At 32.0% G+C, this 60948-nt stretch overlaps 3 protein-coding genes across 16 annotated transcripts in view; 1 reads left to right on the top strand and 2 right to left on the bottom strand.

Annotated features, from left to right (window-relative positions):
• Positions 1-1198: 1198 nt before the first annotated feature.
• LOC148610563 (TBC1 domain family member 9-like) lies at positions 1199-38611 on the bottom strand. Of its 2 annotated transcripts, XM_088595685.1 has the most exons (32): positions 38431-38611; positions 37350-37461; positions 36463-36514; positions 35792-35869; positions 35059-35148; positions 34345-34428; positions 31984-32117; positions 31218-31283; positions 30718-30794; positions 30212-30265; positions 29765-29836; positions 28362-28494; positions 27044-27163; positions 26205-26225; positions 24944-25032; positions 24284-24339; positions 21852-21978; positions 20829-20937; positions 19694-19788; positions 17899-17993; positions 17089-17235; positions 16263-16374; positions 15396-15456; positions 14947-15126; positions 13105-13215; positions 12355-12453; positions 11572-11763; positions 10894-11077; positions 10370-10438; positions 9250-9444; positions 7064-7167; positions 1199-6544 (listed from the first exon to the last, which is right to left on the bottom strand). In XM_088595685.1, exons 1-32 carry the CDS (start codon positions 38472-38474, stop codon positions 5933-5935), a joined length of 3774 nt encoding a protein of 1257 aa, XP_088451811.1. In that variant the 5' UTR covers positions 38475-38611; the 3' UTR covers positions 1199-5932. The 2 variants fall into 2 exon arrangements, with proteins under 2 accessions (XP_088451811.1, XP_088451812.1); XM_088595686.1 differs by lacking the exon at positions 26205-26225.
• Positions 38612-38736: 125 nt separating this feature from the next.
• LOC148610562 (glutaredoxin-2, mitochondrial-like) lies at positions 38737-42711 on the top strand. Of its 3 annotated transcripts, none has more exons than XM_088595707.1 (3): positions 38737-38870; positions 40946-41219; positions 41982-42711. In XM_088595707.1, exons 2-3 carry the CDS (start codon positions 40953-40955, stop codon positions 42087-42089), a joined length of 375 nt encoding a protein of 124 aa, XP_088451833.1. In that variant the 5' UTR covers positions 38737-38870; positions 40946-40952; the 3' UTR covers positions 42090-42711. The 3 variants fall into 3 exon arrangements, with proteins under 3 accessions (XP_088451833.1, XP_088451834.1, XP_088451835.1); XM_088595708.1 differs by having other exon boundaries at positions 38808-38870; positions 40934-41219; XM_088595709.1 differs by lacking the exon at positions 38737-38870 and adding an exon at positions 40081-40198.
• A 1295-nt stretch (positions 42712-44006) lies between these two features.
• The window catches only part of LOC148610561 (EF-hand calcium-binding domain-containing protein 4B-like), a 42530-nt gene continuing 25588 nt past the window's right edge, over positions 44007-60948 (bottom strand). For 8 of the 11 annotated variants that reach the window (XM_088595687.1, XM_088595688.1, XM_088595690.1 and 5 more), the window contains 13 exons: positions 60544-60595; positions 59265-59303; positions 57685-57788; positions 56911-57165; positions 56346-56384; positions 52652-53656; positions 51221-51293; positions 50484-50619; positions 49866-49947; positions 49344-49458; positions 49072-49182; positions 48317-48393; positions 44007-47288 (listed from right to left, as the gene is read on the bottom strand). In XM_088595687.1, coding sequence (XP_088451813.1) covers positions 47201-47288; positions 48317-48393; positions 49072-49182; positions 49344-49458; positions 49866-49947; positions 50484-50619; positions 51221-51293; positions 52652-53656; positions 56346-56384; positions 56911-57165; positions 57685-57788; positions 59265-59303; positions 60544-60595 — 2176 coding nt within the window. In that variant the 3' untranslated portion in view covers positions 44007-47200. Of the gene's footprint in view, positions 47289-48316; positions 48394-49071; positions 49183-49343; positions 49459-49865; positions 49948-50483; positions 50620-51219; positions 51294-52401; positions 53657-56345; positions 56385-56910; positions 57166-57684; positions 57789-59264; positions 59304-60543; positions 60596-60948 lie in introns of those variants that run through there. The other 3 variants (XM_088595697.1, XM_088595691.1, XR_015924697.1) reach the window with 3 other exon arrangements.

Below are 60948 nucleotides of genomic sequence, written 5' to 3'. Positions count from 1 at the left end.
CATATATAAATTTAGGAAAAGGATAATTAAATTCAAAACACAACACATCACTTACAACAAAATTAAATGCAGTAAAACATGGTAAAAGTGTTGTTAATATATCACTTTACCACAAGGTCATCTACCAACATGACTTCAAATGAAATATTTTCCAGATCAAGTATGACTTTTCGGGGGAAAATCCAAACATATCGCGGTTCGTGGACTACAAAGAAAAACATCCGTCTTCATCTTTCTATTTGTACGTATATAATTTCTCTGAAAACTGTCAAAAGTAATCACTGCATTATTAGAAAACCCGTCCTAACCAGAAATTTTAAATTCTCTTCATATCTGTTTATATGTACTTTGATAAACCGAACACCTGTATAAACCGAAACAATTTTAAAACTAAAAATGTTTCGGTTGAGAAAGATATCACAGGTCTTTCCCTAAATTAAATTAATGTTGTAGATCTCACCAAAAAATCTGAACCCATAAATTATGCAGACGACCATGCAACAGGGCAAAGGACTGTAAATCCGGGTATTATACATGTATCAAATTTTAAACATCCAAGTTGAATAATATTTTAAAACTAGCCAAAGTACTCCACATGAAAACGAATGTTTTAGCAAAACACTATGAGAGTGGATTTAAATGTGCAGTGCCAAATAATTCAAATTAATGAATGCAAGCCACCGAACTCCATCACTGACAAGTTGGATAAATTACATGCTACTGCCAGTCTGTAAGTATTTTGATATGGTTAGGTATTGGCAATCTTAAGTATAGTCAATCAATTGACCAAAAAGGAAAGGACCAGATAATGAGATCTTGTTAGCTTTTCAAAATGAATCAATGGTCTGGTTCAAGGTGTTAGACCCAAACTTTTGTTGGAAAAGTTTTTTGTGCGGTTTAGGCAAAATGATGGAGATGATAGTCTTGAACATGATGGAGATGATAGTCTTGAACACACTTTCAATAAATTATTGGATTAAGATTCCTTTTTCTTTTTAATTTCTGACCGTTTCGTCCCTGGTATGGTTGCACTATTCTGAATTTATATGATATAACAACAGCAAGACTTTTTTTTAAGTTTTTATTATAATTTGTTTGATTATATATGTATAATGACCTGGTACCTGGCTGTCACCTTAAGGGAGAAACCATTTCATTTTGGGAAAGGGGGAGGGTACGGTAAAACAATATTGACTCATTTAATAACTCAACTACAACTCATTTATTTGTTATCCACAAACAAAATTCCACCACTTGCTTATGAACCAGCCTTTTATCTTAGCCCCTCTAAAAATAAAATGGCTGCTCTTAAGAAGGTAGACCTAGGGGAAGGGAAATAACTCTTGAAATCAGTGATATGTTTGTATAGTATTCAATTTCACCGTTTCATTTGAAACAGAATGAAATCAGCCCAAGTTACTTTGATGCTTACATGAGATTGATGTAAAATGATAAATACATTCCAATGATTTGTACGACTTTTTCCCCATACCCTATGTCTACCTCCTTAAAGTGCATCATAGAATAGTTTAGGGTAATTTTATTACCTTTACTTTATAGACATAAACAAGGAGGCCGTAATACAGCCAGATAGTTTGAGTGCAATAATGGATAATGCCCTTGTTATTGCAGAGACTAACATATATATTTATTGCACAGAACAAAAGGACAAATAATTGCTACCATACGAAGTTAAAGATATAAAATACTACTTTACTTAAAGAATACAGTGGGGTATTGGGCAAAAATCAAAAATTTTCATCCATTTTAAAAACTATTAACCTTCAGGCCCAACATGGAAGAGCAAACACTTAAGTACCATTCTGTGTAAGAATCAGGCAATAGGTGGCACATCATAATTTTCTGTTTGGTCTTTTTTGCCTTAAATATATTCAATACATCTAGAAAACAACTGAACAGCTATTTAAATTTATCCTGAAGCATCTGTGACATAGAACATAGATATTTTTTGACTGCTAATATAAAGAAAAAGTGCGGGAAAATTTTCCCACAATTTTTCCATAGTGCATTTCAACTAAATTTGACCTATCAATATTTAAAAAAGGCAAACTTTACAAACACTTTGACAGTATTTTCTTGCGGTTATGAGGTATAAATACTTGAATAATGCAATAAAATCTCTGTGTATTTTTTCTTCATGTGCCACACCTAATACACATTATGCCTGATTCTTAGACGGAGGAGTACTTAAATCTTACATTGCTGAAGCGTCTAAGGTGTAAAATACAAATAAAACTAACAATACTTTGAACATATCAAATAATTCTATCTAATACTTTTACCTTTCCTAAATAAACAGTTTTTGAAACATAACATAAGTATAAAAATAGTTTAATTAAGCGACCTCAATCATGATGAACATAAATGATCCTATATAATATCACAGATTAATTCTTTCCAAACCTTCAAAACACAAGGGCAGAAAACGACAATAGGCAGACCTCCTCCTCTCTTCCAAACGTAGCATATCATGCATCAACATCCCTCTTTTACTGAAATTTGACCTTTAAAAGTCATCCAGCATGGGTTTATATTTAATTTCAAAGCATGTTTCAAGACAGAACACTAAGACAGTTGTACATTTTCAAATGTTCTGAAAATTCCTGTAAAGGGAAATATAAGCCCTACATAAACATGATAAAATGAAGTCTTGTAAATTCCAAAACCATAAAAACTGGCTATAATTTGTAATTTGGTACATTTACAACATATTTTATATGGCACATTGGAAAAAATCAACCTTTTCTCTTGACACATATCTGAAATATCAATAATAATTTGATTTGTAATAAGCTTTCTGATTGGTTGGTTCTCATTAGGCTACATAGACTATTTTGTATAAACTTATAACTTGGTACTGTGAAGTCAATTAGTCTGGAGTCTGCAGTTCTAATAATCCAAATCTAAATAATAAATAACATTATGATAAATAAAGGATCACATCTTAAGTAGGACTAGATCTAACTAGAAATTAAATTATAAGGATTGTTCTTAGTTGTTGACCAAGTTATGCTTGCATAACCATTGTATAACCAACTTTGGGACAATTTACATTCATTAATATACCACTTCCAAGTTCATGATGTGTAACCTAATAAAAATCATGAACCTTACATGTTACTCTATTTTGTCTAACAAAACATGTTGGAATCTGTACTACTAAAGGGTTTTTTTAATGTCCTTGACTACTCTTATGAGTCTAGCATGGAAGACAGAATTTGTATCCTGTCACTGCCTTAAGGAGGTAGACCTAGGGTAAGGGACATCATTGAAATCAGTGATATGTTTGCATCATTTTCAATTCCACCAAAGCATTCAAGCTTTCAATTGAAACAGAATGAAATCCATCCAAGTTACTTAGATGCTTACATGAGATTGAAGTAAAATGCTAAATACAAACATTCCAATGATTTGTAAAAGTTGTGTCCCTTACCCTAGGTCTACCTCCTTAAATGTTTAAATGATAACACAAAGGGGGATACATAGTGCTGGTTCTTAAAAAAAATGTTTGCCAAATGTTTTATACCGGTGCTGTAACCAAGAACACTATAATATCAATACAAACGTAACATGGATTTCTACAATAAATATCCACAAGTACAAAAAAGCACCAAAAGGTAACAAAAATATGTGTCAAGTCGATGTATTTTGAACACAAGCCATTTTTGTTTACACCTAAGATTTAGTCAACATAAATAATCTCTCTGAAGTTAAAATCTTTCCCAAAAGGTTCAGGTAAGTGCTACAAAGCTAAGAATCACACATCTAAATATCATATGTAGAGCAATATATGATTTACATATGGGTTGAGCATGATATGATTAACATATGTTCAGTTTGGTTTACATAAGATTATCATGTTTCAGTTTACATATGTTTATCATGTTTGGTTTACATATGATGATCATGTTTCAGTTTACATATGTTCATCATATGTTTGGTTTACATAAGATAATCATGTTTGATTTACAAATGATTCTCACATGATTTACATAATTCTTGCATGATTTACATTATTCTCACATGATTAACATATGATTCTCACATGATTAATATATGACCAATAAATGTTATTCACTAACATATGATTATTCTATGACGGCAAGATCTTCCTTTGTATTTGATTCTAATGCTGATGAGAGGTTACTCTTTGAAATGTGTGTACAGCATATCGAAACTTCTAATATACTAATATGATTAGAACTTTTGTATTGCAAGCCAATATCTACATATGAGAATCATATGGTTATCATATGATTATTATGTGCAATTTATAAAGAAACAGATTATCATATGAGATACTTTGTCTGTGTATAAAGGGCATAATTTACAAAAATTTTATACAGCAATACAGAACAGCCCTTAAAAATGATTGACATCAGTGGAACAAGAACATTTTAGAAAACAAGAGGCTCCCAGAATCCTGAATTGCTCACCTGGTTAAATTTTTGCTTTTCAAGGGCAATAACTCTAACAAGTTGTCCGACAATTTTGACTCAATGAAGACTTTGGTAGGACTTATCATGAGGATCATTTCATCAATTGAAAGTTTCATTTTATCTATTATAGTTTTCAAGATATTGACTGAAAACTTCAAAAAATATAATTGTTTGCCTTTCAAAGGCAATTACTCTTATATGGAGTCGTCTGACAACTTTGATCCTTTATTTGCACTTCATTATTCATTTAGGATCAGAACTATATGAATTTCAGATGTCAAATCTAAATTTTGACAGCTGTAGATTTATTCTAAAATATGTTGTTTACATTTTTGTTACTAATATTATACAGAAGTTATAAAACAGGTGATCCTAAGTGTGACTTGTGCTTGCATGTCATATACATATAAAGATGCATTTAGCAATGTTTCAGTGTTTAATTTAATGTATTATTAAAACTATGAATGAAAACATTTCATTAAGAATGTCCTAGATATTGACTTTAGCTGAACCTTAAGAGAACCACCATAGGCTGTTTGAGCAATAAAAATGGAAATAAAAATGCTTCCCACCCTTCATTTGTTGTCATGAAAAAATGGCCAAATGAGGTGTATTTTTCCATAAAGATGTCTTCTTAAACAAAAACAAAAATAAAACCGTATTGATTGATTATAGGTGATTCAAACAAGTATTTTCCCCTAATATGAATTATAACAATCTAATCCTATAATTATACCCAACTACCTACACTACAGGTCATATGTATTTACCAAAATTCACTTGTCCATGGTGAACAATGTTTTTACATGTGCCTTTAAAGGAACATGTCATGGTATACTGCTACTTAAGTTCTTTTCAAAACTGCATTAGAGATTTTCATAAATTTGAAGTTAAAAATATGTTTTGAATTAATAAGCCCCTACTTTTGTCATTATTACTGGCAAGGACTTCACAAAAAATGGAGACAAATGTATCATCTGGTTTAGTGCAGCTGTTTATTTAATATTTCAAGCTTTTCAATGTTTCCTTACGTTAATACATTAGGGAGGATTATGATATGCCTTCTTCATTACTGGACAGTGAAAAAAAGATGTTTACATGACCTGTCGTGTACTTAACTAAAATTTCTTAATTCATAACAGAGTATTGATAAAGCAAGCAGATAACATCAACAGCTAAGTTCCAATAAATAACAATATTATTATACAAATTATCACATTTTCAAGACCATTTAATAATTGATTAGGCCATTAAAATGTTAATTGGTTCTCAAGCTGTCTATGGTCAAATATCAACAAAATTAAAACAAAAAAGATCTACTCCCTGTTTTTATCCTTTGCTATGACAAAAATGTAAAAAAAATCATCTCTCTAGGGAACGTTAAAATCTAAGTTAAAAAATCCCTATTGGAAGTTCTGTTACATGAAAAATGGCTAAAGAACCAAATAATTTACTTTGAATGGCCAAAAAAATTATTTTTTACTACTTTGTATGTCAAATGAACTCTGTTGCCGGTTCAACAGTCGTCTGTTCCTCATTTTGGCAATGTCATCAGTAATATCAACGGTCTTTTCAAAATATTCAAGCAATGGAGGTTCAGTCAACATAGAAGCAATGAACTGTTCAAATGAAATTGACCAATCTGAATCAGGCTTAGAATGTGGCTTTGATGAAGGCTCTGAACTATTAGTTTGTAAGCTCTCCACTGATTGGTCAGAAATTCCACTGTCTTGTTGAGTAACAATGTCATTTCCGGATTTTTCATTCCAAGAATTCTCTGTTGATGACTGTTCTTCTTTAGCAGAAGACTTTTCTGCCTCCTCAGTTTCTGAGTTTGAGTTTTTACTCGGACTAGAGTTGACAGAAACATTTTTCATATACTCAGCCATTGAATCCACCTCATTAATGGACACATTACCATCTTGTGAACTTTCAGAGGTTGATTTCAGATAAAACCTTTTTCCCACCTCCCCTAACTCCAAAAGGAGAGTTCCGACTGTTGCTATGGAGTGGTAAAGTTGTTGTTCATTAGAATGGCCATGAAACATGTCATACAGGGTTTTCCATAAAGCAATGAACTGAACCTACAACAGGAAAGGAAATAGGGAGGAGCTAAAAACAATTAATTCGAAAACTGTTATGTCCTCAAATTTGACCTTTATTTCATGTTCAGAAAAAATAAAAAAATCGAAAGTCTACACAAACAAAATATTGAATTATTATTGAACAATAGAAAAAATATACAGTGAATCCTGTATAGATGCAAGTTTGCTACAAAGGTGCAGATTTGCTACATACGGGAAAGTTTGCTATGTAGGCACAAGTTAACTATATACCACAATAAGTACTATTTTGCTAACCCACATCTTTTACATAAGATTATCATATGTTTCAGTTAACATATGATCCTAACATATTAACATATCATCCCCACATGATTAACATAAGATCCTCACATGATTGATAAAATTCTCACATGATTAAGGTATGATTCTCAAGATTTACATGTGATCAATAAATGAAAAAGTTTGCAACATAAGGGCAAAGGTAAATTGATAATTTTCCATTTTTTTTCTCCCTGAAATAAATGATTACTCCCCTACCTGTGTAAGCCTTGGCATATCTTTGAAGTCAGCCTTGCTGTCCAGCCTCCCAAGCTCTCGTTTCTTCTCTGCCATACGTTTGTAACTGTACTGGATGTCAGTAGCTGTAAAATTATTTTCAAGCAGCTATTAGTTGTGGAATGGAGCCATGGTGTTAAATACATTTGAATAGTAGATATAACCCACTGATAATTTTCTATTCACTTCAATTTAATTTTTTTTTTAATGGTCAAAGCTATCACTTTATTTTTATGTGTTTTTTTTTGTATTTAGTCCCCTATTACCTTTTAAAGAGGTAGACCTAGGTTAAGGGACATACCTCTTGAAATCAGTGATATGTTTGTATCATATTCAATTTCACTAAAGCCTAATAAGCCTTCATTTGAAACAGAACAAAATCAATCCAAGTTGCTTACACGAGATTGACGTAACATGCTGAATACAAACATTCAAATGATTTTTAAGAGTTGTGTCCCTTACCCTATGTCTACCTCCTTAAATGTGGCTATTGCCCATTTGTTCATTATTCTTATCTATGTAATGACTTAGTAAACATGGTAACAGGGGGAAAGAATAATGTTTTGAAACACAGGATTTAAGTTCATATTGAGATTAAAGGTGGCATTAATCAATGAATATGACAACAATGTTTTGTGTAGTAAACAACCCAAAAAAAAAAAAACCCTACCTACTGATTGTTTTAATCTATGAGGTGACTGGAACCAAACATATTTTATATTTGGCCTTATCACAATTTTTCATTGACGTTATTGTGTTATTGGTATAATGAGCTATAATTGGATAATTCACAAATGACCTACGAATATCAAAATTATCAGTGGTGTCAAATATCGCATTCGTCCCAATACCAAATTGTTGGAACCATTTTGGTGGGACAAAGTTTGAAATTAAATACTGAAAAGTCATTTCATGTAAATATAAACTATTTCATTTGAAATATCAAAATAGTTAAATATTGGAATAGATTTTACAATGAGTGAACACTGAATATCACAAAATATCAACTCAAGTTATTTAATTTCAACATCATAACAAACCGGCCTGGTTGAGTTTATGATGCTGTAATCAAATAATGAGAGTTGATATTTCGCAATATTAAAATTTCACCAGTTGTATAATCTTTTTCTCTATGATTCCTCAGGAATATTTGGCTGCTTGACATGACCAAATCATAGAGAAAGTTGGATAAATCATTGCAATCTATATAAAGAACCTGTCTGAACCAAACCAAGCTTTAAAACTGGTTTGGTTTAGATTGGTATTTGGTGAACAAGGGACTTTTAAAAGTGTCTGCTTTATGCAAGATTTTGGAGTATTCAGAGTTTTATTTAGACAAATTTTTGGTATATTCAGGGTTTGGTTTAGACAGGATTTTGGAATATTCAGGTTTTAATTAAGACATGTTTTTGGAATATTCAGGTTTGGATTAGACAGGTCTTTTGAAATACTCAGGTCTTGATTTAGACAGGTTATTGGAATATTCAGGGTTTGGTTTAAACAGCTTTTGGGAATATTCAGGTTTGGATTATACAGGTTATTGGAATATTCAGTGTTTGGTTTAAACAGGTCTTGTAATATTCAGGTTTTGATTAGACAGGTTTCGGAATATTCTGGTTTTGATGTAGACAGATTTTAGGAATATTCATGTTTGAATTAGACATGTTTTTGGGATATTCAGGTTTGGATTAGACAGGTTTTTGGAATACTCAGGTTTTGATTTCGACAGGTTATTGGAATACTCAGGTCTTGATTTTGACAGGTTTTTTAAGAATATTCAGGTTTTTGTTTAGATAGGATATTGCAATATTCAGGTTTTGATTTCGACAGGTTTTTTGGAATATTCAGGGTTTGGTTTAGACAGGTTTTGGAATATTCAGGGGTTCGTTAAAACAGATTTTTTGAATATTAAGGATTTAGGTTTAGAAAGGTTTTTGGAATATTCATGTTTGGTTTAGACAGGTTTTGATTTAACAGGTTTTTGGAATATTCAGGGTTTGGTTTAGGCAGGTTTTTGGAATACACATGTTTTGATTTAGACAGGTTTTTGGAATATTCAGGTTTGGTTTAGGCAGGTTTTGAAATACTTTGAATATTCCGGGTCTGGTTTACACAGGTTTCATTGTACTATGAGCTAATTATATGTATAATAATATGTATAATATTACCTTGATAATATCCTCCAGGTTCTGGTGTCCCAACAAGTGACCCTTCTGTTGACTCAGTTTTTTTGTCATCTTGAGATGCAGCCTCCTCTCCTTTTTCGTCAGATTTATCTTTCTCTTCATCATCTATTGTTTCTGATTCTTCTAAGTCTTGGCTGGTAACATCTTCATCAATAAAATCTCCAGGAAGCATGATCTCTATAAATAGATTATTTTAATCGAAAAAAAGTTATCTTCAGTATGTCATTCATGGAGAAAAAGTTGGGATTAAAAATGGTCAGATGGAAATGGCTGGCTTGCCATCTAAAAATTCAACAAGTCAGTAAACAGGAATTAGAAAAGAAGTAGAAGTGCAACAGACCTGAAATCCGATCCAAAAATATGGGACCCCATACTAAAGTTGCGTACCAAATTTCTAGAGGCTGTAATTTTGAGTTGCTGAGAAAAAGGTAAGAATATATTTTCCCTACCTGCCCGACCGACATTCACCATTCAATAAGCTGTTTTGCACAAGTGCAACCTGGCCATAAATAAATCTTGAAATTTTTTTAGTTTCTAATTTTACCAGTAGGCCTTGCTGGTATAAAATATAACTGGTCAGACTTTCACTTATTCAAGTTCTGCCTTACATTATAGCAATGTATCAAACTTTATTACCACTGAACAACTGCATGATCTTCTGAACACTGTTGTTTAAGGAGGTAGACCTAGGGTAAGGGACACAACTCTTACAAATCATTGGAACGTTTGTATTCAGTATTTTACATCAATCTCATGCAAGCATTGAAGTAACCTGAACTGATTTCATTCTGTTTCAAATGAAAGCTTGATGTGCTTTGGTGAAATTCAATATGATACAAACATATTACTGATTTCAAGAGTTATGTCCCTTACCCTAGGTCTACCTCCTTAAGTTCTTATATTCATAAGTGATATGCTGTGTTCTGACTAGCTGAAAACTTTGAGAAACAGCCTTGCATTTTCCCAGTGGTTCTAAGATTCACCCCTATATCAATTTTATGTCAAGTCAATGTACTGTTATAATCTAAGTATTCAATTCTTTTCAAGAGTTTTGATATTGTTGTCATTTTTCCCTACATCTCTGTTCAACATTTTCTCTTACCATCTTTTTCAGGCGATTTGTCCTCCTCAAAGAACTCTGCTGCTTCTTCTGCCACATCTGTTGATGCAGCTGAAAGAATGAAAATAATGTACTCATAAGTAATTGTTCAATCAATACATATCATTTTCCAACTCCTTAATGCAAAATTTTGGAAAGAAAATGCAGTATTTTTACAAGATTCTATCGAATAAGTCATAAACAGGAAGTAGTTTGATAAAAACTGAATTTGGAATGGCTAGTAAAGGACCCCTTGCTGAGGTTGTATATCGAGTGGTTGTGACATACTAATCAAGGGAACCAAGGTTATAGCAGTAATAATACATACAAAGTAACAAAAGCAAATGAGCAACTCAGACTCCACTAAAAAATGGGAGCATGGACCAGGTGCACCTGTAGGGTAAGCGTCCTGCTGTGACATGTTGATGATAGAAAAGTAAATGTTTCATACAGGTGGACAGACAGACGGACATGGGTAAAACAGTCCATCCCAACTGCTTAAAAATGGGGTAAAATAAAAATATTACCTGATACAGGTGAGATAGGTGTTCCATTCTTCTCATCAATTCTATCTGTTGGTAGAAAAGCAGGTGGTTGATGACACTCGTAGAGTAACTTGAGTTTGTGTGTCATGTCTGCTTTACACACCACACCCATAATGTAAACGAACTCCTTGAAGTTGATCAAATTGTCTTTGTTATCATCCATTAACTGTAAATAAATCATAGGAGTGCATGATATTTAACCCTGATATTGCCATTCGTTACACAGATTTCCTTTTGACTATAGCCTAGATTTTATCAGTTTGGTAATTTTGTTATTACCCTGTATGAATTCAATACATGTCCGTGTAAGAAACAGATAGGTAGCCTTACACCTTTAGAACATGTCTGTGTATCAACAAGATGACCCCTTGAACTTTGATATAAAGAAAAAAGAAAAAGATAAAAAAGTTAAGTAATATTCCCTTAATGATGACAAACATTGTACAAAAAACTTCTTTTGTTTCCTTATAGGATTTGATTATGATAAGATTTGAACACAGACAGACAGACAGACAGACAAACAGACACACAGACAGACAGACAGACAGACAGACACACAGACAGACAGACAGACAGACAGACAAGTGAACAGAAGAATATCATTACACAGCCCACAAAAGACAGATGAAAAAAAACCAGTGTGCCTGGTATAAAACTTACCCTAAACATATACAGAGCTAGATTATCAGCCTCTTGTCCTGTTGCCCATGGAGACAGGGACAGAAACAAAGTTTTAAACTGATCAAAATCAATCTTGTAGAGGTCATAATAAGGTCGACTAGGATCATATTTATCAGCAGTATCAACTGGTTGTTGGTGAGTTCTCCAGTAGCAGGAGGTAAGATATTCTTCCTGAAAATAAGGACACAGTATCATTAAAACAAGAACAATGTGTCATAATTGAGATTTTCAGCCCCATAAATCTTTATGATTATAATATGACGTAGGTGTAACCTGTCAGATGATGAAGTTGAATATGTTGACATTTATAAAAATAATTAAGCTGTCTACAGTTTTACATTAACTAGGATTTTATTTTCTTCATAACTTTTTCAAATTTAAAGGTGTGAGCTATAAATGTTTTGTTTTTTTGTTTAAGATATGAAAATAATAAGATTTTTACTCTGTAATACTGGTTGCTGCGTAGAATTTTACTACACTTACTAATGTTATCCATTTAGGTTACAAGGTTACATTCTCAGTTAATTAACTTCCTGGAAATCAGGATCTCAATGCTTTTAAGGTCAAAGGTTAAATTTTTTCCTTTATTAATTTTTCAAAGGTCATAGTAAAGTGGATTGGGGCTTTTTTTATCAGAGATCAACTACTGATAGAAGGAGACAATGGCAGATTCAGAAAGAGGGAGAGAGGAGAGGTTGAGGAAGAATTGATATTTTTTATCAAATATATCTTTTGAATAAAAACTGGCTCTTAATAATCTACCTTAAAGAGGAGGTAAAGATCTTTGAGTTCCTGTCCTTGGAACTGAGTACTAGAGGTAACACTTCTTATAATATTCCTCATTGTGCTGTCCTCAATATTCTGAAATTGAAGAATAAACAATAACTCAATCTTCACTTCAGTAATTAGAGGATAATTTGTTAATATACTAGTAAGTTATCATTATTAAAAAAGTATAATTATGTGAGCTACTTGAAAAAAAAAAATTAAAAATCCAACTTCAAATAAAACAAGATTACAATAAAGTTGAAGTGCAAAGTCCAATAACTCCTGTAAAATTTGTTAAATAAAAAAATAATATGATGGCGGGGTTAAGATATCATTTGATATTTCATATGGGTCATAATATCATATGACAGTGGCATAATATGATAAACTATGTTGAGTAGCCAACATACAAAATTTGAATAAAATCCGTAGAGCAGTTTCCAAGGAGTTGCATCCACAAAGTATGATGAAAGGATGCATGGATGGATGTACAGACACAGATATTTCTACCTCCCCTTACACATTGCAGCAGAGAACAAAAAAGGAAATATGTAGCTCATGTCACAAGATTCTTTTTTAAATTTTGTTGATACCAGGAACAATACAGCAAGGGTCTAAGTAAGACCATAAAACTTATGTTTTTTTTTTGCATATCAATCTATTCCTGTAATCCTTTGAAAGTTACGACATAAAACCCCATAAAGACGACACTCCTACAACCCTATAAATAGTACCAAAACTTACTTGTACAACTTGAAGTCTGTATTTAAGTCGGAGTTTATCAATATCCTGGTTAGTCACGTTACCAAACTTAATGTAACTTTCATATATTAAATCGCTAACATCAATAGAAGGCTGAAATAAACAGTAAGGAGAATGCTAGTCACATGACCAAACCTTAATGTAACATTCATATATCAAATCGCTAACATCAATAGAAGGCTGAAATAAACAGGAAGATGTTAGTCACATGATCAAATCAGCAGTAACTGTCCTATATCAAACCACTTACATTTATTGGAGGCAAAGATAACAGGAAGTAGAATGTAATCATCCCTAATTGTCATATACACTTATATATCTATAGATAGTTGAAATGTAATCATCCCTAATTGTCATATACACTTATATATCTATAGATAGTTGAAATGTAATCATCCCTAATTGTCATATACACTTATATATCTATAGATAGTTGAAATGTAATCATCCCTAATTGTCATATACACTTATATATCTATAGATAATTGAAATGACTAACAGGAGTTATGACTAAATCAGTCATAACAGTCCTACATATATTGAAGGCTAAAACAAAGAAATCTGTGAGCCAATGCCCACTTGTGATTCCCCTGCACCCCAATATGCATATGTTGACCTCAAAATTGGTTTGGATCAAAATTTAAAACAAGAGGTGCACAGTGGGAATATGTAATAAAGATTCTGTGAAAGTTTCATTAAGTTCCATTCAATGGTGTAATAGGAGTAACTCATAAGAGACGGGTACCCCTCTTTGTAATGAAAAGAAGGCAGGAAGGAAGTATGGACAGACAGGAGGAAGAAAGATGGATGGACAGGAGAAAGGGCAGACAGACAGGAAGAAGGATGGACAGACATAAGCAAGGACGGACAGACAGGAGGAAGGACCGCCCGACAGGAATAAGGACGGACAGACAGGAGAAAGGATGGACACCCCTATCAATATATGCCTCCCCCCCCCACCAATTTGCAAGTGGTGGATATAAAAAAAATGTGACCGACAGATGGTCTGACAATGTTAGTCACAGATCATTTACTTGCATGTCATGACACAGCCACACTATAGGGCAAGAAGTCATTATTTGTAATCAAGGATTGAATGGTGATTACCAAACATGGAAAAACAGATAAAGAGACAAATATGCATAAGACACCAACCCCTCATCTTATATCATTAGTATTTATTATGCTTTTCTTTGTATTTCTAGCTATGCAATTGAAAACTTCAATGTTTTCTATCACCTAAAAAAAATCTCCCACTAAACTGAGATCTCCAACTTAATTATTTCAAATGTTTACCAGGTATGATACTGTATCAAATACTGTATGGCAGGTTAATTTGGCAGGTGTAAAATTTGGCAATTTTGAGGCAAAAGGGTACAGGAAATAATTTGATATTTCTTATTTTGGGGGTTGCTAAATGGTGCACTAAGAACTTAAGGAGGTAGACCTAGGGTAAGGAACAGAACTCTTGAAATCGGGGGAATCTTTCGATCAAATTCAATTTCTCCAAAGCCTGTCAAGCTTTCATTTGAAACAGAATGAAATCAGTCCAAGTTACTTTGATGCTTACATGAGATTGATGTAAAATACTGAATACAAACATTCCAATGATTTGTTTGAGTTGTGTCCCTTTACCTTAGGTCTACCTCCTTAAGCCAAGAGTAAATATTTTGCACAATTTATTTTTACTTTTCTAGACTGACTGCTAAAACACCCCATGAAAAATGTTCATCCTTCCCCTCCCCACACCCCAACTCCCCAAAAAACAAGTAATTTTCAAGTCCTATCTCCCATAGTGAATAATCTTCCCAACAGACAACCTACAGTATCTGATTTTGTAGAACACAACATGCTGGTATGTTGAACATTAGGCATCGTGGAATCACGATTTGATACGTTCTCTAAGTAAGAGCTGAGTATTGTCATAGCCTCTCCGTCGTCTTTGGCGTTCTCTAACTCTTCTCTTTTTAAGTCCAATATGGTCAAAGCAATTTGGAATATTACCTGAAAAATCATTTTACCACTTATGATTTAACTATTAAATACAAGCAGGAAAAGATAAACCTAAAAATATTGTAATACCATTTTTTTAAAAGCAATGAAAAACAAAGTGAGACCTCTTTGTATTTTTACTAAGAGTTCAGTTATATTTCTACCTGTGTGGGTATTGTAAGTCACACAATAAACAGACAGACCGACAGACAGACAAACAAACAATACATGGGTTTATAAATATCTACTAAATAATGTATGTAGGATTACATTGAACTTACCCTGGCCCCATCATAGAAGAAGCAATCCAGTATATTTACAGCACAGCTAAATGGCATTACACTGAATAAAGAATGAATAAAATAAAAGAAACAGAATTTGAAGTCACACTCAAAAACGTGACACCAAATACCCCTGTACCCAATATAAAAAATAGCAGTTGGGGATTCAGAGAATCACCGAAGGAGTTTGGCCTTTATACTGCTGTAATGTGTCACAGTCTCCTCAAATAGCCACCATTTAGCATAATCATGCATATTGTGTGTATTATATCCTGTATATGCTCATAGTGTACTGTGCATTATATATCAACTTATCTTAGATTTCCTCCGGTTTTTTTTTCTGTATATTTCCCATATTTATTAACAATTTATTCGAACTGTCTATTTTTCCCACTTCTCAATATAAGTTTTTTAGGATTACTTTTCATGCCTTGTAACAGAATTGGCAGTTGTGTATTATGATACTATTGCATGTCTGTTTGGTGCTGATGGTGTGCACAGGGAACCAGGAATGTTTAACATTTCAAGAGGTGTAATGAATATTTCTAATAACTGTTAACATAGCTCAGACAAGGAATATATTCAACATGCTAAATAAAATTATAAGAAAAAAATTATCCAATTTCTCCATAACAAGAGGTGGACATCTTCATTATGTATATAAACACTGTGCAAAATTTAATTCATATTTGGTTTTATATTTGTCGAGTTATAGATTACACAAAGTAGGTACCATTTATGTGTACCAAACAGATGGATGGAGTGGATCAGCTGCTAGAAGCGCTTTCGCCATTGGCAAACCAGGTAAAATCAGAACATACCTTAAAAATATTGTGAATTGGTGATGCAGACTAAATTAAAACATACCTTAAAAATATCGTAAGAAACCATGACAATGAGATCATACTAAGTAGACCAAGAACCTGAAGTTTTTGATGTAAGGATGGTAAATTGTCTTTTACCAATTCTTCAAATACACCTAAAAAAAAGACATGGTACCAATTTACAGTAGTGAAAGTAATTAAGTACCATTCTGTGTAAGAATCAGGCAATGGCACATCATAATTCACAATTTGTTTTTTTTTTTGCCTAAAATATTCAATATTTTGTTTGTTGGGGTTTAACGTCCGAGCAGCAATATTTCAGCTATATTCAGACGATAAATATCTGGACAACAACTGAAAAGCTACTTAAATTTATCCTGAAGCATCTGTGCCGCAGATATTTTTTTACTATAAGGAAAAAGTAGAGGAAAATTTTCCCACCATTTTACCATAGTACATTCCAACTTAATTTGACCTATCAATATCTTAAATGGCAAATTTTACAAACACTTTGATGGTTATTTCTTGAGGTTATCAAGTATAAAAACTTGGTTAAAGCAATAAACTCTCAAAGCTTTTCCTTCATGTGCTACACCTTAACACATTTTGCATGATTCTTAGACTGAGAAGTACTGAAATGATTTGCAGATGTTCAATAATTTTTTTTCCCTGTGTGGAATAAAAATGTAGTATATCAAATAAATTGTATCCAGTGAAAATTCTGAATAAGAAAAAAAGAAAGGGGAACAGGACTTACAAGCTATACCATTTTAAAGGCACATTGCAGTACCCTAAGGTAGAAATATCAGGCAGTAAAAACAAAACAAATTGAAAAAAAAACTGCTAACATATATAAAAACATGATATACTTTGGTCTATAAGAGCTCCAACAACCTTGGTATTATAATAATCTGGGAGTAGTCTCTCACAAACAGCTGTTAGCAGCCAGAAAGCTTCTTCCTCACTTGTATACAGTAATAATACACTGGTGACTATGTTCATGGCCTGGCAATAACCTGTCAATTAATTTACACTATTAAAATAGATCCAAACCCTTTTTTGATAAAATCAGTAAAAAAAATGGAGTTGTCTGTAACTTTGCACTTTTGTCAGTAATCACAATAAAAATTGAAATTTATATCTCAAATTTGTTATGGATGAAAATGCGTCTTGTTCATTATTCGGACACAATAAGATTTACATTAACACAGACCGATAACATTTGTGAAGTCCGAACTTACTGCATGATAAGAATCTACATTAAATTTATTTCAATAGTCTCAGTGAAGTGCTTAAACTATCAGAATACTTTTTTTTAATCAGGAATGGTTCAGACCGGAAACGATTGAAAATCCGTAAATAACTGTTGACTGTTAGACCATATATTCTACCCAAATTTCATAAAAACTACGGACAATCGTAAGGTTGGCATCTATGCATTAATAGAAGTAGCAGATGCTAACTGACATTATTGATATTAATGTTAACATAAACTGACACTATTAACATACAGCTGACACTGTTAACAAAACCTATCATTGGTATTAATGTAACTGACACTGTTAACAAAAACTGACAGTATTAACATTTATGCTGATACTGTTAACACGAGCCAACACTGTCAAAAAAAAAATCTTAAAATTTTTAAAACTTTACGGAAAAGCTCTACATGCATGTACCTATAGTAGGATTTCTCCAGGCATAACTAGTCAGTACTCTCCTCAGGGCGCCAATTCCTTTATCTGACTGAAAGGCAGGATGCTCAGGTAAAGACCTGCAATGAAACAAGTGCAGTGGATTCCGCTTAATTGCATAGCCTATTTGCCAGTAAAAATTATGCAAATAACCAGGCTATTCTTATAACCGAAATTATGATTTTACCGAAAGTGTGAGTTCAGGTAAGACGACGATACTGTGGATCAACCAGAGATATCACTGTTCAACATTTCTGATCTGGTATTTAATTGTTATAGACCTTCTCATTGTATTGTTCTTTTATCAATAAATAATAATATATATTGTGTTTGTCTTCTTTATTGACTTTCTTTACGTTGTGTGTATTTATAAGTAAAACCACTTGTTTCTCATCTATAAATAGTCAAGTAATTTCCTGACCTTTCTATGAAAGAAAATCCCATATTTCATATTTCAGCAAGGATTCAGTGTAATATTCATCAATGTTTGCAGTTTGTGGGCTTTTGAAATGGTCTGTGTGTTTTTATTCCTCTGTTCAATCACCATTGTACACTGATAGTCGTGTATTATACTTGTCATTGACCTCAATATATTCCTATGAAGTGTGGATAGTATGGGGCACCTTAGGGTAGTTGAATTTCATTAGATATTGTACTGAATGAATGACTTAATTTTCGTATATTTATGCCTAGTAACCCAAGCTCACTCAAAACTGTTCAGCTCATTTAAGAAAATTAAATTTACATTGATAATCATTTGTAGTCGGAAGAAATTAAATAGGGACAAAAAATACCCCAAGCCGCATCATAAGGTAATGTTTGGCATGTGGTCAGAAGTCATTGTTCACCTAGGTGCTTGTTTATTTTAATGTAATTAGAAATCATTTATATTGTCTTTTATGTCCATTATGTTTTATTCCATTATTAACACCTCCTGATTGATGATAATCTAGTTTTTACAACAATAAATATGATTGACATATTTATGACCCAAAGGCTTAAAATAGAATTTGGGAAAACCTTTACCTGGATGAGGCAAAATTCTCTATGCAATAAACCGAAATGCACCTCCAAGGCCTATGCAAATAAGCGATTTTTTCCCTAATAGAATAATAGGAAATGGTTTTGTGCAGGAGAAAATTATGCTAATAACCGAAATATGCAATAAAGCGATATGCGATTAAGTGGAGTCGACTGTACAATTAAAATGTAAGCCGGAACAAAAGAACATACAGCAAAAGCTATTATCAAAATGGAATATTAATACTAATAATTTTGTAAACATATGTCCCTATTGAAACAAAGGATACCCATACTTTTAGCAAGAATATTCCCATACCAGAACACAATGATAAATAGATGTACAACCAACAACTACATGCCCCCTCTTTTCAGCATATCTTTATGTAGGAAATATATTTAATACTTACACTTCAAGAACTCCAAGAAGGAGTTATCTCAATTTTGTAAAAAAAAAAGTTGTAGAATGTTTCATGCCATATCTGGGGAAAGATTTTAGATTTTCTGTAATCTCTCCTTATTCAGTGGAGAACTGATTTAAGACAGGGGATTTTATTTTATTTCATTTTGAAAGGGAATGCCCTAGTGAATGAATATGGCCACTATCCTGCTTATATTGGTTAAAAAAGTAGGTATCTAATTTAAGTTTCATTCATTCCTTCAAAAAGGTATGTCTCCCTGTCAAAGTTTAAAGAAATATAACTCCCACCAAATTCAGTGGATCAAAAATTTCTCAGAATATGTACAACTACAGATGTACCTGTGAAGGTCTCTTTCAATTTCATCAGTAGCCAGACTGTATTTCCCTGAGCTCTGTTCAACCATACTAGCATAATATCCTGGATGTGTGGCCATCTATATATATAGACAAGACAAAATGCATGACTGATATCACTTTAACTTCAATACCAGAAAAGTACTCCATTTATATCTGAGGTCACTTAAGGATGTAGACCTAGGGTAAGGGACATAACTCTTGAAATCAGTGACATGTTTCTACCATATTCAATTTCACTAAAGCCTTTCAAGCTTTCATTTGAAACAGAATGAAATCAGTCCAAGTTACTTTGATGCTTACATGAGATTGATGTAAAATACTGAATACAAATGTTCCAATAATTTGTAAGAGTTCTGTCCCTTACCCTAGGACTACCTCCTTAAGTCAACTGATGTTAGGTTATAGAAATTGCAATGAGAGCAAACAGTACAGAAATTTGAATTGATTATTTCTGAGACGTTCAAATCAAAGCACTTCAGATATCTTTCATGTTCTGAGAGATATTTCGAACATACATTAGCTAGTCTTATATTAATGAATTCTACATCCTTTATTTGTCTACACTGGCAAAAATATTCCACATGATCTCCACATGAATTTCATATGATTTTCACCCAAACTGAGCAATATAATAAAATTTGAGACAAATTTCATGTGAAATTCTTGTGAATCAAGCCTTCACCATGTGAATTTTACAGGGAGCTAATAATGAACTTCATGTTAGCAATATTAGCCTGTGTTATACAGTATACATTTGTTGAATGGTTATGAGGGGAGCAAGTAAATTTATTACCCTGAGGTACTCACTATTACCTGAGGCAATGCTGAGAATGATAGTTGGCATCAAGGGGTTATTAATTTACTGTTTTCCCAATGAACAGTCCTCAAAATTGTTTTATAATAGGTAAATGGTAAAGGGGTAATTTCTCTACTTGAGAAGATTTAGCAACCAGACATCTGAATCTCAATGCAGCAGAGAAAAAAATCAGTTCCCTTATTCAAAATATTAAAAAAATAATTAGGGGAAGAGATAGATTATTACCTCATTGAAAGCCTTGCAAAAACATTCATGACTAATTACTAAGTTAAGAGGAAAGGAGAGACAGTAGATAATTACCTCATTAACAGCCCCAGAAAACAACATCCATATTTCTCCTCTGTATTTCTCTGGAAGACCTTTAAGTACCAGTTCTTGAGTTTTATGGGTTCTGTACATACACATTCCTCTGTAAATTTAAACCACACTTGATGTTTTACTAAGATGAAGCCATAATTGCTTTTATATAATATGTGTGAATCCAAATGAAGTCTTTGACTTTACACTGACCATATCACAATCATCCATTATATGTATTTTTCACAAAAACAAGGAAAATTTCACAAATCAGATATACATTGGAATCTACCAGAAACAGGAACCCTTTTGGGCTTAAGTTTTTCTTCCCTTAAGGCAAGTTTTTTTTAATAAAACAAGTTCTAAATGCATTGAAATATAAATAAAGGGATCTAAAATTTGTCTGATTAAGACAGGTTTCCTGTTAATACAGGGTTTGGTGAAAACAGGCCTTACTGTACCTTTCCTTAACAACAAAATCACTCTTCCATAATTGTTTATCATTTCATTAAGATTGAGAATTTAAAAACCATTTTCTGTGAGATTTGAAAATACCTTTAATGGTCGACACCATGAACTCATAGACTAAGGTATATTCATCTGCACCATGTGAACCAATTTGTTTATAGTGTCTTAGTTTTCCTTTCCTATCCCATCAACTTCAGGAGTGACTTTTGATCAGCATTTCAGTGGGAGTTTCTAGAAAAGCAGAGAATGCTTACCCTACCAGTGCACCAGGTCCACGCTCCCAACATTTAGTGCTGTCTGGGGGGCTCGTTTACTACTGTTTCTATGTGCATGTTATATTTATTTCGTGCTCTTTGTTGTGCAGGTCTCTTTTCCTTGTCTGGTAATTGTCCCTGGTTCCCTTGACTATCCTTTAACATTAAGATTTCTCTAATTTTTTTAATTATATTTGGCTGAAAAATACACACCAGAAATTGGACAGTCCTGTTGTATAGAAAGATTTCTCTTGAAAATGGGAGACAACTCATGTATACTGAAAAGGTAGAATTTCACTTATACCTTCCATACTCTGAGAAATGTACATTCCATAAATGTTCCTTTATCGTTTCCTTGGCTGACAACTCATCTGAATCTCTACGACAGAACAGACTCACCAGAGCTGGCTGGAACATCACTTTATCATTATCTGGAACAAAAAACAAACTGAAACCTCACTTTCCGATAAGTACTTAAAGAAAGGACGATGAACAATACAGCTCATATTTGGCACCCTGCATGACTGGAAACTAGAAATTTTCTGTTAATGATTTGTAAATGTGACTTTGTTAGGAGTAAAAATCAGTTAAGATATCACTGGGTCACATTGGCAGATTTAGTATTGAAAATTAGTATTTTCCAAATTTTGTTGTTTTTGGCAGATTTCTGCTTCCAAAAAAAATGAAAATTGAAAACCTTATTAAAAAAAAATAATCGTCCATTAAACAATGCATATCACATTTATGTTATTTACTTCTATCTTATTGTTTTCCATAAAATAGGGGGCCAAATATGGCCCTTATCGTACCAGGCCTTTGAAAAGGACACATCATGGCTTTTTTCATAGTACAACTCATAAAAATACCTTGACCAATATTACAAAACTCTGTTGATACAACTTTAGCCTTTGCCTACAAAGGACAAAGTTATTTGCAATCATAACGATTCTTGGTGGAGCACCATCATGTTGTTATGGGGGATATCTGGACCAAGAAGGAAAGGAGATACTTCCTACACAGAAAAAAACGCAATGTATGTTTTCAAATGTTTTAAAACATATGGAATCATACGCTTAGAACCAGTGTGGTAAAAACACTTTTGAAAATAAATGAAATCCTATGTTTTAAATACAAATACATATAAATACAAAATGATTTTCATTCGATAGTCTTTCATGATTTAAGGAGGTAGACCTGGGATAAGGAACATAACTCTTGAAATCAGTGATACGTTTATATCATATTCAATTTTACCAAAACTTATCAAGCTTTCATTTGAAACAGAATTAAATAAAATTGATGTAAAATGCTGATTACAAGCATTCCAATGATTTGTGAGAGTTGACTCCCTTACCTTATGTCTACCTCCTTAATCATGTTTTCAAAGTAGTCCTAAACATATGAAAAACATATAAGAAACATGTTTTTCAGGTGTTTTCAAAACATGTGAAAAACACATATTGCAATATGTCCTGTGCCGAATGGAATGGATGTGAAATGGCAAACACCTATTACATCCTGGTAGTACAGTGGATTCTGCTTAATTGCATAGCCTGTTTGCCAATAAAAATTATGCAAATAACCGGGCTATTCTTATAACCGAAATTACGATTTTACCGGAAGTGTGAGTTCAGGTAAGACGACGATACTGTGGATCAACCAGGGATATCACTGTTCAACATTTCTGATCTGGTATTTAATTGTTATAGACCTTCTCATCGTATTGTTCTTTTATCAATAAATAATAATATATATTGTGTTTGTCTTCTTTATTGACCTTCTTTACGATGTGTGTAATTATAAGAAAAACCACGTGTTTCTCATCTATAAATAGTCAAGTAATTTCCAGAACTTTCTATGAAAGAAAATCCCATATTTCATATTTCAGCAAGGATTCAGTGTAATATTCATCAATGTTTGCAGTTTGTGGGCTTTTGAAATGGTCTGTGTGTTTTTATTCCTCTGTTCAATCACCATTGTACACTGATAGTTGTGTATTATACGTGTCATTGACCTCGATATATTCCTATGAAGTGTGGATAGTATGGGGTACCTTAGGGTAGTTGAATTTCATTAGACATTGTACTGAATGAATGACTTAATTTTCGTATGATATTTATGCCTAGTAACCCAAGCTCACTCAAAACTGTTCAGCCCATTAAAGAAAATTAAATTTACATTGATAATCATTTGTAGTCGGAAGAATTTAAATAGGGACAAAAAAAAAACCCAAGCCGCATCATAAGGTGATGTTTGGCATGTCGTCAGAAGTCATTGTTCACCTAGGTGCTTGTTTATTTAATGTAATTAGAAATCATTTTATTGTCTTTTATGTCCATTATGTTTTTAATCCATTATTAACACCTCCTAATCGATGATAATCTAGTTTTTACAACAATAAATATGATTGACATATTTATGACCCGAAGGCTTAAAATAGAATTTGGGAAAAACTGTCTGTACCTGGATGAGGCAAAATTCTCTATGCAATAAACCGAAATGCACCTCCAAGGCCTATGCAAATAAGCGATTTTTTTCCCTAATAGAATAATAGGAAATGGTTCTGTACAGGAGAAAATTATGCTAATAACCGAAATATGCAATAAAGTGATATGCGATTAAGTGGAGTCGATTGTATTTGATAATTTAGGGTTTTGTTCCAAGGTAATCCCTTTTTGTGTTTCTTTATTTGAAATATTTAATTTATCAAGATAAAAACAACAACTAATATCTCACCCTTTTCTTCACGCTGGTCACCAGTACCCATTAATTTCAAACTTTGCATAGTAGGGCTGAAAAGAAATAGAATTATGGTATTACAGATTTAAACCCTCAAAAATACCATAGTTAGGGAGAAGTATTTAATAAATAATCTAAAAAAAATTGTCACAATTATCTGCAGATGATATCACAAAAATTATAGTTGAAAGTTACTACATCATTATACAAAATAGTATTGTGACGTCAAATCTTCTAATTAATTTTATGACTAGTTTTACATTTAAGATTATTATTAAAAAAAAAAAAAAACAACACCAACTTCTATATTGAAGGAGTACAAAAAGTTTAAATATTGATATTTGGAGTCTACTTTTATTTGTAGAAGTAGGAAAGTGAAACAACTGGACTACAAAACATGATACGACTGTCTGTTTTCTCTTAGTATGCTAACTCCCATAACATCAAAGAAAAGTCAGAAAATTATGAAAAATGATAGGGAGCTTGGATTCATGAAAAACCCTCAACGCATATTAAGAGTTTTTCATACCAAATGGGAACAGCCTGACAAATAAACAAACAGACAGAGAGATTAACTAACAGCAGTATAGCATATTGTATTCATCAAAAGACAATTGTTTGAAAATAATGATGGTCACTAATATCAATATTCTTTACCTTTGTGGTATGTGCTGAGTTGACAAAAAATCAGAAATCTTCTCAAGGATCATTTCCCTCTGTGGCAATTGTGAAAATATATAATTCGACTGAAAAGTAAAAGAGACTTACATCAAAAACATTACAGCAACACAAGTTTTAAGAACAAGGCATGAGTACTTAGAAGTTTTTCCTACCTTACATGCATGTACATGTATAAACATCATTTCTTTTTTTAATTATTCAAGTATCAAAATAGTTTTAAAATATTTCAGGACATTATTCATTAAATTAACTGCTTAGGCCACTCTTAAAATAAACTGATTTACTACTCTAAATTTTTTTTCTGAAAAAAAAAATTAAAAAAACAGACATTTTACAATTTTACAAGGAAAATGGTATAAGTTGAACAAAGAGGTTTGTTCATGGATTTATTTTGTTTGAGTCAACAACAAAAAATAGCAAACCAAACCTTTTTTAAGGGGGTAGACCTAGGGTAAGGGACACAACTCTTAAAAATCATTGGAATGTTTGTATCCAGCATTTCACTTCAATATTATGTAAGCATCGAATTAACTTGAATTCATTTTATTCTGCTTCAAACAAAAGCTTGAGAGGCTTTGGTGAAATTGAATATAATACAAACATATCATTGATTTCATGAGTTATGTCCCTTATCCTAGTCTACCTCCTCAAGATAGCCTTAACATGAAAATGATTATTTTAAGTGTTTATTATTTTTGGTGGTTTATGATGGTTTATTAAATTTCTTCAAACAAGATATGTCTAAGTAAAATTATGTACTTTCATTATTGGAGAAATCTGATTATCCACAGATCAAAATGTATGATACTGTATCATCAATTTTCAAAATACTTCAGACTCTTTCAAAATGGTATTCAAAGCATGTTATTATTCTGCACGATGTCATCAAAAGTGTCTCTATCAGATTCTCATTATGTTAGAAATAAACTTTTTCCAACATAAATCAAAAGGAAATTGACGTAACTCTTTCTGAAATCCATTAGAAGTTCAAAGTTCAACCTGAATAAAAGGCTACCTGACACTTTATATTTAGTTTGATTTTTCTTGAAAACACAAGGGTAGTACAAATAAGAAGTTCTAAACAATAGCAAATTGCAGAAGGTTGATAAGGATGTGCACAACTGAAATAGCGTGAACAGCTTTGTTAAGTTAAATCCAAAGCTTTTCTTTGATGCAAGCACTAATAGTTCATTTCAGATTCATGAATTATTATGAAAGGAAGAATGGTTAATTTTACCTTTATATTTGACATAATAGGCTACAAAATAAAAAATCCAAGATACCCTAATTGTACATATTTTTGCGGGTTCTTAATAATGCAATTATTGGTCTCTGGACATATTTGCGGGAACTTATTTCGTGGAAATTGTAATTTTTGCACAAAGAATAAAGGTAGAAATTCTCATTCGTGTGTAATTATTTTCGCGGATAGTGCTTGACTGCGAAATTCCTCAAAAATAAGTATCAAGTGAAAATCAGTATAATTACAGCAGTACTCTAGAAAGATATTACCCTCCATAAGAAAGTTTGTCATAAAAATTATATTTCCCAACAAGTAAAATAACCCTGACAATATGACACAGAAATCATTTCCCTAGTCACAGATTTGTTGTGTGTATCTCATTGCCCATATCTGGTATAAATCTTTTATGACCTATATCATTAATGCCACCTTTCAGATACATGTACCTTGCTTTTAGCTCTAAAAACTAAAACACTACTGCCCAATCTATTGCCTATACATTGTCTTTAGTTGTTAAAATGTAGAACAATTGCCCAATTCATTGCCTATACTTTGCCAATATCTGTAATGACTGAAGCACTATTAACCAATATAATACCCATATCTTGCCTTTAGTTGCAATAACTAGAACACCATTGCCCAATTCAGTTCCAGTACCTTGCCCTATGTTTTAATAACTTGCCTCCACTTGCAGTTACTTAACTCTTTTGGCCAATTTATTGCCTACACCTTGCCTTCAATTGTAGTAACTTAACACATTTGAGTAATTCATTGCCCATAGCTTGCCTTTAGCTATAACAACTAAACCATTCTGACCAAGTTACTGCCCATACCTTGCCTTTTGTTGTAATAACTAAAGCACTGTTGCCTAATTCAGTGCCGGAGTTGTTTTCCATCTTCTCTACAAGCTGTATTTCTCTAATAGGCAAAACTACTGACACTAAATCTTGGACCTATAAATAAGAATGATAAGTAGCATATTTCTATATTACTTTATTGGTTATTGGTTATATCAAATGAACAATTACTGTTGAAGTATTATTGTTCGTGGGGTACCAATTTTTGTGGTTTTCCTTGGATTGGCAAGCCATGAAATTTGGTTCCAAAAAATTGGAAACGTTCCATTTAAAATTGTATGATGGAGCTGTCAATTCAACAAATTCAAGAATCTACAAATTAGCATTTTTTCCTAAACTCGAAAATTGGTATCAATGAATAAAAGTACTTTCACAGTATTATTCATATCTACTTCTGAATAAAGTTCTCCAAATAATCTGCACCATCAGAACACATTTATTCATGTCATAGATTTTCTCTTTCATCTACCCTAGACATGACATAGGGTATGTAAGTGTCGTCATGTGACCCTGTGATTTCACGAGAATGGGTCCTAGTCTACCATTCAAAAGCATGGAGACTTGTCATTAAGAGAGCGTTGTGTTCAGTGTTGAGGGCAAAACATCTTTTTGTGTAAAAAATACGGATAAAAAATTACAAATATTTTTTTTTCTACATGACAAAGGAATTAAGAAAAAACATAAAATAGAAGATTTTGAATTGTTATACAGAGTTTCGAGTACCCGGAAGTAAACAATAAAATCCAGATCGGTCTTCGGTTTTCAATAAGTTCTACGTCGTAAAGTCCGGTAAAGAAAATGAAACTAGAACGAGACTTGCATACCCAATTTCAAGCACAACTCAGTGGGTGTTTTTAGAAAAGCAGAAGACGTTTTCCCTACCAGTGCACCTGGTTCATGGTTCTGATGATAAGTTGTAAAGAAAAATATAATTTTCAAGAGCAATATAACCTGACTGCATTTTAAACATAATAAGAGATAACAAAAAGGAAATAAATATAACATTTGATACTTTTTGGATTTTAATCAATGATACTGTAAACATATTAATTTTCGTGGTTGCTAATTTTTTCGCGGATTCTGTCAGGCAAACATATTTGCAGGTATCAATTTTCGCAATTTTAAAAAAGAAAAAAGGTTTGGCTTTATATAGTGTTAAAAATAATTTTTGCAGGTACTATTTTTGGCAGTTTTCTGTCCAACTAGAAAATTAGTAAGTTTACAGTAATTGCTATCATCAAGTCATTTCTGATGGTATCTCTACAGTACTTTTATTGTATTCTATAAAACTTACCCTGCTACCAAAACATAAATAACTGGATGAGAGATATAGTCTGCCCCACACATACTGCTTGTTAAATGGTGTAAGGAGTATACAATCAACATCACCATCTAGCTTGACTGAGAGAGGTAGTCTGAATAAAGACCTAAAACAAAAGAGGTAGTCTGAATAAAGACCTATAACAAAAGAGGTAGTCTGAATAAAGATTTAAAACAAAAGAGATAGTCTGAATAAAGATCAAAAATGAAAGAGGTAGTCTAAATAAAGACCTAAAATGAAACAGGTAATCTAAATAAAGATCTAAAATGAAAAAGGTAGTCTGAATTAAGATCTAAAATGAAAATAAAAGTCTGAATAAAGATCTAAAATGAAAGAGGTAGTCTGAATAAAGATTTAAATTGAACAAATAATATCTGAAATTACTTTACTTTCTGGCATGGTGAAGTGACACATATAAAAGAATAAAATTTAAGCAAGTGTCTTTGTAAGAGTTACATCTTTCGATAGATTTGGTTATGAGTACTTCTTGTATACAACTAATATTTTGATTATGATCTTCCTAAATATTTCATTTTAATGCTGCTGATGAAAGGTTACTCCTTGAAGCTCGTGTACAGCATATCAAAATTTAAAATATATAAAACTGGTATTTTCTGTATTTATTTGAAAAATGATCAAACATCTTTTTTTATCTGCAAATTAGTTATATGCAATTTATTGTTGGTATAGACAAAATAGTTACATACGAATCCTTTGAGAAAGCATGAAGATGCACACATTGTCCTGCTAGGCACATTCCTACGATGTTGATTAAGAGCAACCAAAATCACTTACAACATATGCCCCATATTCGATGAAGCCACACACAAAATTTGAAATACATTTTTTTTTTAGTTTTTTGAGTTTTTGTGAAAAAAATTTTCTCTATCATTCCACGTAGTGAAAATGGCAAAGTCTCATCAAAAAGGAAATTGATATCTAACAGCACCTACATTCCCTTACAACATATGTCTCATCTTTATAAAGGCATATACTGAATTTGAAATAAACCCATCCACTCAGAGCTGAAATAATGCAACAACTTTGGATAGACGGAATGAAAGACAAGCTGATTCCAATATAGCACCCACTCATTCAGTGATGATATAATTATATCTGAAGTAAAAAATTTCCATAGATTGTGTTATGCAATCTACAGACTAATACATCAGCTACTTAACCATTTTAAATTCCTTCGTCACTCTGCAAGAAAACTTAATATGAATTGAATAATTAGGTAAGTACATGTATACGCCCACATGAGAATCAGGCAGGTGAACTTATAACCATATGGTTCCTGTACCATTGTTAATTATGAGCTTGCATAAATCTTGCATAAATTGATACAAAATGAAGGTTCCCAACAGGAAACAAACCTAAATGCATCACTCCTGGCTCGTGCATCTAAATCTCTTTTGATAGAGGACATCTTCTTTGGAGTCTTCCTCCTGAAAAAAAATTATAAACCATAAAAAATTGGCTTTTAAGGTCATGATAACAACTCTTTGCAAGTTGTTCACGCTACCAGTTCAAGTTTTAAAAAATTTGAGAAAATAAAGAAGCAAACAATGCTTGCATATAACAGTATTGCAGACATGGTTTCTACAGAGTAAACTGCTGAAATCTGAAGTAAACATATGTTAAAAAAAACATACATTAAAAAAAAGAAAGTTGGTCTACCCTTAGACATTATCTATCTTTTCTGCAAAAATCTGTTTATTTCCACAATTCACATATTTGTTACGAGTTTGATTACGAAAGATCTTTTTTTTTGCCTTTGTTTTGTACTTTTGTAATTCTTATTTTCCCCTACAATAACATACTTTGTCCTGTCAACAATAGTCTTATCCTCTTCAAAGCCTCCTTCTTGCATTAATCTAAAAAAAGAAAATTAACAACTCTAGAAAGAACAGGAAAATTTGTGTTCCTAGGGTTATGGCAAACAACATAAGTAACAAGCAAACCCTAGCCATGTCAAAGGTCACAGTAGTTTCACTTTTGGTCATAGAGTGTAGAAATACAGAGTTTGGATGTACAAATCCTTATGTTAATTTGATTAAAAGTATTTGATGGTGATATTTGTCTTTATTTATTAGATTCATCGTTTGTCCAGTGATTACTGAGCAATAAATAGTAAAATATTTGATTTTACTGGAAAAAAATTGAGTTGAAGTGAGGCACCCCAAATCTGAGATCATCCTTTTTGTGTTTATAAACTAGTCAGGCTGCATATTAAATAGTGGGATCAAGCCAGTTGTGGTTGAAGCATGAAGTGGACCACAAATGATGAATTATGCACATTGTGGCTTATTAAAAAGTTTCTACATACTGTTTCATTGCCATATTAGCTAGCTGTTCCATAAGTCGGAAAGTTTCACTACTGTGTAATAACATGGAGAAGAAATACTGAAAAACGTAAGATATTGTATTGTACATGTATGTTAATTATTTGCAATTATATGTATGTTTTATACATGTATGTCAGAAATGGCTGATGATTGGTTTTAATAATTTATTCTATTCTAAGGTAAACCACTATACCAAACGAAATTTTGTTTAATTTACATTTTTCTTATTCAAAACACACAGAAGATTTTTCAGCATGAAAATTTTATCTACTAATTTTTAAATTGAACAAATAAATGTGTATGATGCCTTTTTCAAAATTTTACAACTCATATTCCAAAATGACTTTCTTCATAAATAAAAGTGTTTCATTTAAACAATAAAAAAAAAGATGTTGATACTGCACTAAAGATCTGAGTCATAATTCTACTTCAAAAAATTGTATAGTTCCCCTTTTTCCTGAAAAAGGTTAAAGTGATTTACCTCCCCTTCTCTTGTTGATACTCTGACACCATCAGGAAAAAGCATGTTGTTACCAACATCCAGTTTCTAGAAAAATATAAAATAATTAAGTATTTAATATAATTGTTTTTTTGTTGTAACCTAATTGAATTTTTTTTCAGCTTACAAACGCATCTATGCAAACCACTTTCAAAAACAATGCTTACTAGAAACTAGAAAAACTGTGAGGAAAGCTCTATTTTCACTAGTTATCTATGAATGAAGCATGTTTTGGGTGATTTTTCATAGCCTCAATCTTATTTTGTCGATTTTGGATGTTTGTCCACTATTAACAGGCTTTCAGAGCTTACTTGACGAGAGTTTTACGCAAATCTTTCTAAGTATTTATTATTTTTAAATGGGATATACAATGGTGCATATGTTGCATTTCACCATATCTGTTCCCTTTTCTAGACGATACCCCTTGCTCCCCTCCCTAGAAACCATATAGGGAACCTCAAAAGTCATTTAACAAAGCAGCAAGTGCATAATGGCATCATGTGATAGTATCAGAATAGTAGTGAATTAGAACTGGGGATAGACAAAAGGACAGACAGCATGACCATTACAAACCTCCAGCAAAGAAGGTGGTATAAAAAGTAGCTGTATGTTGTTTTTTTTTCATAAAAAATTGATACAAAGTGATGATATCAGCTAACTTGAGCTAAATTATACAGTTGGTTGATTCTGATGTATGTCCCTCAACAAAGCCATTAGTAGCCCTATCCCAACGATGAACACAACTTACAGTAATGTCTGTCCATCTGATTATAACTTTAGCTTCTCTACCCATCAGGAAGGAGTAAAAACACAAATGATTTATACTGAGGTACATCCATCCTTGTCTTGGTACTCTGTTCTTCCAATAACTGCATGAATAATCTGAAATACATGTGCCACATTTTTATGACTTTGACACAAACAGTGGTCTAGTAGTCCCGTGCCTTTCTAAACTGAGAGAGGACTACCTTAAAATTTTAATTGGCAGTTCTTTGGGCTACTTCAATTTATTGAGAAATTTTATTATTCCTAGGGACAGAACCACAAAATAATTTTGAAGACTAATTAATCTATTAACTAGTCCCTAGTTAGAAAAGTGTCAAACCTAAAATTCCATGTAGAATTAAAATACAAATCAGGGCTTAATCTAGACAACAATGACAAGGAGAAGTTTTGGTAAATTCTATTTGAAAAAATTACAATGTTAACATTTTTGTCTATGTAATCTATTACAAAAACCTCTCTCTGTCAAAGACAAATGGGAGAAGTGAGCACAAACAAGGAGAAGTTTTTGCTCATTTCTCCTTCTAGATTATGCCCTGCAAGTACTATGGAATACATGAAAATGTATTAAAGATAAAATTCATCATTTGTTTACCATCTGTTTGAATTGTGCTGATTCAGTGGTTTTTGTATTCAAGTATATTCATTATTATCAATGATTTCAATGTCGAATTAAACAAGCATTCTGACAGTATTGCTGATGCAATACAGTTTCCCCTTTCGGCCTTTGAACTCATTGCCTTTATGAGATTTTTTTTTATATATGTGAACTAACAATGGATGGTGTTATTTCTTAACAATCAAGAGAACATAACTCATGAACAGCAAAAGCAAAGGCCATCAAAATCAAATCTGAGCTTCATTTTACAGTAGATAATAACATTTGCATTACAGAAAGCTGCATAAAGACATTCTCTTTCTATCACCTGGAAAGTTGAAAAAAACTTTGTTCTTATGAATTAAAGGGCAAATAACTCTTGAATGACAGCAGCAATTTGCATCAAAATGATGAAACATAAAATTATGAGTAATTTTCTATGTCAAAGGGCCATAAGTTCCATATAAACCATTTTGCCACAATTGTAACTTGTCATGATAAGACTAGCTAACAAATATGAAATCAATTGGATGAGGTATTACAAAGAAAAGTCTGGAAAACATAAAATTTTATGAAATTTTCAATGTCCAAGGGACACAACTTCTGTAAAAATCATTCAACCTTTACATCATTCGAACTTAACTTGTAACTTGTCGTGATAAAACTATACACCAAATATGAAATCAATTGGATGTGGCATTACAAAAAAAAGTCCAGAAAACATAAAATTTCATGAAATTTTCTATGTCCAAGGGCCATAACTTCTGTAAAAATCATTCAACCGTAAGGTCATTCACACTTAAATTGTAACTTGTCATGATAAGACTATATCCCAAATATGAAATCAATTGGATGAAGCATTACAAAAAAGAGTCCGAAAAACATAAAATTTTATGAAATTTTCTATGTCCAAGGTCCATAACTTCTGTAAAAATTGTTTTGACCATAATGTCATTCAAACTTAACTTGTAACTTGTCATGATAAGACTATATACCAAATATGAAATTAATTGGATGAGGCATTACAAAAAAACCAAATGTGACTGAAGGACTGATGGAGTGCAAACCTAAGTCCCCTTCGGCATTTGCCGAAAGGGGACAAAAATCTTGTTAACTGCTTAACAAACAAGAAAATAGGGCATTAAAGGAACAATAAGTGATTCTCCGCCACATAATGGAGAAAAACAGGGGATGGTAAAATGTTCAAAATACCATATTTTGCTGAAAATTAAACTAAACCAGTATTTCATGGTAATAAATATTTGTACAGTTTCATTGATCATATTATCATGAAGAAACTGTAGGGAATGGACAGACAGATTGAGACAGACACACCAAAATTTCGGCCGGTATCTAATTGTACTTGCCACTTCCTGTAGCAGGGTATAAAAACTGGCTCACAAACAATGATAATGTTATACATGTTTAAACATATATCTAAGACTAACTGTATCATAGACAATCATTGATCATGATCATATGATACATTTTCTTGCTTGAGCTGACTCGATGAAAGTAAATAAAACCTTCAGAATGAAGATTATCATAACCAATGATTTTCATTAATTTTTATCATGATTAGGACCTTTCTGATGCTAAATTTTGACATCATTATGTGCAGTGCTTTAGATTTTCACAATAATATCTAATCTTTCTCTACTGTTCTAATCTATAACTGAGTTGAAGAAATGGGTAGTTTCACATAAATGTGATGTAATTTTAACTTACAATTAACAAGTTTTTCTTCCTTTGGCATATTGAAAAGTTTCATGAATTTCCTTGTTGCAGTCTTAAATTTCACTGCCTCTTCATCTACAATTTAAACAATACATGAATTTTACAACAATGCCACTTCAGAAAATACCTGTAACATTTTAAATATATAAAATAGGTCAAGTTTTTCCAATGGTAGATTTTCATCTAAAATATATTTGCAGCTTAAGACTCATTATTGTTTTCTGATAGTACACATGCAAACCAAACAAATTGAAAGGAAGTATAAAAACAAGTGAAACATTAGGATGGTATTGGGGTATGTGTGTTTTTGATATAGTAATCATGCTTTGGGAGAAGTACTAATCATGTTTTAGGTATAGTAGTAATCATGTTTTGGGTGAAGTACTAATCATGTTTTAAGTGAAGTACTAATCATGTTTTGGATATAGCAGTAATCATGTTTAAGGTGAAGTACAAATCATGTTTTGGTTGAAGTACTAATCATGTTTTGGGTATAGTAGTAATCACGTTTAAGGTGAAGAACTAATCATGTTTTATGTTTAGTAGTAATCAAGTTCTTGATATGCTTCTAGAGCAAAAAAAAGCAGTTACACTATATGGAGACCTTCCATTAAAATCATTTTTTTAATATACATTGTACACGCATACTGACATAAATGTGCTAAACCACACAAAACACGTCAACTTTATCACCAAACTATATACCGTTGTCAACTTTCTTAACTTCATTGGCTCTGAGACTCTCAATTTTACACTTAACAAACTCTGTGGCATCATCTTCATTTTCAAATGCACCTAAATCATAGATTTATACATGTAAGAATCAATTTTATTTCAACATAAATACTTTAAATTTTATATCATAATTATATTGTAATTTGTACTTTGACATTATGGTTCAGTTACTTTTTTATGCAGCAGCAAGTCTACATATTACTGGAAATTAAGTTTATAGTATTATTCTACATATGTATGTGTCTTGCATGCAATTTTATCATTGTTTCTCATATTTTATTTTGTCTCCGAAATTTCTTCATAAATTGTAAATTAGACTTTCAAAAACTTTTTTCTATTTTATTCTAAATAAAATAATAGCATAGTAAGTCTGGCTCAAACATGAAATCTTTGAGCTATAGCCCACTAATGATACCCCTGCTTTCAATCAAAATATAAGGAAAATAAACAAAGTCCATGGTAAACAGGAAATTGTAGTCGAGTTTTTCCACAAATGGACCCACCATAAGGCATATCTACCGGAAGAATGTGTTACAATTTCAAGCAACTGTGATAAGCAGGTGCCGAGAAAACAGTGATGAAAAAAATTGTTATGGACAAAAACACGGACAAGGGTAAAACAGTATCCCTCCTCTCCTTCAGAGCAGGGGTATAACTAGCAATTGCTGTAAAAACATTATTAAAAGAATTGTTTCATCCTTACCAAGTATTTCTATCAGGTTCTGTTCAATCCATTCCCAATCTTTAATTATCTCCCTTTTGTTGTTTGCTACTGCGATCACTAACAAATTAAAACATAATAAAACAAGGTTATTATGATAAAGCACTAAAACATGTACAAGTATCTAGTGTTTTTAATGAAATGAGTCAAAATTGCTAACCAAAGTTACCAAGGCAGATACAGTATCAGAATGCACGGTCACCTTTCACCCCAGTTAGCAGTATATAGAGATGTGCTTGGGTAGCAAACTAGAGTTACCCTAGACACCATGCTCTTGTGGACAAACCTGCAACTGTTTAACACCCGGTACATTAATCATCAGTGGACAGGACAGTTCTGCAACATTCTTGTAGAAGTTAAAACATTGTAGCAATTAGTTTCAATATTAAAACTGCCTATATGTCAGTCATCTTATTTAACCAAGAGTAGCCATTTATATCCTGATAAGATTCTTCACTCAATATTCTTGCTAAGTTTGGTTAGTTTTAGCAAAGTACAATGTACATGTAACTACAAACCTATTGCTCTCTTGCTTTCAAATATTGTTTTTTTTTGTCAGACATTAAGTTTCTTCAATATTACAGGTACAATTTTCCTAGCTGCATAAAAATACATGTACATGTATACAATATATCTTGACACTCTATACTTACAATAACTGACTTCTGATCCTGTTGTTTGATGGAGTATTCTGTATGGGGGTGTCTAGAAAAAAAAACATGATTATAATGACTAAGGGCTAAAAGCTATGCATCAACATAAATTTCATAATGTTAATCTGTTTTTTTTTTTTTTGCCAAACCAAATTACTGTGTAGTGGTAAATATTGGAGAGATTCTAATTATTGCTATATTTGTGAGGTTTAAGGAATCACAAAAATAAAGTTTAAGTTAAAATATTCCTACAGAATCTTTCAGGAAGGAATGAGTATTTCATCCTACTGTTCATGCCGATAAATTGGAAATACAAGAGTGTTTCATAGTCAAACACAGCCTCAAAGTACATGCCAACAAAAGCACTGTGCAAATTGGTGGAGCAGCTAAAAAAAATTCTGCTGTCAATGATTATGTGTTCATGTACTTTACACATTGTCATTACATTTTGTATGTTGTATTACATCTTTGTACTTGCTTAATTCATATGGATAATACATGTAATTCGCCATAACGATGATATACAATGTACATGATGTCAAGTTGGAAATGTGAATACATCATGGGAATTTCTGTTGGTCACAGTACCAGAGCAGTCAATTACATGTATGTACATTTTGATCTTAGCAAAAGCGGCAAACTTTAACTTCACTTTTACTCATCTGATAATTAAAAAAATCTGCTGCAGACATTAAAGGTAGTGCTAGAGCCTTCCTCATATTGGTTTATCCAATTAAAATAATTTGAGATGCTTAGAGATGTGCTAAAAAAATCATTCAGGGCATCCTTTTTTTAGTGTGCTATTTCTGTATTAAAGTACAAATGTAACTTATGGTTTTTCATAGTTTTTGCAACTTCATTCCAATGTCATTCATTCTATACTTTACCTTGTTGTCAAGAACAGTATCTATGGTGCCTACTAAGAGCCCTGTCAATCCCCCACCTCCATAACCTTTCCTCCGTTGAAGTATAAAGAATGGGTTCGCCCTCTCTGTGACCCTGGAAAGTTGTTACAAAAAATTATTTTTTTTTAGTTTTTTAGTGTGAACTTTATCATATTTACATGTATAATGAAATTTTTAAAGGATCCTGCATTTGTCTGTCAAGTTTCACATTTTGTTGATTGATTTAATTTTATGTCATATGGCAGACACTTTTCAGTCTTTATGTATAGGAGAGTTCGCCAATCTCATTAGTGATGTCATATTCACTAATTTGCATATCAATAAGTGTCAAATTGGTTGGCAAATAAACAACTAAATAAACAATTGACAACTTCAAGATTAGAATTCCAATTTTCAAAACTTTATACCTTTGTTATCTTATATCCAATTTTGGTTCTGTAAATGTTTCATTTAGATAAAATAATTCATATTATGTATGTGAATTTATAACTCTTTTACTTGAAAAAAAATTTGTAGTGATATTTATATGTAAACCTCTATTTTTGTATAAAATTGTAATTAAAATCTTATGCACATATAGTCTAATTACTGAATATTTACTTAAAAATTCCATGGATAAAAAGAATTTTACTTGCAATGTTGGGAACCAAAAGAATTTTTCAATTATCTATAAAAATGAAAAAGTTATGATAATTTAAAGTTGATGCCCCATGCCACTGAATTGATTTTTTGCCAACCAAAACCAAATCACAGGTTACTGATGACATCATAGAGAACTCTCCTATTTCAGAATGTGAGTTAATAAGCAATTCAACAGACCCACTTTGTACTTGTGCTACATGTATCTCACAAGCAAGCAGATGACTGCATTTACTGTATTGTTTTACTGGAAAGTGTATACTTTCTGTGTGTAGTTTTCTGAGAAAGAAGTGTAAATACCAAACATTATGTTGTGTAAAAAATGTCTTTTAAAGACTTTATTTAATTTAGGGGGAGGGAGGAAGATGATGCTGCAATGCTATGAGAAAAATTCCGAAATTTAATTCGTGTCATGTTCACGAACCATAAAGCATTAGCAAGCAAGACTTCATCAGGTTTCGTCCACATGTTTGAGCAACAAAAAGTCTAATTTAAGTCACTTTAAAATGAACTATTCAAAACTTTTCCATAGGAAATCAGCTGACATCCATCTTGGTTGTTTACGTTTGCATGTTTTGAAGGGTATAACAAATCCAACTTTGATTGGACAAGGATAACATCGCATTTTTAGATACTGAAAAAAAAGACGGGATACTTCAGTGTTTGAATTAATAAATTTTTAAATAATATCATATATTGATAGAAATCATCATGTTGTAATGTGAATGGTTAGTAAATGTAATAAATTCTATGAGAATAAAAGGACCGGATTCATTTCAATTCCACACCGTCCACGGATGATCAATCTAATTACCAGAAAGTAAAAGGAAACTGGGAAGAATACATTGTAGCATTTTTTCAAGGGTACTTATATCAGTATTATGAAACTTTAAAAATAATTGAATACTTTTACCTGTATGATTTAAATAATGTATTTATTTCATTTTATTTCTTTTTCAAACTGGTGCAACTTTGTAGAACAAGAAAGATTTGGACCGTAATCTATTTCAGTGTATTTGTAGAAAATACATGTACAACTTATAAAATATTTTAGCGAAAAGCAGGCATGTCAAATCCCACTCATTTTGAAGCTGATTTGGGTTCATTTTCTCTTGATCCTTAAAATTTTTGCCAAATCTCACGCATTTGAATCTTAAAAACTTGACAGCCCTGCAAAAAACACAGACCAGACATGGAAATCAGACACGCACAATAAAGAACATGAAATAACTAAAATAATACATACATGAAAACAAAAGTAAAAAGAGCTAATCAGAAGCCACTGAAAACCAGGAGCAAGGTCCTGGTGCATTGGTAGGGTAGCATCCTCTGCTATTCTAGAAACACCAGCCGAGGTATTCTCAAAAAGTCAAGGCTGGGATAGGTGAAAGAGGGAAGGAAAACTGTGACACGTTGAACAAATCTGTTCTCATGGTGCAGATGGATACACCATTATGATGTACAAGTTAATAATTACGACCATAAAACTTCTGTAGTGATGACTTCAATCTTGTAGCAAAATTAAACAATGCATTTCTGGGGAAAAGCACTAAATTATTTTTAAAATTTCATAATTAAATTACATGTATGTACATGTATGCAACTATCTCAGGAAATGATACAATCAACTAAAGATTATGCATGTAAATCTTAAGATGTCAATTATATAAAATGCAACTCCGTAACATGTTATCTGATAGCAAATTAATCTACTAAGTTTTGCAGATGTGGACAACAATTAATTTAGTAATGACATTATCAGAGAGGTTAAGTAGCACTCCATATAGGACTGTAGATTTCAAAATTATGGGAGATAACTGTAAATCACTCAAATAAATAGAATCTATTGGATTTTCTATGTTGTCTCCTAAGAACAGACAGATTTGAATGAATAATTACACATTTCACAATATAAAGCCATAAAACATCTTAATTACAAAAATGAAAATATGTAATCTTTTTTGGGTTGTATCACGTTTTTAAGATTTTGCATGATTCTTATAAAGATTGCTACTTAATTACATTGATTTTCTTTGGCAATTGTTGTACATGCAGATGTGTATGAAAGTCAGTAATGGACCTGGGCACTTGAATTTTTTTGTTAATCTGTGGCACATCAATTAGAGGAAACACTTTAACAGTACTTTATACCATACTAACAACCCGCAACAGTTTGGAAGAATTTCATAATGGTTAGATAAGATTTAAAATACATTTCAAATGATACTTGCATACACAATGGTATAATTCATTATATATGATATAAGCTGGCTTTATTAAATATATACATTTGTATTCAATTACACAATGCTTCATTGCAATTAGTAACAGAATACATGTACAATGTAGGTCAGTGATCTCACAGTTAAAATTTGAGTTTTGATTATAGGCAGTTTGGAACTACATGTACAGGCGTAAACATTGGCATTTTGCAATTTCGCATGATGATGCAATATTTTCCTCACAACTCCCTTCTTACATTGTACTTTAGGGCTCAAACTACTGGGCGATTCAGGCGAAGAAGTCACTCTGATGTTGCCAACTTTGCCTAATAGCCTGTTAAAAGTGAAGTCAAGTTGCCCTGAAAAATGTAATATTTGTACATCTTTTTGTACAAAGTACAGTACATGTATACTGTAGTTTTGTGGCTAACTGCCTTCAAACTTTGTAGTACATAGTAGATTAATAGCCAGTATAAAATTAACTTTGTTATTGGTTACACGTTTAATTCTTTAACAAAATTTATTTGTCGCTGTAATGCCACAAGGGAGCATACGTGTGGTAATCTTGCTTCTGGTTCTTTTTTATATATGACTATAACCAAAGTTAACATTACTTGCATATACCAGTATACAATACATACATAATTCTGTCTTCATGTGTGCACTTTTGTAAGCTAATACATAACTAGTTCTTCATACTTGTAGCTCTTCTTTCAGCTAAAGAATGGGCGCACAGCAATCAACACAAGGTCACCTCAATGATTCTTCAAAAAAATTGCCATGGTTTGAAACAGAAGAAGCTCGATTTGTTTTGGATCACGTAAACAATAACTGTGTAACAGTCTTCTCCAAATCTTACTGTATTCATTGTCAGAACACCAAAAAACTTTTTGATGAGATTGGAATTCCATACAAAGCTATTGAATTGAATCACATGAAAACTGGAGATAAAGTCCAGGAAGTGCTCTCAGATATGACAAAAGGAAGAACGGTAATTAATTGTGCAGAAAATAAAGCCTTAGGATTTTGCACACCTACAATTTTATTTTTGTAAAATTACCATGTGTACTGCTATTTAGAAGTTAGGCTTTCTGAAATTTTTCATATCTACACAGCTGCCTTTGCCCCCAATCACAACAGTTATGCATTTATAAATTCTGTAAATCTACAAAAAGACATGTGCAAGAATGTTTTCATAATTTTTCAATGAATTCAACCCCACATTTAAAAATCGTTTGAACTGTAAAATATATCTTTGCAATGTACTTTAATTAAAAAAAAAATAAATAACATTTCCTTTAAAATTCTTTTTAAGTAAATCAGGTTTTGTTTTTAAGTATACATGTCATAAAAACATTTCTTCTTATAAGCTGTTATTGTAGCTCTAGTATTCATAATATTTGGAGGAATTTCTCTACAACTACCTCTTTGTATACTTAGACAAGACATTTCAAATTACAGCTTTTTTCTCCTTCAGGTTGCTTTGGTTTTTACTTATGACATGCATGACTAATTGTACATCATAAGTATGGGACTGAACTCTCTCTCTTAGGTTGTCCCTTATCAATTGTACTGGTTTGTGTATTGTGTTCTAAATAAAGAACCTGTGTACCGTAAGCATTGTTGTGTATATTGACTCTTGTTCCTATTTAACATCAACCTAAACTGGTGTTAAGTCATTTTCCTTCATTTATATGTGGTGTCCCTTTTTTCCAAATAAACATGTTGCACAGAATTTTACCTTTTATTACAGGTACCGAGAGTCTTTGTAAATGGTGAATTTGTTGGTGGGGCTTCAGACACTCGTGCTTTACATCAGACTGGTCAGCTCCTTAAGCTTGTACAAAGATGTAAAAGATGACAAAAGTGATACAGATATACCAAAGATATCTGTGATAACGGTGCTAAATTTAATTTGGATTTCAACATTAAAAAATATGGGAGCTGCATCTGTAATTGTGTTTTTAAAAAGTGAAAAGGTCTTTTCAAAACCATAATTACTCAAAGGCAAAAATCACTTTTATAATACAATTAAGATGAAACGATGAGATAAAAATTCAAGAAATCTTAAAGTTGTGAAACAAATGTTTACAGATGGAGACATACCCACTTTTTTACAATGTTGAAATCTTTATTTGATCCAGTGTACAAGAATATTGTTCCCAGCGATTTTAATGACTTCATATTTTAACACATTAATTTTGTTTCTTTATGTATTGTTCTGTGGATATGTTTAATAAATATATTTAAGGAGGTAGACTTGGGTAAGGGAAATAACTCTTGAAATCAGTGATATGTTTGTACCATATTCAATTTCACCAAAGCCTATCAAGCTTCCATTTGAAACAGAATGAAATCAGTCCAAGTTACTTTGATGCTTACATGAAATTGTTGTAAAATGGTGATTACAAACACTCCAATGATTTCTAAGAGTTGTGTCCCATACCCTAGGTCTACCTCCTAAGTTTTACTTGTTTTGCTAATACATGTAGTTACATTTCTTTTCACCCAATGCATTCCATTCAATTCCACGTGTATATACATGTAGAAAAACCTGTATTAACCTCTAGTAGACTTTTAGACAGGTGGTCAGGAAACACTGGTTAAAAAATCTTCACACACACGTATGGGACTTATGACTCTGGTTTAGACACTTAGATTTTTGTTTTTGCATTATTTAGACAGATCTTGCACTATTATGGAACTTTTCCTGTGGAGAAGTAATAAAGGGTACCAAGATTTGAGCGGAAATCAAAATAATATATTCCCTCAATGACAATCATCAGTTATACATTTAAAATTTCTATAGATCTACAAAAAAGGCATGTGTAGATACGTTTTGTGATCAATGTAGATTTAGATGATGTAGAGCCTATGACTTTGAACTTTAATGATAGTTTTCTCTTTTTTATGATGACCCATGCAAGAAGTGACAACAGATGATATATTTGACTTACTATTCCCCCTTTTCAGTTTACATGCAAGAATCTCACATTTTTCTGTATTATTTTACAATCATTAATATTATTAAGCAATTTTGTATTTTGATCAAATCAAGCAATGACTAAACTCTCCATATTAGGTGCCTTCCTTTCCTATCAAGTTTGTACTTTACCTTCGACCTACTGATCCAAAAATTAATGGGCGTCTCCCTGGTCTCACAAGCCTTCAATTATGTTTGTTGAAAATGTATGAAGACTTTCAAAAGTTCTGCTCTGGTAACCAATTTTCGGCACCAAAATTTCATTTCTTGGTCAGTGTGACCTTGGCTTTTGACCTCTAAATCAAGTGATGTCTCTTACCTCATGAGCCTTTAAATGCCCAGGTTTGGCGAAATTCCATGATGGCATTCAAAAGTTATGCCCCTGCAACCAATTTTCACCCCCAAACTTTATTTCATTAAGTCTGTGACCTTGACCTTTGACGTACTGACCCTAGAAGTAATGTGTCTTCCTCATCTCGTAAGCTTTCAACAGTCCAAGTTCAGTGAAATTCTACAAACCGTCACAAGTTTACTAAGGAAATCAATTTTCAGCTCCAAAATTCTATTTCAATAAGTCTGTGTGACCTTGACCTTTGACATACTGATCTCAAAATCAATAGGTGTTTTACCTCATAAGCCTTTAATTGTTTAAGTTTGGTGAAATTCTATTTAGGCATCCAACAGTAAAAGTTACTCTCCAGAAACCAATTTCGGACAGAAAGCCGAGTTCCATCCTCCCCACCTTTTTCGAAAGGTGGGGGACAAATATTATGGCCAAGTATAACTGAGGATAAATATTTTTCAAAGAGGTTTTATTTCCAACAGAATAAAATAGAATGAATTTCACAAACATGAAGATATGAGTGTAAAATATATTGCACTGTTCTCTACTTCAACTACAATCAGATATTTTTAATACTATCTAAAAGGACTAAGTCTAAAAAGTCATGCTTCAGGGTTAGGTAACTCAGAAGCAAATTACCAGCCACAGCCTAAAAATAATTGCACTTACATTTTTTTCCCTGGTGCAAAGAAGCAAACAGACCTAACAGATTGGGGGTGCAATTTCTCACAAAATTAACCAAAATTGTTAGTGTAGAATATGAAAGATTTCATCCCTCACGTTATTAAATGAACGGAAAGAAGTATCTAGGAAAAAAACTTGTCGACGTCAAAAAGGCTTAAAAAAACGAAAATTATAAACATATAAAATACAGGTTCAGTTAAATTTTAGGCAAAATCCATAATGTAGTTTCCAAGATAGGCCGTTTCAAGCACTTTGCCTTCACCCTTTTTTCATCACAATGTGGTGGGAATCATTCAACGTTCCATTATTTCCCTATTTTGATTGATAGGATATATTCTGAGCTTAAGTAATTGTTGAAGGTGCTGTACCAGTGTCTTCTATACTAAGGCAATTTTTTTTAAGAATGTGGCTGTGTACATTCCCTGAATGAATCCCCGCAACTATTTAACGGATCGATGAGCGATGATTGAATGATTGCTGACCAATCTGATCAGGTTTTGTTATATAAAATGATGTATTATCAGTTCATGTAAATTTTGAATGGAACAAATCAAATAAAAGGCCATAATAAATTACTTAGAGCTTAAAATAATAAATGAAAATTTTGTATTTCATTAAAAATAATAAATTTAATAGACAAGTAAATGAAATCAGTCCAGATTACTTTGATGCTTACATGAGATTGATGTAAAATGGTGATTACACACATTCCAATGATTTCTAATTTATTTCTAATGTCTGAATTTATGTTATTTAGTAAATGTGTGAAAAAAATGGGAAAAAAAAATATAGACCAATCTGTAACGTATAAACTGATCATCAGTCGCATGTAAAAAGAAAGTGATCACCAGTTTAACAGATTGATGTCTGATCGGAAACTGATCAGTGATAGATTGACAATTGTAGTTGCACGGACTTATTCAGGTACTGTACAGTACTTCAAATGGCACAAGTTCCTAACCCTTAGATATCATTCAAACTAATAACTTGATTAGACAGACTAGTTGTTGGCATAACATATAAATTGCCATTTTGTGTGTATATAAAATGAACCATGACATCTGGTAACGTAGATAGTCTAGGCATAAAATAATTGTTTTTGCTACGAAATTTTCTAAGTTTCAAGGTAGTCTTTATACTTGTAGGGTCATAGACTTCTAAAGCTGTGAAAATATGATATGATAATGCTGGATGGATTACAAGTGGCAAGGATGTGGTATGTCATGAGTCCAAATTTGGCTTAACCTTTTTGACAAAATGTACAACTAGGTTTACAATAAAAAATCTCATTTCATATCATAATGGGGAAAATAAGTAAATTAAAACTTCAAGTCAAAATATTTATTACTTAAAAGTTAATACATGTACAGTAATTTCAGCCAAGAAAAAGTACATGTATGTACCTAATATTTTAACCATGAACACCTTTTAAAGAAAATTTTTAATTGTTAAAACATGTATTTTAAAACTTTCAAATAAATGTTCGCGATCCAAAATAAAAAAAAAGAATGAAATATTGCAGGGGCAAAAAGTGAGACTAGTCATACCACATCCTTGAACCTTTATAATTGATTATTAACATGAGTGGAAAATACATACTACATTAAATAAATAAAACAAATTTAAATATAACCAGATCTATACTATTAATATACATGCACACGAAAAGTTTTCTTCACAAAAAAAAACATAGCAGTAAAAGAATTCCCTAAAATATATCAAACTCAGATACAATTTTTCTAGCCTAACAAAAGGGCAGAAATTGGCAAAATTGAATTTGACTATACTGTCATTAAAAAAATGGTTATATCAAGATCATTAAAAAAAGCAAAATTCTGTTTTAGAATGTAAGAAAATAAATGTCTAAATTCAAATTTAAAAGAATGATTCTGGGATTTATTTAGGAGTAAAATACTCAAATTAGCTATGAACCCACTGCTTATGGTCCATTTGTTTTTGGTACAGTTACTTTACAACCATCAATGTTTCAAGAGCTTTTGGTAAAAATAGTAAATGCTTAAAATACTTTCTACAAGTATATTCAAGATACAAGTAGTTAGATTTAAAAAATAAAATCCCTTTATTACTATGTCTTTACTAAAAAAAAACCCAAAAAAACATTTTGTTCATCAAAAATCATTAACAATCATCAGAAATGGGGACTCTGATATACAAAACAAAATAAGAACTCATCAAAATCATAAATAACTCTACATATATTGGTTTCGAACATGTACATGTATTTAAAATATATATAATTCAACAACCTTTGTAAAAAGCAAAAAAATAAAATATAGTACATAAAATATCCTGGAGATCAAAATCCCTGGAATGTTCCTCATTGGTTATTGAAATGCAGAACGAGGTGGTAGATGAAAATTTGGGTAAATTTCAGCTGTTGACTTACAAGCAGTTGAACCAAGACATATGGACTTTCCATTTTTAGTGTCTTAATTAAGACTGGAAGTGATGAACCCGTAACTATTCAGTTTGACATTTCTTCAACCAAAATTTTCACCCACCACAATGACCTGCTAAACAATAACCTTAAGTGTAAATATTCTCATTCAAATTCTCTTTCAACTTTCAAAATTCAAAAGCAGTGTTTTCTCCCCTAAACATCTTTAACCACCAAATGTGTCAAGTTTGTAACAGTGCAAGTCATTTATACTGCCTCCCTATCTAAGCAATACAAGCACTATCACCATGAACTTTGACCTTTGACCACTGCATACTTTCTTACTGCCCAATATACCATCTGGTGTTCGGCGCAGTAATAAAGACTAACTTGGACCATTCATAAACTAAAAAAGCTCAAGAGAAAATGGCAACTGAAAATTACACCACCATTTAAGAAGCCAAAACATTCACATGTACAGTGTACAATGGCTATATATGGCGATCATTACATGGGTATTATTATGCGTACATTTTTTGTTAATGTACATTACAAAAGTGTATACTATCCACAACAAAACTTTTTCTTCACTGCATTTTCATCCAGGTTTAAGGCCTTTTCTATTTCTTTATCTTCTTTCTCTTTTAAGATGCTAAAAAACACAAAACATGTATATTGTTTGAATGATATACATGAAAGTATAATATACTCGTAATTTTTCATAATATCATAGAAACTACAAACACTGTAAGCAGGGACACAATGAGAGTACCCACTTTCAAGACTTAAGTAGCAATCTATAAAAATCAGAAAGTGATTCATGCGTGTCAAAAACCCACCAAATTCAGTTTTATTTCTAGTTAAAAAAATTACTTCAGTCTCATCACACAACCAGTCTTAGTTTTTTATTTGGTTGTTGCACTTATGAGATAAAAATTATATAGATTGTACGTAAAATTGGCACTTTGCAAGAGTCGTCGTTCTTGATTTGGTTTCATTTAATTGATTTCAGTGGGAGATGAATGTACGATTTTCTAAAAGGTGCAGATCTGATTGCAGAAATTATTATCGTTATGTGAAAGAAAAGAATATGTAGACAGAAAAAGCATTCTTTGTTTGGTGGGTTTGTCTTAACCATGAATCACTTAAACAATGGCAGTATCAGAATTTTATGTGGACACGTACTTCAATCATTTTCAATACATAGAGTGGAATTATCTCCCTTTTCAGGCAGCAAATTACAATTACCATGCATATAAACATATGATGGCTTAACCTCCTATAAAATTTAATCAAAATGCATCAATCCATTTAGGAGAAGTTGCAGTTATGAGGTTTTAAAATGTATTACCCTCTAGTTAGATTATATCCCTTTAAAGGTATCAGACAATACACATTTTCCTTCATGCACATCTACATATGATGCCTTAATCATTAAAAAAAATATGATATAAATAAACTAGCATTAATACATCAAATCAACAACTGTCAATTGGCTATTCTCTTTCACACAACACACAAGAGAATGAAATAAGTCCAAGTTACTTTGATGCTTGCATGAAATTAATGTAAAATGCTGAATACAAACATTCCAATGATTTGTAAGAGTTGTGTCCCTTACCCCAGGTCTACCTCCTTAAATGGATTCGTAAAACAAGAGACAGGCTGTGTTCTACTTACTTGGCTAAGGCTTCCATGCTTTCTTTTACATTGTTGCCTGCTTTTGCACTAGTTTCAAAGAAGATGCCGTCATATTCCTGTACAATATACATAGAGTTCAATAAGCAACATTTAACATATAATATCATTTATTTAATCTTCAGAAAGTAAGCAAGTATTTCCATGAACTAGAATAAAATATTATTTTTGAAAAAGCATTGCTTAAAGATTGTTTATACTTCACCTTGAGACCAAGTGTAAGAATAGCCCATGGTAAAAAGCTGAACAGGTGCTCTGATGTGGCATAATGAAAAGAATAATTCATTGAAACTCCATTTTATTATTGTTTTACCACATGCTGGCCATTTGTCAACTAATTTTATCATGTTTACCGAAGCAATAGTAAATAAAAATAATGAAATAAATAGTTCACTGATAAACTGGAGTATCAGAGAATTATTTCAATTCTAATAGGACTAGATTCTTCATGTTAATAAGATAGCAAAGCCTTTGTATTTCACAAAATGTCAAACCTTGTAGAGCAAAATTCTACTGGGATGTCGGTAAAAATTGATAATACATATCTATGATGTCAGGTATAAAATCTTCATACGTCAATGGCGTTGGTCATATATTTATCAGTGTTGTACCATGACGTTGAACAAAAGACCTTTGAAGTATATCATATTACAATATGATTTTTTTTCATGCATCATAACAATAAGTCTCATATTCTCCAAATTATACCACATTTTAGAAAGTGATTACAAACTTACAACAGAGAGTTTATTTCCATCTTTTGTCTTGACAGCTCTATCAGCTTCAGTTTCTGCCATGTCTGTTTTGTTCCCGATCAACAGGACAACAGTTCCCTCTTCTACACCCTCCTGAAATTAACAATAGCAATGAGATCATATCTAGAAATGTTAAATGTATAAACCCCTTTCCTTTCTTTCAAGATTTTAACAATGAAAACCAGATCATCTCCCTTGGAAATGATATGACTACCCCTCAACCATAAAAATCAATGTAAAATAAAGCTATGTACCTGCACACTTTCCATCCAGTTCCTGACATTGGTGAAAGTTGACTCACAGTTGACATCATACATAATAACAACACCGTCAGCTTTACGGAAGTACTGCTTTGTTATACTCCGGAATCTGTTACAAAAAGTTATACAATTATTTTTGTGTTTAGCGAAAAGTTTTCTTTCAGAGCAAAAAACAATATGGTGTAAACTGAGGCCTTACATGTATGACAATTTTTGGTTCAAGTTCAATAAACACTCTCAGACTGCTATTTTGAGTAAAAGAAAGAAATAAACTATCCTCATTCTTGATTATTCATACTTATCTAATTAAAAATCAACATCAAAATTGATTTAGCTAAAAAATGTTTTAATCATACACAAGCAACCAAGGATGTATGTTACACAGTAAATATATTACTTTGTTTCGCATTTTAAAGATGTTATATTTAATGATAAAATTCCCCTAGGAAAAACACAGGGATCTGCTGCTGCAACATGTATTGACTAAGTATCATTCTTCATAAGAATCATGCATACCTTTCTTGGCCAGCAGTATCCCATAACTGTAGAACAATGTGCTGACCTCCTAAGATTAGAGACTTCACTTGGAAATCAACACCTGAAATAAAAATAATATTAGCTGTGAACGTGTTGCTCTATTTTCTTATGAACATTGCTTTTTATTCAACTAAGATGCTAAAATGTATTACAGTTTGCATGCATGTAAAACACAAAGTTATGCTTCAGACAGACAAGAACCACAAGGGTCAAACAGCATACCCTCTTTTCACAACCAGTATAAATATCTAATGACTTGTTTTCTCGTAAGAACATTCAGACACAATTTTTGCTAAATCAACAAAATATAGCAAAAATTCTGAACAAAGCATACAAAAAGCTAACTAGAAATACTCTGAGCAAAAAAAAATATAACAATAATAACCTTCACTTCTAATGTACAAATATGAAACCATTAAGTTGGATTATCTCCCTTATCAGGCATCAGACAACAATTCTACTCATTCATGCACTTAGATCCACCTAACAAAATTTCATCTAAATCCCTTGAGTAATGTAAGAATTGGGCTTACGGGACACGTGGGCAGACAAACGAAGTGACAAGCACACAGACAGACAGACAGACATAAATCTTACCTATAGTAGCACTAAATGTAGGATTGAAGTTGTCATTACAGAATCTGTGTATAAAGCTGGACTTTCCAACACCAGAATCACCAACAAATACAACTTTAAATATTCTCTGTCTCATGCCAACTGTTGACTCAATACCCTGAAAATAAAATTTCCCAAATAATTTTCAGTATACTCAGGATACTTTTTATAGTTTTTTTAAAAACTAAACTACCATTAGCCAAATAACCATTTTTGTAAGGTTATAGTTAATTAAATGTACTGTAAAGATTTGGATTGACCATAAGCTGTTAATCTTTTTTCACCCTTTTGTAATGATGTATTTGTGTAACATATTTAAGGTTACTTCAGGTGAAAGATTTAATAATGGCTAAATCCATGTTATAATTAGGGTTAACAGTACTCTTAAGATTCAAACTGTTCCACTGAGGTCAAAAGGTCATTTGGAGCAAATCTGGAGTCAACAGAAGCAAAAATGAAGGGTAAATGAAAGTCTGCTTTATGAATATTAGCATTGTGTTGAAGAATGAAAATATATTTTTGTTAAGTTGAATATTGTGTTGGAGAATGAAAATATTTTTTTGTTAAGTTGAATATTTCTTTAAATATCACCTGGAAACAGAAACTGTGACAGACAGATGGACATCAGAATAACTATATACCCAGACTCTCAGTGAGTGGGTGTGTAGTAAATATGGCCTCATATCAAATCGATTTTGTCATCTTTGTTAGTCTGTTACCTTTAGATCTGTTTCTCCATCAGCTCCTACAGGCTGCCCTCTGGTCCCCTGTACAATCTCTTCCTGATCATCACTGAAAAAAAAATCTAATTTCAAATTATAGATTTACAGGCATATTGGTAAAAAACATTTTATACTGGTTACATGTACATGGGTATCAATGTTCTACAGTCAAAGGAAAATTTTGTTGGTTTATAGTTTTTTTTTCATTTCACTATTCTATTTCACTCTCTAACTTATTAGCTAACATTTAAGATACATTAGGATTTAGATTTGTGGCAGTTAAGAGTGCCAAACTGACAGAATATTCATACATATTAAACTTTTGAACAGTTCATGAGGGATATTCTACCCCCATTGACACTGTCTCATTTGGAAGATTTTCACCTCCAGTACATTTTGGGTGTAACAATTCAATTATTACCCCACTTAGTATTTTCACAGAAAATTTAGTCATTTAACCTGCCATAAATTTTACATTTTTATGCGACATATTCTAAAATTTTTCATTAATTTCGTGAGTCTCCACCTTAGATGGGAGGATTAATAGGTATGAATATCACTTAAGGAATTAATTTAGTAAAAATCAAATTGCTTTCAATGCAAACCCAATTTATGAGTTATGCCCCTTGTAAAAAAACCTTTCAGCAATCTTGAAGTTTTATGTACAAGTTCATAAGGTATTTTTTGCAACTTTCAAAACCTATGATAACACAACAAAACTGGCCATTTCAATGGCTTGTTTACATGCAATTCTTCAGCATGTTGATAGTATTCATGAAAGTTTTAAAAATTACTATCTCTAAAAATATATCTTAATTACAGTAGTATAAATATGAAATTGTCAAGAATCAAACAAATTCTGCCCTTTTGGATAAGATTGAAAAGAGGACCTAAAACCTAAAAATAACAGAAAACCATGTAGACTAAGATTATATGGATGGTTTTATGTTGAGTGCAGTAAGAATAGTATGGATATATGTGTGTAGATTAGTTTTCCATATATGAATGAAAAAGTAGTAAAAAGGCATTGAACACAAAGCTGAAGGACTTGGCTAACAAAGCAGGTACTTTTATGACCATTCACAACTATACACATTAAAATGCCTTTTAATACTTCAATTCATTCATATCCAGAAAAACAATCATTTAAAAGAAAAAAACATGCAATAAAAGCTCACCGTTGGACTTAAACCAACACCAGTGCAGAAAGGTTAAATGTAAAGCTGCCCAACAACAATGCCATTGCTATTTTTAGCATCTCCATTTTTGGTTTGTTTCTAAGCTGTCACCATTTCAATAGTGTTACTTTGTTTCCTAGTCTTTAAGTCAACAAGAAAGGGAGATAATGCAGATAAATAACTGTCACCACTTATGTTTCATATTCCCAAAGGAGAAGAGAAACTTTTAAAACAGATATGCAAAACATACGGCCTCTCATTTGCTGGACTCGGCAAAGGCTTAACATTACTAGACTTGAAGTACAAAACATTTGAAGAAACAGTAACTTTTGGTGTCATATCCATTAAATTTTCATCGTTTTCATCCCTAATTTTATCATTTCTTTGAAGTTTGAACTCCCTCCTTGGTTTCCTCATTTCACTTCTAATACTTTCACTCAATTCATTGTTATTTAACACTGATTTGGTTTTGTCTAACCCATCAGCAATGGCAGACGTTCCCTGACCTTGTTCCCTATTCAGTGGAACTGGTTCAAACATGTCATCTTCTGTGTTAGTAGCAATTTCAATTCCAACTGGCTTAGAATGGGAACCAGACTCTTCTACTGGTTCTAAAAATTCTGGCTCAGTGCTTGTTGCCATTTCAGTCAAAGTTGGCACAGGTTTTGATTGAAATTCTTCGAGATCTTCAGTGTTAGTAGAAATTTCAACAGATTCTGTAGGGACCACCTCTTCTACAGGTTCTAAATCAGTATTTGTTGAACAGTCAATAGATACGGCCTTATTTGCAAGCTTTTTTTCATTTTCAATGTCATTCTCAGGTGCAAGGATGTCAGTATTTGTTGAACAATCAACTGACAGGGTGCGATTTTCCTCCTCAATATCAGGTTCTAGTGCTTCAGTGTTTGTTGAACAATCAACAGAAACAGTGTTATTTTCAATTTCATTTTCTTGTTCATTTTCTAATTCCAGTTCTTCAGTATTAGTTGAAGAATCAACACCAGAAGTAGTCTTTAACGCTTCTAGTTCAGATTTGGGAACCATTTCTTCAATAGTTTGCACTTCAGCTGAGAGCATTTCTACTGGCTCTTTTTCAGATACATTTTCAAAATAGAGAGAAAGATTTTCCCCTTTAGAAGTTAAGTCATCCTCCAAATCGGGAGCAACAATTACGTCAATGTTGTCACCACTTTCTTCAAAACTATCGTCAATCCCGCCACCACTAGATGGAGCCACTCTTCCCTTGGTTTGCATGCTGGGAAGGAAATTAACTATGTTAGAATGGAAACAAAATATTTTCAGCAACCACTCAAACTATTAGCTTCAAAAAGTTTTAATACTTTTGAAATCCATTTCTCCAAATGTGCTATGTATAAAGGATTGAAACTTTATAAATTTATATTCTACCATTTCAAAGATATCTGAACAATAAAAAATACTTTAATTTTGAAATGATTTTGAAGATTATATGTTTTTGCAGGTCAAGAACTTACTTCTTGATTCTTGATTCTTAGGTTAAGAATTCTTTCAAAATAAAAATAATTAGAGTAGTTGCTGTTTATAATTGATTAGTAATTAGCAGATGTGCAAATAAAGTTAGAATCTTTAAGCTCAGCTTTTAAGCTTTAGTCTCCCAAGGATTAGGCTTAAGTAAATCTACAGAGCTTATATAAACAATGGAACGTTAGTAAACTAACACCTGCACTAATCACATGATACTCCCATCCCCCATTTTTGGTGCAAAAGTCCCGTAACTCTAAACACAAAATAATGATAGAAACTAGAAAATAAAGGCAGCATCTTTTAAAAATTGAGTTTTCTATTTGTCTGCACCCTGATGTTTGAGAACAGACCATGATCTGATGTTCAAATATACTTTCAAGATTGAAAAGAACTTTTTTCCATCCTAAGTGAATGGTCCATAAGTAAAACTAATAAGTCCAAAATAAGAGTAAAAGTATTGTATGCCCCAGGACCTAGGTAAATGAAATTTCAATGGTCCTGCATTTGAGATTGAGGGTCCAGGACCTTAGACCGGTGGTAATATGAACCCCTGATAGTAAATTGTTACTTCAACACTAATACATTTAAACCTATCTAGAAGTAAGAAAAAAAAGTTTTCAATGATCCATCATGGGAAATTAAGGGTCCGGCCCTAAGACCAGTGCTAATTTGAATGGCCCAATATGAACCCCTGACGATAAATTATTACTTAAGTGTCTGAAAGAATCAGGCAGCGGGTAAAATATGGTATTGACTATTTGCACCATCAGAATCAAGAAAAAAAGACAGGATTTTCCGTACCATTTTGGTAGCTTGAATTATAATTTCATTGAAATGCACTGAAAATGAACATTTCAAGGGCAGATATCTCTGTCAAAATCCTAGTTTTTCTAACATTCTATTGAAAAATTTTTGAGCAGTGATGCAGAGATCAAATATTGGTCTTTTCAAATTAAGAAAGCATTTTTTAGTGAAATTATATTGTCTGATTGGTCAGGTTTTTGACATACATGTTTCTAATTATTCCCATTTTGCCTGATTCTTATAAATACTTATACTTAAACACACATACAGAGGAACCTGTCTAAATATAATACACTTTACTCTGAGAATCTGTACAGAATATGCAGGTGTTTGGTTTACAGAGGTGAAAATTATAGAGCTTCAGAAATGTACTGTTATTTTAGATAATTCAAGTGAATATGTTTAATAGCATATATCTAAATGCATGAGTAATCTGAAAACCTGTCTAAACCAGACAATTGTTAATATCACTCCTTATCAAGTATTTTAACCTGAGTAAAGTGAAGATCTTCTAAACAAGACACTTTCTAAAACTCCCTTCATATCAGTTTAAAAATATTTTTAACCTGGTTAAAGTGAACACCTGTCTAAACCAAACAAATGTTTAAGTCCGAAAGCGGTTTGGTTAAGACAGATTTCACTGTATATTCAAAACCTAGACATTCCAAATAAAGCCAGCATAGCTTAATTCAGTGGAATAGAAAACCTTTCCATGAGAATAACCCTAGTTCAAAAATTATCCTTAACCTGTTTAAAGGCAAACTATGAAATTTGAAAAAAGATTACAATGAGTGTATGAGGAGAGAAACTACAAAAGTGTGAAGGGAAAGACCTGAATACACAAATGTTTCATCAACAGTAAAGATATTTCTTAAGTAAACACAATGAAACCAGTCCAAGCACAACAAGACCATAAAATGTGTAAAATTAACCAGGTTGCTTATACACAGCAGGTGCAAAACCATAATGGCATCTTAAGTTTCAGTCCCTGTAAGAATCAGGCAGTATAAGAATCATGGTATGAAAAAACCCATCATTTTGATAGTGTAATTTGACTATTTGCACCATCAGAATCAAGGAAAACAGACAAGATCATGCTGGACCATTGAGTTACAATTTCATTGAAATGTACTGAAAATGCATATTTCAAGGGCAGATAGATCTGTCAAAAACCTAATTTTTCTTACATTCTATTGAAAAATTTCTGCGCAAAGCCTGTGATGCAGGAATACTGTAATGGTCTTTTTAAACAGAAAAAGCATCCTTGAGTGTTATTAGATTGTCAGATTGTTGGGGTTCTTGACATGCATGTTTCTGATTTTTTTCCCATTTTGCCTGATTCTTACAAATACTTACACTTAAAATGTCTCATTTAGATAGATTTCTTGTTTATGAAAGATTCAATTGACTGCTTTCACTGTTTAAGATTTTGGAATAATCAGGTGTCAGATTGGACAGGATTCACCGATCATCTATTAGAAATATACCACCAAATCAATCCCTTAAGCAATTATTAGGCTAGCATTTATTCCTCTGATTTTAACCTTTGAATGGATATGAGTGAATGAACTCATTGTGTTTCATGATGTTATAGTAACTATATACTAGAAGCATTAAGCTGCACTACATATACTTACCTATGCTTCTTTTTGTGGGCCTTCTTCCTAGCCTTTGACCTAAATTTCAACAACACTGATTAAAATAGAAGTCACCCATTCCAATATGTAACTAACAAATCATTCAAATTTAACAGGGTAAAACATCAGATACTGTGAAAGTACTATTGCTCGTGGGGTACCAATTTTTGTGGTTTTCGTGGGTAGGTCAAACCACGATATTTGGATCCCAACAAATGGAAGATTTCCATTGATGTGTATACTGAAATTTTCAAAACCACGACTTTAAGAATCCTTGAACTTGTGTTTCTTCGCTGATCCACTGAAATTGGTTTCCAAGAAGTGAAATACTTTCACAGTAAATTGAATTGCAAAAGTTTTGAAAAAAACATTATTTTAGTTCCCATTTTCATCGTAAGGCTCAACATTGAGTTCCATAGTTAAGTCTAATGTAAGTTTCAAAATCAAAGTTCAAATTTTCAATACAAAGCTTAATATTGAGCTCCTATTTTTGAAGCTATTTTTAACATCACATGGGTTTTAAAAAAAAACAATTAGGACTTTATTTAGTTCATGACCTACTGACCTGGATTTTTTGGTTCCATCTTCTTCATCACTAACATCTGAGCCAGCAGATTTATCAAAGTTTCCATAGTAACTAGGTTTAATTAGATTATCAGAGTCCCCATAATTAATGTTATTAGAATTCAAATTATTGTTATTTTGAGCAATCATATCATCGTCATCACATTCAATGTCGTCATCCGAAATTCCATGTCCCTCGTCCGATTCTATATCTACGCTTTCTTCGATTGATTCAGCTGTTGACTCAAATTTCCTCCTGGAAAAAGGACAGTATTTCTTATTAAGGATTAAAAATTCACAGAAAAAAAAAACTAAAAATTATGATTGATGGAGTATATTATACTGCGGTTACGATATTCCAAAAAAAAATTGAGGGGCTGAAAGATTATTCGTTACTGTTCACGTCATTCTAATTCTTACTTTTAATAACACAGCTTTAACAAACAAATATTACAATCATAGCTTCTTTTATTCGTTACTCAATCAAATTATGGGCATCATAGGTTAAAAAATTATACCACAGTAGCAGTCTTTTGTGGGATTTTATTTTGCTAGTGCTTTAGTTTCTCAAGTGATGTCTTGTTTTCCTTATTGTCAGTTCTTATATTTAATTGTATTTCATTCTCGTTGCTACATTGTGTAGATTGTCTTTGTTTTCCGTTTTCACGTTACGGCCCAAGTACTTTGATTTTGATATATCTGAAATGTAACATTACTGATGCTTCTGTACTTATTTTGCCATAATTTTATAAATATTTTTCTGCATGGGATGTACCTGCTTCCTGGGAAGTAATCTCCGAGGATAGATCCTTGTTTAAAGAGTTCTTTTTTTCTGCTCGATTTAGATTGGACGTCCCTGCTTGCTTCTGCTTCCAAAATCTGTAATCATAAAAAATAATCATCAAAATAAAGCTGAGGTTTAAATGCATAGCTTGAAAAAAAACCTCAAACAAGGCAGGAGACAGCAAAAATTGCAATTCTTTTAAATATGCAAAGCAAAGACATTATCCTAGAAAGTTGATCTTTACCAATACTTAGAAGTTTAAAACCTATTCTAGTGCTTCAATTCAACAAATATCTAACTAATTTCAAACCTGTTAAAAGGGAAACTGCAATGATAACTTGTACATGCAAGGTTAGGAGTTGGTGGAAAATGCGACTCTCAGATCCTCCTAAAAGAACAAGGGCTATCACCATCAATTTTCCAAATTAAACTTCTGATGAGGTGTGACCTTGAAAGTTTAAAAATTTCAGCTAAATGACCTTAACCTTAGATCTTTAAAATTAATATTTTTTTCTGAGAAGAAGGTTCAAGTTTCATTGAAATCTATTGAAGAATTTAGACTGTAGATTATACATAAAGATATCGCAATGGACTGAAGAAATATTGAAAACATTACAATACAGCAATGGCAATTATTCAATAGCAGAATAATTATTGTATCTTTAAATGAATCTATAAACAGTAAATGTGGATTTTTTTTTGTAGAGGGATAATTTACTTTATATTTGCTGTCACTAAGTACCCATAAATATTCCACATGAACAAATTTCTTTCTTTTATTTGTCCAGGACATTAAGACATCTAGCCATAAAAGACATGCAATGTTTGACACAGAAGTCCCCCCCCCCCCCCCAAAAAAAATAAATAAATACTAAGCGGAAATTTACACATCTAGAATATTCACTGAGAGTGCATTTTCTAACTTAAACAATTCAAATACATTTCCAGGAATTTATAATCTTTTGAACATCCCGAGCTCAGTATTTAATGTGTAAACATTTAGTAAAGGTTCACAATTTCACTGAATACTTGATGTGAATTACAAGGCACACAATTCATATGATTAAATTTCCTAGAAATGTCAGTACTGAGTAACATCATAAGTATTGACCTTCAAAAATTCTAAAGCAGGAAAGCTCCCTTTCAAAATGTTCTCAAATTGGGAGATTGCAGATTTTTTTTGGTGACGTTTCGACAAAAATGGATGTAATTTGTGAAAATTTTTAGCTAAAGATATAAATAAGACTGGAGAAATTTCAAGGAATGCTGATAAATCTCCCACTTTGATGCCTGCAAAAAAGCAGGAGTATGTTGGAACTTTTCATGAAATATCAGGAGGTTGTCTCCAAAATCAGGAGACTTATAACACCTATGGTAAGATTTATAAACTGTGTAAACAAATGAAAAAACTTAATAAAGTAGGCAAAAAATACAACACCATGCAAATAAAACCTGGAACAAAACTGGATTAGGTACATGAAAAAAAAAGCACAATGGTGAAAGCTTAAAATAGAACAAAACTAAATTAGGTCAGTTTAAACCGGTTTGTGTCAGTTCAGACAGGAGTATACCTGTTCGAGGTTATCACCCTCACTGCCGGTCGTTACATCCTAGAGGTTGCAGAAGACAAAAGGAAAAGAGAATTTAAAATTGATAAGAATGTAAGAATATTTAAATTTAAATTCAAATGCATCACTTCATACTCATTCTTTGAAAATTTCTACTTCAAGTTATTGTTGAAGCACATATAAAGCATTATGCATACCAGAAATACATTTGCAACATTAACAAGACACACCAACAAGCTGAAATGCGAAGTATTCTACATACACAGCCAAATGTGCCACATATGATAATCATATGGAGCTCGATTCATATGATATTGAACATATGATAGTCATATGATTATCATATTATTCTCATATGGTAATTTTGGCATAAAAACATATGACAATCATATGTTTGTGAAAAACATGATTATCATATGATAAACATGCGATAATCATATGTATACCGAAACATATGATTATCATATGGTGCTCGATTTATATGATAATCATATGATGCAAACCATATGATTCTCATGTGTGACACATTTGCCTGTGTACATGTAGTAAGTTTTAGATTGTAATTTCAAGCAATAAATATTTCTAATAGTTTTATTGTGCATAAAAGTGAAACAACGACTTATAAATATAATATAAGTACATTGTACTAATTTTCATCAGAATTCTGATTAAATTTTGTAACAGGTTATCAAAGTCCAGTCACTTTTTTTAATGCTTTCAACAAATTTGTTTTTCAGTGATTTCTAAGTAGGCAATTTTAATTTTGATAAATAACAACTTTCTTGATTAAAATATTGCCAGCTTTTACAGCTAGCACAAATTTATTATTCAAAACAGAATTTACAATTAAGGTAAAATGAACCCATGAAAATTAACCATATTTCAGATGCATTAAGTCTGAATGTAGAAAAAGTCATAATAGAACAATAAAATATTACATATACAATAAAGTAGTGTGCAGTATTTTCAACAAAGAGTGAAAAAGATAAATTTCCTGATTTTTAGGATAAGATAGAAATACATTGAGAACTATATTAAGAAATTCTATGTAACAGAAAAATAAAATATCAGAATATTGCTATATGAGTTGAAAAATATAAAAGTGAACATTCAAAAAAAATCACATATAATGAGTTATACCTTAGTGCCAATAGAGGATATATATTTCATTTCAAAGTTGAAGAAAAGTGTAAGAATTTTGAGAGTTTGTGACACATGCAAGAAAAGTTTTGAGTGATTTTAGACGACCTCTCCTGTCTGAAAATAACAAACGGTCATATACCCGCCTTATCTCTGCCTCATCCTTGTCATCTCTCAGTTTCTTGTTGACATCTCTAAAATAGAAATTATTCCTCCTTTAAAAAACATTCAATTTGAAACATTTTTTCCATCTTGATAGAAAAGACATTTCTGTTTGTTTTATTTTTTTTAATTGTTAGAACTGAGTTACCAATGAGTGACTCTCTGAACTCTTATACACTGTATAATTGTAAGAGCATTGGTAAATACTGCCAATATGAGTTCAATTTATACATCATAGTTCAATGGTCTGAATTCACATAGTTTTCTTGTGATGTAAACAATAAATCTTAAAGCTGAAAATTTATTAAAAATTATCAAGCTCCAGAATATACCTTTTATACAAGATTGAATTAAGCTGACTCTGCCTAAAAGATTAGAGATTTTA

The sequence above is a fragment of the Perna viridis genome, chromosome 8, assembly GCF_037379345.1.
Source record: "Perna viridis isolate PV_CMFRI_1.1 ecotype Kerala chromosome 8, ASM3737934v1, whole genome shotgun sequence".
NCBI classification, from domain to species: Eukaryota; Metazoa; Mollusca; class Bivalvia; order Mytilida; family Mytilidae; genus Perna; species Perna viridis.
The sequence above is the reverse complement of the archived record's forward strand: the minus strand, read 5'-3'. Positions and strand labels throughout refer to the sequence as shown.

Bases quoted from the DNA above. Each gene is read 5' to 3' on its own strand.
- LOC148610563 (XM_088595685.1), bottom strand. From the start codon at position 38,474: ATGTGGACGAAACCTGATGAAGTCTTGCTTGCTAATGCTTTATG. The intron at 37,462-38,430 runs GTTCGTGAACAT...ACAACTTTCCAG, and splicing joins TTGCTTGCTAATGCTTTATG to GGTCACAGAGAGGGCGAACC. The intron at 30,266-30,717 runs GTATGTAGAAAC...TTCTTTTTTTAG, and splicing joins GCTAATATGGCAATGAAACA to ATTAATGCAAGAAGGAGGCT.
- LOC148610562 (XM_088595707.1), top strand. From the start codon at position 40,953: ATGGGCGCACAGCAATCAACACAAGGTCACCTCAATGATTCTTCAAAA. The intron at 41,220-41,981 runs GTAATTAATTGT...CTTTTATTACAG, and splicing joins ATATGACAAAAGGAAGAACG to GTACCGAGAGTCTTTGTAAA.